This window comes from Vigna unguiculata, chromosome 4, assembly GCF_037176805.1.
Source record: "Vigna unguiculata cultivar grain cowpea cultivar isolate G323 ecotype 2 chromosome 4, ASM3717680v1, whole genome shotgun sequence".
NCBI classification, from domain to species: Eukaryota; Viridiplantae; Streptophyta; class Magnoliopsida; order Fabales; family Fabaceae; genus Vigna; species Vigna unguiculata.
In genome coordinates, this window is record NC_140795.1 from 28,946,579 (window position 1) to 29,018,667 (window position 72,089).

At 34.4% G+C, this 72,089-nt stretch overlaps 2 long non-coding RNA genes, 1 other non-coding gene and 1 pseudogene across 12 annotated transcripts in view; 2 read left to right on the forward strand and 2 right to left on the reverse strand.

Moving 5' to 3' along the window:
• Positions 1-28,317: 28,317 nt before the first annotated feature.
• Positions 28,318-40,126, reverse strand: LOC114181971 (uncharacterized). 8 transcript variants are annotated; one of them, XR_014994538.1, is made up of 8 exons: positions 39,762-40,126; positions 37,728-38,798; positions 35,585-35,668; positions 34,980-35,107; positions 34,715-34,904; positions 31,862-31,942; positions 29,430-29,558; positions 28,318-28,886 (listed from the first exon to the last, which is right to left on the reverse strand). It is a non-coding gene; the product is annotated as an uncharacterized LOC114181971 (long non-coding RNA). The 8 variants fall into 8 exon arrangements; XR_014994539.1 differs by having other exon boundaries at positions 34,845-34,904; positions 39,762-40,123; XR_003603977.2 differs by having other exon boundaries at positions 35,012-35,107; positions 39,762-40,122.
• Positions 29,568-31,845, reverse strand: LOC146886981 (putative disease resistance protein At1g61310; annotated as a pseudogene).
• A 13,507-nt stretch (positions 40,127-53,633) lies between the features above and the next one.
• Positions 53,634-53,717, forward strand: TRNAL-CAA (transfer RNA leucine (anticodon CAA)). Its single transcript has one exon. It is a non-coding gene; the product is annotated as a tRNA-Leu (tRNA).
• Positions 53,718-63,434: 9,717 nt separating this feature from the next.
• LOC114181470 (uncharacterized) overlaps positions 63,435-72,089 on the forward strand; it is an 8,834-nt gene continuing 179 nt past the window's right edge. The window contains exons 1-11 of one of the 3 annotated variants that reach the window (XR_014994172.1): positions 63,435-63,624; positions 63,818-63,934; positions 69,231-69,328; positions 69,470-69,691; positions 69,855-69,952; positions 70,362-70,439; positions 70,539-70,686; positions 71,313-71,423; positions 71,522-71,563; positions 71,819-71,973; positions 72,086-72,089. The exon at positions 72,086-72,089 is cut by the window's right edge and continues 179 nt beyond it. This is a non-coding gene — a long non-coding RNA (uncharacterized LOC114181470). Of the gene's footprint in view, positions 63,639-63,817; positions 63,935-69,230; positions 69,329-69,469; positions 69,692-69,854; positions 69,953-70,361; positions 70,440-70,538; positions 70,687-71,312; positions 71,424-71,521; positions 71,564-71,818; positions 71,974-72,085 lie in introns of all 3 variants that reach the window. The other 2 variants (XR_014994170.1, XR_014994171.1) reach the window with 2 other exon arrangements.

A 72,089-nucleotide genomic window follows, 5' to 3' on the forward strand; every position in this document is an offset into this window, starting at 1 on the left:
CGCCGTATGCCTCCTATCGTTTTCACAGATGATGACTTCCATGGCCTCGACCACCAACAAGATGACCCCATGGTCATCACTATTGAAATCGAAAATTACGCTGTCAAGAAAGTCTTTGTCGATCAGGGCAGCTTTGTTGATATCCTCTACTGGGCCACATACCAAAAACTTCAGCTTCCTGACACCGCCATGGTCCCATATGGCGAGCCAATATACGGCTTTTCCGGTGAACAGGTATCCACCCGAGGCTACATCGACCTCCACACCGTCTTTTGAGAGGGAACCCAAACTAAAACCATCCCAATCCGCTTCCTCATCGTCGACGCGCCAACATCCTATAACATCCTCCTAGGCCGTCCCTCCCTCAATACCCTTGGCGCCGTCGTTTCCACCCCTCACTTAGCCATGAAGTTCCCTGCCCCATCCGGCGACATCCTTACCATCCACTACGACCAGCGCTTGGCACGAGAATGCTACATGGCCAGCTTGCGACCACAACTACCAATCCAACAAACCAACCATATCGAGAGACCCCATGGCTCCAACATAGCCCTATCTGGCGAAGATCTTGACCCCAGAATAGGCCGGGATGTTCGCCTCGAACCAGTTGAGGACACCTCCCCTCTACAACTTCCCAATGGTCACTCTATTAACCTAGGCACTGGCTTAAACTCTGGCGAGCATGCCACCATCACACCCATCCTTATCAACAACACCGATCTTTTCGCTTAGTCGGCCGCCGACCTCCCTGGAGTGGATCCCCACGTGACATCACACAAACTATCCATATACAAAGAAGCCCGTTATGTATCCCAGAAAAAACGCAAGCTTGGTGAAGAACGTCGGCAAGCAGCCAAGGTTGAAGCCGACAAGCTGCTGAGCGTGATGAGTTCAAATTTTTGCCCTCATTTAATATTTAAATTTGGAGATTTAATTGAATTTTCTGTGCTTAAAGATTGATTTAATTAAGATTTGTGATTATTGGATTTATTGAGTAAGTTTAGTAAAAGTGGCGTAAGAATTGATTTTAGTTGCATAAAATATTATTGGATATTCTAACGTTTGTTAATGCAGCTGGAATTTATTTTTGATCAATTAATAGTGTGATTTTGAAATATTCAAAGTTACAAAATAAGTCCAAAATCAAGAAATTCTGGAAAAGAATAAATCAGGAGCTAAATGCACCCCTAGATTTTATTTGCACACGCCTCCTGCAAGTGGACCACAAAAACCTGTTCTGCACCCCCAGTTTTCACTAAGTTGCACCCCTCCTACCACTTAAACTCCACTCAACCAGATTATGCCATGTGGCAATCCCCACCTTTCAAATCAGGCCAACCATAAGCTGACACGTGTCATAATCTTCCACTCACCAAATTAACCAATCAGATCTTGCCACGTCATCATCTCCTCCATCTCACTCATGAAACCCTAACCCTAATTTTCTCCTCTCCTTCCATCACCATGGCAGCCGCCGCCGCCCTCTCCTCGCCGGCCACCACCAATCTGCAGCAGCGGCGGCGCCACCATCTTCTTCTCGCGTCCAACAGCGCTGTCATGCACACCACCTTCACCTGCAACGCCGGCAGCCACCATTGACGTTCCAGCACCTCCATTGCACGTCGAAATCAGCAACCACGATGCATCAGCGGAGACGTCCACACACGAACCACCACCTCGCCACCGCGAAGCTTAATCCGCACACCACGGCGCAGCTACGACAACCACCGTTCACGCATCCAGCAACCACGAATCTGCACCAGTTTCGCGCATCTTCTTCACTCGCGCCACCACAGATTGCGCAGCTTCCATCACCACCGCAACAACTCCGCAGTTCCGTCACGCCACCAGCCACCGTCCATCTTCTCGCCTCCGCATCTGCAACTTCGAACCATCCAGCGGTGCCACCATCCGTCGCGATCATCTTCTCCGTCAACCACCGTGCAGCAGCAACAATGCTGCAACCATCATCCTCGTGTACTTGCTGGAAAATGCTGGAAAATGCAAAACAGAAGGGCAAAACGCAGCAACCCTAAGCCATGTCAGAGCAACCACCACGCCGAAAATCTGACCACCGCGCCGTCAGCCGCGTCGTTGCAGCACCCACAAGCCTCCATGAAACCCTAAACGCAGCAAACCCTAGTCTGGAGAGAGAAAGTGCACTCTACGCCACGTGTCAGCATCTGATAGGCAGTCAACTGGTCAAACTCTGGTCAAACTGGTCAAACTCTGGTCAACTGGTCAAACTCTGGTCAAATTCTGGTCAATTTTGTAAAAATGCTTAAATAAGAGGGGCAGAATTGGAAATTGGACAGGAATTAAGTTGCGAATTAATTAAATAAAAATAAAAGATTTTAGCAACTGACAGATAAAGCCCAAAGTCCAGTGGAAGCCTATATAAAGAGACTTAAGGGAGCAGAAGGGGGACAACTTACAATTTACAGCTTAGACACCTAGAACTCTCTGGTTTTAGCAGATACCGTCTCCATCACATCTCTCATTCTCTCTTTTCTTTTATTTTCTTTCCTTCATCATATTATCATGTATTCCATCAAAGCCATGGAGGGCTAAGCTTTTAGGGTTGATTCCATTGTAATTTCTTAACTGGATTCTGAGGTTAGATGAATTCATGTGTTTGTTATTTTGATTATTGTTGTGGTTTCTGTTTATCTATGTCCTTTGCTTCTTAATCGAATAGAAAATAATGATTTTAAATCTACATGCATGCTAATCATATGAGTTAAAAGGTTTTTAAATTAAATTGAGACTTTACTTTGATTTTGTTTAGAAACTTTCATTTGATTAAATAAGTTTTTGCCAATAATTGAGACTTTAATTTGATTAGAGGTAATTACTTTAACTAAAATTAGTCAAGACTATACTTTGATTAATTAAGTTTTCTATTTGGTGAAGAAACAAAGGAATAGACATGATTAGGCATAGTAAAATTAATTGAGATTGTACTTTGATTGAATTTACTATGGACAATCTAACAATTCTCACTTTTAATTGAGACTATACTTTGATTAAAAATGAGGATGCCAACAAATGAATTGAGTCTTTACATTGATTGATTTGTAAATCAACAACAATAATTAATTTAACAATAATCTCTAGATAACCAATGAAGAATCTTATTTAGAAAAAGCAGTGGAATTGACCTATTTACTATTACTGTGTTTACAATCTTCCGTGTCATTTTCTTTGCACATCAAAATTCCCCCTATTTTTATAGTTGCTAGTTTTAATTGCATTTTTAAGAATCAAATATTTGAGATCAATTCCGTATTCGTTGTGAGACGACTCAGGGTTATCTTAACCCTAACTATTTTGTTCACTACTAACTAGCAATACTGAAGTTGCTAAAGTAGTGGTAATTTGATCGCCTAACGACAGCGATATCAGCGCAGGATTTATAGAAGAAGCTCAGTACACCACTTGGCTTTCTAACGTTGTCTTGGTGAAGAAAGCCAATGGCAAATGGCGGATGTGCGTAGACTACACAGACTTGAACAAGGCTTGCCCCCGTGACGCTTACCCTTTACCCAACATTGATCGACTCGTAGATGGCACAGCAGGGAACAAGGTGCTTAGTTTTTTGGATGCATATTAAGGATATAACCAAATTCCCATGGCCGCATTAGACATGCACAAAACTGCCTTCATCACGGACGACGCCAATTACTTCTACAAGGTCATGCCCTTTGGCCTCAAAAACGCTGTAGCAACTTACCAACGGCTAATGGATAAGGTGTTCAGCCACCTAATGGGACACTGTGTCGAAGTATACGTCGACGATATGGTTGTCAAATCCCCAAGTCATCACCAACACGCTAAAGACTTGTCAGCGGTTTTTTCTGCGCTACGCCAATACAACCTTCGGCTCAACCTCGACAAGTGTGTATTCGGCGTTGACCAGGGCAAGTTCCTTGGTTTTATGTTAACCCAACGCGGCATAGAGGCCAACCCTGAAAAATGCAAGGCCATCATCGAAATGCGCAGCCCCACTACTGTTAAAGAAGTCCAACGTCTCATTGGCCGTCTCACAGCCATTTCCCGTTTTCTACCCAAACTAGCCGAACAAACCCAACCTATAATCCAACTCCTAAAGAAATCCACCCGATTCACGTGGACAAATGATTGTGAACAGATATTCCAAAAACTAAAAACAACCCTGTACCGCACCTAGCCAAACTCGACCAAACAAGTAAACAATGTGTATATTAAGGCAGCCAAGTATCCAGCCTAGGCCGACTTAGCCTAACTTATACCGGTTTTGACTTAAACTAAACATCTAAAGGGACAACCTGCACTAGCATAGGCCATCAAGACAAATAGCCGGCCTGGACAGACTACTCCAGCATATTCGTCAAGTTTAGAGCCTAGGCCGACCACTCTAATGAACTCAGTAAAATGGAGGTCCCCGCGTTCGATGGACCTTGGGGGCCTGGGTTTGGGCCCAGGCCCACTCATAACCCAGGTTAGGGCCCAAACCAAGGCCCTGCCCATTGGATAAACGAACATCATTAATACTCTATAAATACACGTGGCCCCCACGAATTAAAGGTACGCATTCATTAATCACTGATTTGACTTTCTGAGAGCTTTGACTTACCCCTCCCGGGTTCAAGCTGACATATATCAACCAGGAAGAGACCAACTGAAGAGATAGCGGACTACGTGGTAAGGTGATACTTGTGCCTAACTCATCTTGTTTGTTCTCTGCAGGAACAATATCAATTAAAATAATTCATTTTAATTTCATGACATAAACAATAATTTTGAATTCATAAATTTGATAAAGATTATCTTTATTATCAGTCACTTTTTTTATGTAAATATCAAGCTAATTTTTTTTTCTCTTTGCAAATGCAAAGTTTAGTTCAAGTGTTTTCCATAACACAATAGTAGTTTTAGTAACACAAATTATTTTATAATTATTTTCATACAAACACTTAAAATATATACATGATATAGAACATCTTTATCAATGGTAAGAATAGACAATATTAAAGCATAAATTAATATAACAAACATAAGCATGAGCTATAGACATCACAAAAAATTATTCAATGAGCAGGAATATCATTTATCCATAATTTTATTTATTGTTACCAATAGAAATAGAAACAATTATACACATCAATTTTTAGGCTTAGTTGAAACTGATTTAAATATAACCATAAGAAACACATTAGTTCATAAAATGTGTTTTCAGTCGTCAGCTCTATATTATTTTTAATTTTAGAAATGAATACAGATGAGTAAACAAAAATAGAAATAGCAAGATAATAAGTTTTTCTCTCTAAGAATGTTAGAAAATGATTACTCAAATAATATTAATAATAATATAAATATGAAATAATATAATAATAATTATTAAATCAATAATAATACTAAGACAATATATAAAACAATGAATTTTAATCAGAGATCAACAATTATAATAACAATAATAAATAAAAGATAAAAGGTAAGGAGTAGAAATATCCTGGGTTGAGGCACGCATAACGCTATCCTTAGAGAGAAAACGCCCCTACTGCACAGGGCTAAACAAATATATCAATATACAATCATATGTGTTTCTTATCATATGCGTTTCTCTCCCAAGGTACAACAACCCGTCAGATCGATCGAGTGCAGCGAAGGATCTATGAACCTTATGAACACCACTGTCTTAAAGATAATATAGAGAAGAAAAGAAAAACATTTCAGAGAAAAACTCTAGAGTTTGTTGTCTTTGTTGTCTCTGTTATTGGTGTTGTTCTATTCTTCCCCATGCACCTGGTGGTATTTATAGGTAGCAAAAAGAGACAAAGGAGTAAATAGTAATAAGAATATAGCCGTTAGCCATCAAAAATATTAACCCATAAATTAGAGGTCTATAAAAACATGAGTAACAGTAGAATTTTTATTTTAATTATTTTATTTTTTAAATTATATTAAAATATTTCTAACAATAAGAAGCCTAAATTGAATTTTACCTAAATATTATCGTAGGATTGTTTCAATTTTTAAAAAAAAGTGTATTACCCTTATTTCTAGATGGATAAATTAGTAACAATTTTAAAATGTTACAAAAAGACAATTCATAACTTTCTTAATTGTTGTAAAATAAGATAATTGGTAACATTTATTTAAATGTTACAAAATATATAGGTAACATTCTCATTAAATGTTAGAAAATGTATTGGTAACATTTTTTCAAATGTTACAAAAAAATTAAATTCACAACATTTTTCAGATGTTAATAAAGATGTTAATTGGTAACATTTTAGAAATGATACCAATAATATGTAAAAATTTTACTAAAATATTTTAGTAACATACACTATATATAACATGTGATAAATGTTACATTTGCAAATAGTAATATTTTTTTAGACTTTAACAACATTTTTTAAATGTTATTGAAAGTAGTTATGTAGTATTATTCACAACAGGAAGGAAAGATAAAAGTGAAGTGCAACAATAAAATAAATTATAGAAAACTTTGGAAGGGTAAATTTATATCGTGATAGATATCATCATCATATCAAAATTAAACCTTGTTGCTGACTTCACCAAATTTCTCCGATAAAAGAAGGAAGGAAAGAAATAAAGGGACATGAAAGAGAAAAAAGAAAGAAAAAAACAACATACTTTGTTATGCAGAAGCAAGAGAGGCAAATGTATTCATGAAGCCTCCAAGAACACATGCCGCATTAAATTATTTTTCCTTGTATTTAGGTTAGAAATTATTTTTCCTCTCTCTTATGAGTTAGGGTGTTTAAAGGCCGTAACCTAACCCTCTTTCTTCTCTTCTTATGTTGGACCACCTCTGCCTATACGCGTGAGTGACGTGCAGCACCACAATATTTTGTTTTTTATACCAGACTTTTATTTTATTCATAGTTTTATTTCCATTCTTTGTAAATTATTCTTTTTCTAATTTTTTTTATTATTTTATTTTTTAATACTATTTGAAACATAGAATAAATTAAAATTCAATTTAGTAATTTTTTTAATTTTATTAAATAAAATAAAAAATACTTAACTTTTTATTTTTCAAAAAAAAACATTCATTTTTCTCAATTTAATTTTTATATTTTGTAATTTCTAGGGTAGAGACACTCTCTTCTTCGGTCACCACTACTTTTGGTACAAGTACCTGATATATGATACTGTTTAAGAGTTTCTTTTAACTCATATTATTTTATTTTCATCTTTTTAAAACATTCTTTTATTACTTTTCATTTTTTTATTATTATTTTCTTTTTCTATATTTCATAATTGTAAATTAAGTCTAATATATGTTAAATTCTAACCATTTAAATTTTCATAAATAATTAACAAAAATTCTTTTTCTTCTTTCTTAACAAAGAAAATGCATCTCTTCCCTTAATTTTTATGACTTCAGTTTTATTATAAACCTAAAACTAATTCTTTTCGTAGGTCGTATAGTTACTCAATTATATTCAGTACATAATCTTGGTCCAGAAAATATTTATTTTATTCTTAAATATTTCTTGCTGAACTAATAATGTGAGGTAATATTAATTGTGGGAAAACTTCATTGAAAATATTTATATATAAATAATGTCTATTCATTAAGTCTCATAACTTGTTAATAAATATATTATCGGAGATATAATTTTTGAAAATCTAGTAGACTAGTATCTGATATAAATTCATTCAAACTTATCCTTTTTTTTATATATATACATTATTATGGTACAAACATTGTAAAAGATAAACTTGTTAATTAAAGAAAATTTTGTGAACTTATATGCAAAATTTTATTATTTAAATGTCAACCTTCCAAAGTTTGTTGTATGAAAATATTTGTTATGTATATATTTTATTTTTAATATGTTATTAGGCTTAAAGAAATTTTTAGTCTCAAATATATGACTTTTTCCGGTGTTTAATATATTTTGTTTATAAAGATACCTATTAAAGTAAAAAAACATGTTTTAATTTTTAATATTATAATATTTTACGGTTTGAAGAAGTTCATGAATAATTATCTTTTATTTTATTTTCTTATATAATTAATTAATTTAATTTAAAATTATATATTTGGGTGCTAAATTAAATATAATTCTATCTAATGTTTTGATATTTTTTTAAATATCATGTAATATATTCGATATAGTTAAAAAATAAACCTTTTTTTTAATTCTTATTTAAATATTACAATTTGTTTAATTATGCACAAATATGCACATTAACATGAGACTTACAGTGTATTTTTTTATTTATTAGGTGTAAATACAGGAATAAAGTAAATACAAGTAAGAATTGTGATTTCCAATAGTTTAAAAACATTGAAGTTAAAATAATAAAAATATGAAATATAACTTATATTTATCTATTCTGTCAAAGTTATATATCCATTTATTTGATGTGATGACAATTATATGTGAAAAAAAAGGACATTAAAAGCAATTAAGAGAGGATTACTTTGAAATGTCTCTAGGTAGGGGCATCGTCTTCTCCGGTCATTACAAAACTATACAATTAACATTTTTTTTTTCTGATATGACACTAATATAAGATTTTTTTTTTATTTCATATGATTTTTTTTTATTTTTAAACATTATTTTATAGCTTTTTTAATTTTATTTTCTAAGATTATATTTTAAACAGAGAAATTTTATGAAACTAATAGATTTATTTTTTTCTCAAAAGAAAAGAAAAACATTAATTTTCGTAATTTAATATTTTTTTCTATTATTCGTATTTTTTTTATTTTTTTATTTTCAAAGTTAATTTTATTTAATTCTTATGTTGTTATTCGAACTTAATTAAATATTAACATTATGGATAATTTAATATTAAATGTTTAAAATTACTAATTTAGAAATAGACTATTTATTTAGTAATATTCTTCTTAAAGAAAAGGAGAAGTAAATTAATGCATACAATTAACTATCCGAATAATCTTCATCAAATTCTCTTTCTATCTTTTTATAAAATGAATATATACTAAACAAATAATCTATTCCTAGAAATATTCATTTTAATCGGTTAATTAGAGTTGTCAAAATAGGTTGGAACCTACGAGCCAACCCGATCCACCAAGATTTCAGATTAGGTTGAAATTTTTTTACAAACTTTAATACAGGTTGATTTTTGACCTAGTCCATCTAATACTCGGCTCACCCGAGTTGAACCTGTGGTGAACTGGGTTGGCTCACTAACCCACAAATAAAGAGTCACACAAGTTTTTTTTTGTTAAGTTGTGTTTTAAATTTTAATTAGAATTATAACTTAGTTTTGACTGAAAAAAAAATAAAAAAATAATTGTATTTTTTTAATTAAGTGAGTCTGTGAGTCAACCCGTTGAATCCACTAACTCATGGTGGACCGGGCTGGGTTCGAATTTTTTTACTCACTAATAAGTGAGTTGGGTTGGGTTGACTCACTAAATGATCAACCTATGGTGGGTCGAGTCGAGTTGGGCTAAGTTACCCATTTTGATAGTTCTATACTTAATATCTAATTCATCCCTTCAATATTACATTAGTTTCAACATTTTTTCTACACACGATTGTCTGTCTAACTTAGGTGATTTCAAATATCAAATTAGGGATGGCAAAATGAACTGGTCCGACCAATTTTAACCCAATCCAATTTAGGCCCTATGAAAATGGACCAGGTTGGGCCAACCCGTTTAGAGAAAGCGGGTTGAAGTAGCCAATCTAACCTGCCAATGGGTGAGCTCACGGGTTATTCCTCTAGTTTTGATATTTTTTTTGGACTATTACAATTGACAACGATGGTTGGACAATTAAGGGGTTGCATCTAATATGGTGATAGATTTTCAATACAATGATTGGAAAATGAGACAACATACGTCACTACAAGAAAACGTCTTATTACAAACGCCCTATTCCTGACAGATTTTCTTTCGTCGGTAATGATAACTTTCTGAAGGATTTACCGACAGATCATACTCTTAATTTTACCGACAGCTTAAATCCGTCGATAAAGGCGTGAATGATATTGGTGACTTACTTTACTGGCGAAATTATCGATGAATTTTGGTTTTGAATGTGCCGACAAAATTATCCGTTGGTAAAGTAGGTTTACCGACGGATTAACCGATAGATCTTTGTCATCGGTAATGTTGTCAATTAAATCAGAATTTCAATTGACATTCCCTCCCCCAATTTCACTTTCGTTTGCTTTCTCTACCATTTTCCCTTTTCTCTCTGCCACAATCGTTCATTTAAGCCCAATTTATGTCCTCCATTTTCCCTTTCATTTGCCCTAATTTCACTCCGCCATTAAGCCCTCTGCCAAATTCTTCAACTAAGCCTTGCCAATCTGCTGCCCTACCACTTCGTTCGCTGGCGAGCCACCATAAGAAAGTAGAAGGCATGCGTACCCTCCAGCTTGTGGAAGAGGAGTTTCGTTTCTCCTTGTCCAGTTACTTCCTCTCGCTCGCTAGGATCAAACAGGTGCGTTTTGGGCGAGTGTTGTGTTTAGGGGATGTTCAATCCAATTGGACGTGTTTTAATTGAGAATCAGTGTTCAATTTGTTGAATTTGTTTAATTTAGTTTCCGATTGGTTTGAATTTGAAGCTAGAGTTGAAGAATTATTTTTTGTGAAGTTGGTTGACGGTTGTTGCTGCACCGGTCTGGGTCCAAAGACAAAGTGGTGCAGTCGTGGCTCCCCCCTGTCATCACCTAGTTCCGTCCTTGCATGTAGTATTGAATTGATGTAGTTTGTTTCTTGTTTGTTCTTCTGTGATTGATGTGCATTTCACGATTCTAGGCTGCCATTTTTTTTCATTGCCATGTTTTATTGCCATGTGCATTTTTTAAGTGCAGTCCAATGGTTCTTTTTGCCTTCAACACTTCACATGATATCTCTTTTAAAGGTCTCCGACATGTACAACTTGCATTTGAGATTTAAGACAAAAAGTCAACTATGCAGTTAAACTTAAACTCTTCAATGATTCTTTTTTGCAGTAGTTTGATTAGTTGCAAAAAATTCCCCTAATTCTCCTTCAATCAACTATGCACAAGTGTATTTAATTGTCTTTAGAGGTTTTCAACAACTTGTCCATGGTTTTGAACCTCAAAAGTGAAAGTCAACATTAAGGTCAAATGTTTAAATTTAAGAGTAGGAGCATTTCCATGAGTGTATCACACAAAGAAGAATTTCAATTATAGCACAAGTCTAAACAAGGTAAAATGTAAAAAGTGATCAACACTAACTCTTTATGAAAACCTATTCAAACTATGTATGCATGGCGGAATTAGCACAAGTATAAAGACTCTTTCAACCTAAAATGTGGTAATCTAGGCAGATGCAAAAGCACAAAACCAGAACTATACCTCTTCAATCTTAAACAACAATTTAAAACAAATTCTATCCTTAAAACAACAAAGACAAACTATATCTAAGTAATGAAACATGTTAGCAAACCTAAAATTCTAAAAACACCAAAACAAAATTAATTTTGGACCAAAACATAATTAAAAACTAAACTAAAACAGTATCAAGAAAATTCATTGCTGCAACAACCAATCCCTAAAGCTGCCAGTGATAGGCAGCAAAGGCCATCACCACTCTCACTAAATTCCAAAATGCAAAAACTCATTCTATAAAGCTAAAAACTCATCCTAACAGCTTTTATGCACTAGGTTGTTATTATGTTGTATTTAGCTATTCCTCAAGCTCCATTGAACTCTTCTTAACTCCTCCTTTGATTCATTTTTACTCCATCAATAAAACCCATACAAATTACCCATTATAATTCAATGAAAACACCTAAACCAAGCTATTTGAGCTTAGTTTAGCATATTTCTAGGTTGATATTGTCATATTATGCATCTTTAGTTTTCTTTAGTATATAAGTGTAGTTTTAACTTAGTTTTATCATTTACAACTTGCTTGCATGATTATATTTTTGTTTGATTATGATAAAGCATAAAAAACAGTTTATGTGATAGAGTTCAATTTTGGAAGCTATTTTTTCTCTTCTTCTTTTTGCTTAAATAAATGTAGTGCATATATTGCAATTTCATTCCTTTATATTTTGCAGTGATTAACCTTGGTTTTAATTGTATTTTACTACTTACAACTTTTAGGAACTATTTTAGATAAATTTTAGTTGACGTTTTAGATTAGGTTGTTTTCATGCACATTTTTGTTATCAAATACTTACATTTTGAGTCTCCACACATCAATTTTCGTGCACCCTGTTATTCCTGACTTTTACCTTTGTTTTCATCATTCATATACTAATTAGATTGTGTTTGCATCATTGCTTAACATTTATTTAGCTGATTTGGGTTATCTTAGCTCATGTTGACCAATTTCTAGTTCATTTTGGAGGTTTTCACTAGGAAGATTTTAATTCCCATGTTCATTATGATTTTTGATCTATTTTCCAATTTTTTTTTGCTCATTAGAAGTTGTCCAACTAATTTTATAAGAGTTTTGTGTAGAAGTTATCCCCAGTTCTAAATTTTTGCAGTTTTAACATAATGTAATGCTACTTTTTGGTCTTAACTACCTAGATTTTGAGTTGTAGTTAGTTTTAGCAGTGTGAATTGTTTTCTAGTCATATTTTGGCAATAGAGACCGGTTAGGATAGTTAGATTACAGTTCCATAGGTTAGCTTACTACATGCATATGCATTTGGATTAATTTTGTAGACTAGTCTTGGTTTTATGTAGTTATTTTAAGTAAATCTTGTAGTTGATAGTTTATGAATTAGGAGTAAGTTTTCTTAAGTCATTTTAACCTTGTATAGGTAGTTTGTTTCTAGTTTTACTCATGCTTTAGCATAACCTTAGTTTTAGCCGTGTTTAAGAGCGTTTTTAGAGGTTTTAGGTAGTGAAATTTTGAGTTTTAGGTAGGATTTCAGTTTTGAGTTTTTTCTTAGGTTCCTTTAATCATTTTATGTTTGTTGAGTATGTCCTTGTATCTAATTTTACCAATTTTAGTTTACTGCTTGTTTTCGTGCACATTTTTGTTGTGAAATAGTTATCTCAACTCAACTTTTTAAAGGTTAAATATGACGATTTTTAAAGAATTGAGTGTGAGCTTTATAATGGCCTACATGATATGCAGAACTGTTTTGAAACATGCCACGAATGTTTTCTAGGTACTAGGTTGTCATAATTTTAAGCCTAAATGCAAAATCAGAAACTGTTTGACAAAATGCCTCAATGAAGAATATGGTTTCACCAAGTGTTTAATGAAATGCTTGAATAAAGTAACATAAGAATTATGTCATGCAAATGACCTAAAGTTTGCTTATATATGATAAACTTGATTAAGTGAATGTTGAAACTAAATAAAAACTTAAAAATCACAAAACCACATCTTAAACCCAACTTGGCTACAAACTAGTTAAGAGTTTAGAAGGAGGCATGCGTGAATCACTAATACCCTGCCCTCCACCAACCCTTACTACCTATCTTGTCTCTATTTTCTCTTCATTCCTTTCTTTCTTTCTTTCTTCTCTTCAAACTCAAAAAATGTTCTCCCATTAACTGCTTTAACTCTTCATTAGTTTTAACCTATTTTCTAGTTTCATGTAGTCAAGTTGATGAAATGTCACATGCCCATGAAATAATTTAAGCTGAAGGTGTCTCTACATTGCATGACCTTGGTGGGGATGGTGAAAAATTGGAAGAAGAAGAAGAAGAAGAAGAAGAAGAAGAGGAAGAGGAAGAAGAAGACAACGATGATGATGATGATGATGATGATGATGAGAATTATGAAGTCACGAACGATGACAATGATGATGATTAATTTTTAATATTTATAATTTGTATTATGTGTCATTATTGTTATGTAGTTGTAATATGACCTTTTACTTTTTAATATTTGTACGTATAATTTGACATTAATATTCATCGTTTATTTATTCTAATATATAGTATTCGTTGAAAATAGTTTACAATGTCATCTGGGGGTCCACCTAATCCCAGTAAGGGGAAAGAGGTAGCAAAACCTAGAGCAAAAAGGGCACCAAAAAGGCCACGCTACCTGATAAAAGTTCCTCTTGCAAGACCATCCACATCCACTCCATCCACTCTTGCTGACACACATAGTGCAGCCTTATAGTCAACCTCCCACGGTGTTGCACCCACACCATTACCATCCCCATCCGTTCCTATTGTAGATGCCACACCACCTCCTGTTAAGGTGCCCACACCACCTCTTGTAATGGTACCCACACCACCTGTTGTGATTGTACCCACACCACCTCCTATTATGGTACCCACACCACGCCCTCCTTTGGTACCCACACCACGCCCTCCTATGGTACCCACACCACCTTCTGTTATGGTACCCACACCACCTCCCGTGATGGTGCCCATTAGGGATGGCAACGGGGCGGGGCGGGGACGGGTTTCGCTATCCCATACCCATCCCCGCATAAAAAATTCATCCCCATCCCCATACCCAAACCCAACGGGTATCAAACTTTTTTCCCATCCCCATCCCCACCGGGTAACGGGTATAATCTCGTACCCATACCCGTACCCGTGTTCTAACTACTTCAATATTAATTTTTATAAAAGAAAAAAAATTACGGTAAAGAAAACATAATATTATGAAATATTCAATATTAGGAGGATTTTCTTCGATGCCAAATACCTTAAAATAAATTATAATTGTTTACATTTTATATTAGAATACCAAATAAAATTTCATGTGAACCAAAACATTTGTTAAATTTGCAAACTACAACATTGATGAACTTAGTTGATAAAATTAAAAAATATTTCAAAAAAATATAAAAGGAAAACAAATATTTAAATTAAAATATATTTTAAATGTTTGTTTACTTCAATTTTTTAAATTCTAATGAATATCTTTTTTATACACTAATAAAAGTTATAATATATCACTTGATCAAAATGACACAAAGAATAAATAATAAACATAATAATAAAAGGAAAACAAATATTCAAATTAAAATATATTTTAAATGTTTGTTTACTTCAATTTTTTAAATTATAATGAATCTCTTTTTTATACACTAATAAAAGTTATAATACATCACTTGATCAAAATGACACAAAGAACAAATAATAAACATAATAATAAAATTTTGACATAGATTTTGTATCTTTTGAACTTCAATATATGTTGGATAGTGACAAAAAAATATTCATAGCAATTACATTAAATTTTTATATTGTAGTAAATAAAAGTTATTTATACAATTAAAGTGGAAAAAATTACAGTATGATTAATAGTGAGTTATAAAATAACAAATAATTAGATAGAATATATCGAAATATTATTCTACATGATGAAAATAAACAATAAATAAAAATATTAAAAGACTAACAAATGTGTGTTTTAGAAATAATTTGAGAGACTATCGAAAGAAATCGCACAAAGGAAATCAAATGTATAATTAAGGTATGATAAAATGAAAAATACCTTACAGAACTAATTATTAAATTATGTTTGAAGTGGTTAAAATTAAATAGAAATATCATTAGTGACCAAAAAATTTGTCATTAAATTACATATAAATTAGTAATTAAATTGGTCACTAAATCAAGTACAGATTCGATCATTGAATCGGTCACTAATTTAGTCATTGATTCAGACAATAAATCAACTACTACCACCAATGACGAAAAATAGTGACTGATATGGGTTACTGACTAAATCAGTCACCATTTCATGTTTTTCTTGTAGTGAATTATCATATACTATTCCTAAATATCATTATATATATATATATATATATATATATATATATATATATATAAAATTTTAACCACTTCAAACAGAATTTAAAGTGAAAAAATTACATTATGATTAATAATGAGTTATAAAATAAAAAATAATTAGATAGAATATATCGAAATATTATTCTACATGATGAAAATAAAAAAAATAAATAAAAATATTAAAAAACTAACAAATGTGTGTTTTAGAAATAATTTGAGAGACTATCGAAAAAAATCACACAAAGGAAATCAAATGTATAACTAAGGTATGATAAGACGAAAAATATCTTAGAGAATTAAGAAAACTTTTCAAATATTAACATATAATTAATGGTTGAAAAATAACGAAAATTATTTTAATGAAACAAAAGAGTTCTTCAAATTAAACAAAAATTAATAATAATAATAAGTAAAGAATTTTTTTTATATTATCTTAAATTGAGAGTATAAACATTCTCATGTGAAAGAAAAATTTATAATAAATAAAAATATTAAAAAATAATATAAATATTCAAATGTGAGGCATAATTTTTTTAAAATTAACATACATCATTTTAACATAATTACATAAAGGTTATGATAAGATAAAAAATATATTGGAGATGAGAATGAGTTTCATGACAAATGAAATAATTAAAAGAAATAAAAAATAGAAAAAAAAAAAAAATATATATATATATATAGGGGTTACTTGATTAATTGTGAATATTTTAATAATTTAAACGAGAATGGAGATATGGCGGGGACGGGTATTATGGCGGGTATATGTACATCCCCATACCCATCCCCATACCCAACTGAAAAAGTCGGGGATTCCCCATACCCATACCCATACCCAGTCAATGCGGGGATTCCCCGTCAAAACGGGGATGGGTTCGGGCAATACCCACGGGGACAGGTTTATTTGCCATCTCTAGTGCCCATGCCACCCCCTGTTGTGTTACCACAACCTTCTTCCTCACCCTTTGTTGTTGCTGCTATACCTTTTCCATCATCAGTCCCTTCACCTAGTATTCTTGCCTCTTCTGGTCCCACTGATGCAGATGCTTCTATTGTTGACCCTCCTCCCCATGAACAACCCATGATTTAACCTTATGGGAAAGAGTAATGATAACTTCTCCCATCTTAACCCTAACTATTTTCTTTTACATGACTTATTTTACCTTGCCCTTTTATGCATTAATTTTCTTAAATCATGTGTAAGTTTTATCCTTTTAGAGTTGCTTCCTAGGCCATCATAAGGTCTATTAAGCAATAATATTTGACTGCTTGACTGACATGGGGAGCAATACCTCTAGCAGACAGAGATGTATTTTGGCAACATTTTGAAGGTAAACATATCATCAATCTTTTTAAAAATTTAACAACTGTGTATGTTATAGTCACTAGTGCAGTAAGGGCTTTCTGCCCCGGTTATTTTTCACATTTTGCCTCGGGTCTGGAACCGAGACATATTGGAGCGAGGCCAAAAGGTACACCTTTTGGCCTCGGTTATCACCCGAAGCCATAGACCCAGTTTTATGCCTCGGTTATCACCCGAAGCCATAGACCCAATTTTGAAACCGGTGCCATATACACAGCTTTCTGCCTCAGGTCAGTTAGGACCGAGGCCATAGGTGATAAATATTTTTCTTTTCATTCAAATTTTCGCAAGCTAAACTATGTTCTGCCAATGCCCAATACACGTAGTCACAGTGCTCACAATGATTCTTCCTTCAATCCTCAAGTCCTTTTGCTTAAAAAGCCAAATCTGAATGCGTGCTTTCTGCCTATATTACAAAGAAAGCCAAGAGAATAAATTACATAGAAATTAGGTAAAACCCATAAGAAATTATCAACCAGGATGAGAGTGTGAGAAGACTTACGCTCTGAAGAAACCTGAAAATGAAGAAACCTGAAAATCAAGTTCTGACAAAATCAAAGAAACGAATGAGATTAGGTTACAATTTATTGGAAAATATTTCTTCACCATCATTAATCAAAGAAGAACATTGTTCTGGGTTAACATAAAACTCAAGCACATTAATAAACACACACCAGATACACACACCACTCACAATAAAAAACTAATTCATTGTACCTGGGGTTAAAGCCCTTGCTGCCATCGTCGGGACGCTTCCAGAACGCTGCTGGTGTTGTCGGAATGTCGCCGGAAGTGGGTGCGAGACAGAGACCGCGCGAGAGAGAGAGAGAGCGAGAGAGAGAGAGCGACAAAGAGAGATGCGAAATGGAGGGGGCTCGCGGCGTGGTGGTTGCGTTGGCCGGAGGAGGTCGACGGTGGCTGGAGGGTGTGGTGGCAGTAGGTGCAGCGGAGAGAGAGAGAGAGTGGAATTGCAGAGGCACTAGCGCGGGGAGGAAGAAGGGTTCGCGAATTTTGAACCCTAAATAAACCCTATGGCTTCGGTTATTAGAGGAACCGAAGCCATTGACCCCCTTTTGGCACCGGGTCTCCTTGGACTGAGGCCTATACCCTGACTTCCAACCACTTTTTGGCTTCGGGTCCTACTGGACCGAGGCCTATACCCATCTTTGGCACCAGTTTTGAGCGAACCGCGGCCTATACCCCTCTTTGGCTTCGGGTATTTGGAGAACCGAGGCCTAAAACTTGGCTCTAATTGCAAAAATGCCACCGCGCCATTATATGCTTCGGTTCCTGGCCGACCAAGGCATATAAGGCGAGGTAAAATGGAAATTCTGCACTAGTGAGTGCAATGCAATTGATGATTTGTACTTGATTCGTCGCGGAGGAAGGTTTAGTGAAGACCTAAGCATGAAGCTCAAATTCACACAAATTTTAACTCTAGAGCTTCATATAGGCTCTCTGAGAAGTTTAGAGAGGCCAGGAATGCAGGACATCGACCTTATTGGCTTGGGGAGGATTTGTGGAATCAATTGCTGGCACATTGGAATTCTCCATCCTATCGCAATAAATGTTTTATAGCCTAAAGAAACAAAGCTACCCCAAGGGTGGGACCTACACACAGGCAGTTCCATAACTACTCATGAGCATGCCATTCGTATGGTAATAAACTTCTCTCTTAAGTAATTCATCACTTAGAATTTTAATAATTTCTGCTTAAAAAGTAAAACCATATTTTGTTTTATAGGCACAAGAGCTTGGACGACATATGCACATTGATGAGGTTTTTCAACAAACCCATATCTGTAAAGGATCCAGCTAGTATGTTGATGAAATATCTCAGAGGACCCATGTAAGAAACACTTTCATTTCTTTCCCAAAAAAGTATAATATTGAACCTATTTCACTAATACCTTTTTGTTTACTTAATAGGAAGGATTTGAAAATAGACTTTCATAGGTCATATCTAAGCAAGGCTCTTGTGTTGGTCCATCAGATCCTAATGTTGATCCTACAATGGAAGACACAATTAAGACTCGGTGTTGGGTTGAGGTTGTTGGTGGAAAGAATAAAGGAAGAGTATATGCGGTAGCCTCAAGCACCAACCATCTTCTTCCTCTTCCAGTGCTGAGGACGTTACGTACCTCAGACAAAGACTAGAAGCCCGTGATCAGGCTTATGAGGAATTAAAAGGCCAATTTCAAAACTTACACAATCTGGTCTTAACATTGTTGCCTCCTGACCACCGTGCCCTTCAACAACCTCAATCCAACCTAACACCCTCCTAGCAGCAGCCCGAAGCAGTCCAGCCCAGCACAGTCCAGCCTGCAACAGTCTAGCCCACCCCAGTCTAGCCCACACCAATTCCTGAGGACTCTGATTCGGATGACTACTTAGACTATTAGGACCAGATGCTAGAGTTACTCAGGACTATAGTTTTTAGTTTGATTGAGTGTTTTAGTTTGATTGATAATAAACACTTGATACTTTCACTTATGTGATTTGGATGACTGCTTGTAGTATTACTGAGGACTAGTTTTTACTTTGATTGAGTAGTAAACATTTGATACTTTCACTATGTTTAATTAATGTTGTGATATATGTTTACATTTAATGTTGGAGTTGAGCTAGATATGTATTTGTTTAGAATGGATCAGATGTTATAATTGGCAGGTCTATTTCTAAATGTTTGTGATTTGCAAGTCTAGTTAATTATGTATGGTTATAGCAAACATGCAGAACAGACTTTGCAGTTTGATGAATATTTACCGACGACATTATCAACGGATGTATCCGTCAGTAGTAGTCGTAGTACTCATACTGACGAATCCTTCATCCATTGGTAATTACCAACGAATTGATCCGTCAGAAATAGAAGTAATTAGTGAAGGATAAATCATTCAGAAATTACCAACAGAGGAAGGATTCATCGGTAATGGTTATAGACAAGCCTATTACTGATGGATTTTTGGCCGTCAAAATTCCGTCAAAAATTAGCAATTACCAACGGATATGGGATCTTACGGACGAATATGGATGTCGATAATACACGATTTTCTTGTAGTGGTAAAAATCTATCAATACAATGATTGCAAAATGAGGCAACGTATATAAATTCTATCAATACAATGACTGGAAAATGAAGCAACATACATAAAAATATGTATAACATAACTACTTCTCATGCAATTCATAACCAATTCTCAAAAAAATCATCATTCTGAGAACAACAATTCTCTCCTTTAATGTAATTCCAGCATAATTCATCCAATAACTTACAAGTCCAAAGCCCAAATAAGGTTCAAAGTTATATCACCAAATAAAAAATAAGGTTCAAAGTTGAAACACCAAAGTACATGTAGAAGTCCAAATCCAGATAATAAGGTTCAAATTTATAACTATAATTCATCCAATTGACAACTACCAACTATAAACTCATTCATCATGTTGGCCCATGTCTAGAATATTAGAAGCACCCAACATGTTGCAGGAAAATCAAAGTGTTGCAGAAAAGGAATCTATTGCAGGAAATCAGCCAGTTGAAAAGGAATTTCAGTCAGCTGAAAAAGCTGCAAAGAACAATTTACCCAAGAGTGGATTGAACCCAAAGGATTATCAAAGAACAACATAATTCGTATATAAAACAGGGAGTACCCAATAGACGCAATCTTGTATTCTTTGAACATGTTGTCTTTGTTTCTCAATTTGAACCTAAGAATGTGAATGATGCATTAGGTGATAGTAATTGGGTTGTTGCTATGCAAGAAGCTTAATCAATTCACTAGAAATGATGTGTGGTCATTTGTTCCTAAAACTGATGAAATGAATGTGATTGGTACTAAATGGGTGTTTAGGAATAAAATGGATGAAAATGGTAACATTGTTAGGAATAAGACTAGGTTAGTTGCTAAAGGTTATAATCAAGAGGAAGGTATTGATTTTGATGAAATATATGCACCTGTAGCTAGGCTAGAAGTTGTGAGGTTATTGTTAGCATATGCTTGCATGTGTAATTTCGAACTTTCTCAAATTGATGTGCAAAGTGCATTCTTGAATGGTTTCTTAAATGAAGAAGTGTATGTATCACAACCCCCAGCTTTGAAGATCACCTCTATCCTAATCATATTTTCAAATTAAAAAAAAGGCCTTGTATGGTTTGAAACAAGCACCACGATAGTGGTATGCTAAGCAATTTTCTATTATCTAAAGTCTATGCTAGAGGTGTTGTTGATAAAACATAATATTGTAATCTATTACATATTAAGAAAAGAAGATACTACCAAAATTACTACATTACCCATTTTCTTTTATTGACTCGTGTCATTAAAATTAGTTTTTTCGTCATTTTAAAACTCTGGTACAAAAGGACCCGGATTCAAATCCTACAAAATTCAATTTGTTTTTGTTTTTTTTATTTATTTATAATTTCAATTATAATATTAATTATAAATAATATTATTATTTGTAATATTTTTATAAGTATTAGTATTTCTAATTATTAATGGTTCAGAAAGATTACGGTTTTCAATGAAAAAGAAATGCTATATATTGAGAAGCTGAATATCGTTGTCAATGACCATTATGCACAAATATGAATCCCAACTAAAGCAACAATCACCAAATTGGTGAGTTGGAATGAATGGAAAAGTAAAAAAAAAAAAACCCTAGATTTTACAGAAAGGTTTTTGTTTCTTCCTCACTAAAATTTGTCTATATACACAATTAATTGTAAGACCTCTTCTATTATTGGTTGGTGATAAGTTTCAAAAGATATAATCATAAATATTTTCCATATTTTTGTTATTAATATTCATAAGCATAATTGTTGTTATTCTAAATATTCATTAGCATAATTATTTCAAGAGATCTTTATATAACATAATCCTATAAAAAAAATATTATTATTCATGTTTTTAGATTATTCTAAAGAATTTATTACGTTAAAATTTAAAATAACAACTGTTATTATTATTATTATCAAATAAAAATTATATTAAACATCAGTGTAAACTCTAACATCTCAATTATTTACCGGAATAATAATTTAGCAGAATATATCAATCATTCAGCCTATGGTCTGAGTGTAATTCAGCTTATATTGGTTCAGAAAAGAGGCAAAAGAAAAACTGTTTTCAATGAATTTAGATTTAGATTTATATTTATATTTTCAGAGAGGTTCTCTGATCCTTTGTTTCTTCTGTCCTATGTTTCTTCTTTTTTAAAAGAAAAATAATTTGCTGAATTTTAATTAAAAAATAATTTTATGAATTTTTTATATCTTAAAAAATTTCCAAGTAATAACCGTGATTCTAATTTTCTAATAACCATGATTCTAGTTTTTTTGTTTTCTAATAACATAAGTCAATGTTCTTCCAATTCAAATGGAGAAAAAAAATTTCCTTTCAAAACTTATAATTATCCTTTTCTAATTTGGGAATACGACAATGAATATCATAATATTCACATATCATTCACATATCGAGCTGTAAATTTTAAAACATATGCTATTATTATAGTTTGAGATTATAACAAAAATAATCTTTTATCCATGCAACCATGCATTAATGAATATGAATAAATATATAGTGACACAGAAATTCATATAGATTTAACTACTATAGATAAAAATTCATCACATCACATCTGACCTATATTATTATAAATATCATATCAATCAAGTTCTGAATAGTCTCTAATTTATTAAATTTATATCCCCTTCCAAGCATTTCAAATATCTAAAATAAATACTTACATCGACATTATTTATATAATAATAAAAATAAATATTCATATTAATATTCATATTCATATGTATAAATTAAATATACAACATATTTATATTAACCCTATGGTGCACTTAAGTAATGGATTCAAAGATTTATTTATTTATTTATTTTGACAAAATAATAGTACCCAACCATAATTATTGATTTCGTACAAAATTCATATAATGTAATTTTCGTCAATTTTATATAAAGGAGTTATTCTAACAAATAGATTTAAAAAGAATAATTATGTGTCAATTCTTAATAAATTCATATTGTAATTCAAACAAAATGCACTATGACCATCACACCAAAAAATATTTGACATTAAAATATGAATATTATAAATCAAAATTATATACTCCTAATTATTTTAATAAAATAAAGGGTGCATTTTAATTCATCTTCAACCTCAAAATAGTCGGGACACATTATAAAAAAATTGTGTCAATCGCCATAAGAAAGTGGTAGCTTTCCGCACTACATGAGTACATAGAACAAATACTTATTGGGCATGACGTGATAGTGGGACTTTGTTTGATTTGAATACTATTTATTCGGTTAGTTGCTTATGTGAAATTACTTGTGGGAGTGATCTTGAAAGATACATTGTTGTTAGGTTAGGTTTTCTTTTGTCCCTAGAGACCCAAATATTACTTTTTTGCTTATGTAAAGCGGTGAAAATGAGTTCTCTTTGCTTGTGTGAAGTAGTAGACGAGGTTTGGTTCGAATGCTGAACTTTATCGCCTGTGCGACGCACTGAAGTTTTTACTCATAAGTCCTTGAGGAAAAAGAGAGATTTGTCTGATGTTGCCATGGTCGGACGACTTGAACCGTCTGATTCTAAGAAACTAGATGTTGTGGTGGGATAAAAGGTGACGAAAAACCAGTACTTGATCGTGATTACTATGTTTGTTACTCGTGTGTTTCTTGTGTGTTATTTGTAATGTCTTATTTTTCTAAATTCCTTTATGGTTAACTTAGCCATATTTGTTACTCGTGTGTTTCTTGTGTGTACGATGATCGTATAACGTGTGTGTTATATAGTAGCAGGTGACGATACAAATATCTCTAGCATGGAGTAGATTGACGAGAAGATGTGGTGAACCTGAGATTTTTATTTCTTTTTATTAAGCATTTTAAAAATAAATGTTAAAGACGATGTAATTTCTTTTATTTTACTTGACGTTGTTATTTGGAAAGTTTTAGACAAATTTATGTTTTAAAGTACAAAATGTTAAAATTAAATTTGAAATTTTTACTTAAGTACGTTTTTGTTAATAATCATTTTCTGTTAAAAGTTTATGTTTTATAACTTTCCGTAACATCCCAGATTTGGGTGTTACATAAAGAACATTCCTCTTATCTAAAACAACTTTAACCATCTCAAGGTGCTTTTAGGATTAGGTTTCTATAAGAAAACATGCGTAATTTTCAGGGTTAGCCACGAAAATGAATGAATTGAAATTATTTACAACATGCATTCATCTTTATAGAAATACAACATGGGGTGTCATGAAAACAATACCTCTTTATAAAACGCGAAAGAAAAGGAGAAAAAGATGGAAAAAAGAAAGTGGGGTGATAGCAGAAGGAGAGTTAAGGTTTCTATGAGAAACATGTGTTAGAATTAATTGACGAATTAATTCTATTATGAGATTCATTTGAAATATTATGATGAACTCTATTGTGATCTAATAAAATACAATAACCTATTGGTTATTATGGAAAGTCGTAATAAAATAAAATAAAGATAAAATAAAGACCAACCCAACGTGATGGACGTTGACTTATAAAAGAGTCTTGGGATTCTGTCTCTAAGGTTTTCTCACAATAAACCATAAAAAAAAAGTGTAAGAGGAGAAACGAAGACAAAGAGATAGATTGAAAAAATGAGGTTGAAGAATGTGAGAACTATGAATCTTAAGATCCTATAGTAGTTTTCTACAATAAATTATTATTGAATAAAAATTACAAAATAATTTACAAACATGCGCAAATTTTAGGGTTCGTGTGAGAGAATCATTTAGTGGAAACTTAATTGCAAATGACTATTAAACACATAATAAAGTAGTTTGCATGTAACTCTGTACCACCACAAGAGATAAGATTTTTCATCATTCATTGATTATGTGACAAGATAAACCATCATTCCTCTATTCACAAGCAAGGATAAAAGAAATAAATTTATCACATCTTGAAAATTATAATTTAAATATGAAAACATAGAGATAATGATGTTAAATTATTTATATGATATTTATGATGAGAATGAAAATTTTGGTACATTTAAATTTTATATATATATATATATATATATATATATATATATATATATATATATATATATATATATATATATACTATTTTTATAAATTTTTAAAAAGAAAGAAATATTAAATACTGTGGAGATTTTAAATATTTTTAAATATTATGTGTGAAATAAAGTTGGAGACAGAAATTATAAGAACAGTATAAATATCAATATATTTAAATTTTTATACTGTTTTAGATAAATTTTGTAAAATTGAATGGTCTTTTCCTTGTTTCTTTCGCTTAGGGTTGTGCTGTAAAATTCTGTCTGATTCTACGACTATAAGAAAATATAGAGATATTAATATATTAAAAATTTTATACTGTTTTAGATAAATTTTGTAAGATTGGAAAAGAGTATAGAACCAATCACACAGAAGCAATCGTACATAATAAATGTTTAAGAAAACATTTTCCTTTCATTGTTTTGGTTCTTTCACATGTAGTCATAAAACGTGTCACGTTTTCGTGATGTGAAAGATTTTTTTATATACGAAATAGTTTTACTATTTGTTGCATAAATCTTTGAAAATAGGGAAAAAAGTAAAAATAAGTCGACAAGTTTTGTGATTAGGAAAGATAAGTTATTTTCAAAGTAACTTCAAGAAAGTACTCTTTGTTATAAACTCTAACTAAGCCTTTAGTGGTACCTATCATTAAACTTCATCGGCGTCTCCACCATTTCTTATCCGTCACCAACAATCTCTCCATCTTCATGTCCTTATACCGTCAAGGGTTGTCGGTCCAACTAAAAGGAAATTTAGTGTTCCCGTCATCATTATAGAAATATGACCTCCCGACCTCCTTCACTACTACCTTGAAGAACCCATCCTTGAAATGTTTGAATGACTGAGTGAACGCGTCCAGTCTGCTCACACTCATTCGGCTTACCAATGATAACCACGTTGTCGGATGTTTCGGCCTTGTATCATAGAAATACAAAAACGATTGCGGAGAGGGTTGCAGGTACAACGAGCGGTAGAGAACACGAAAAGCTTGCAATACGCCCAGCTATTCGAATGCAGTTGAGTAGGAGCAACGCTTAGTAGACGTAGTACTCCCATGATAAAATCATCAAATTGTAGCCTCACGTGCAACTACGAAAAATGGCACATGTACATGTAGAAAAACTTTTCGGTCGCTCCCTCTTGGCCGTGACAGACGCATTCAACGACACTCACCCGCTCCAAAGACACTATATCACGGCTTACATCTCTCCCCACGATAGGAGTACAGTTAAGCCATGATTTAAGCAATCTCAACCATCTGAATAATGAATATTGATTCCGGATATCCGAAGCAACCCATTCATAACCAGCCTTAGCCAGCCAGCTACTCTCTACTATTTCCTCTAGAGGGTCTTCCCTTACCACAGTCACCATCTCCATCGGAATCCTCCCCGTCCCAATCGTAGGACCACCACTCCCATCATCAGACTGTCTACCTCCATCTTCCCTAAACCGTCCACTCGCACTACTCGATGGAGATAATGACATACTATCGCTAGTACTAGACATACCTTTTTTAATAAGTAAGATGCCGACAGGAACACAAAACTTATCGGACAGCTCTAACGCACAAAAATCACTACTCTCAGATTTCTTACAAATGAACCAACATAAACAAACTTTTAACAACAACCACATTTATAAAAAGCGATCTGAATCGCTACAACTCCTTCGCGCCAAAAGTTATAAGACACACGAAGTGTCACAATGCACACGAAACGTCACAATACTCAAAACGGCAGCGCAAAACCTTCTGATTAGACCTCTGACATCTGCCACCTTTTCACCTACCACCACCTATTACGACTTTAGCCTTAACATTGGTCATCACACTTAAAGGCTGGGGGACTGGCGTACTGCCCCTAGGCGGCCCAACAAAACCGCTCACACTTCACATCCTTTGCCACTATATCTCCACCGACAAAGGTTAGGGGACTGGTGTATTGCACCTAGGCGGCCCAACAAAACTGTTCACATTTCTCATCCTTTCCCGCTATATCTCCACCGACAAAAGCTGGGGGACTAGTGTACTGCACCTAGGCGACCTAACACGACTATACGGTAAAATCCACCTACACAGTCTGCAAGAATGCAAATAGTTATCAAATGAATCATCGAACAAGCATAAGACCGAGAATCATTGAATTAAGGGGGCTTGGGCCAGGCCCAGGCCCACCTACGACTCAAGCAATAGCCTAACCCATGACAAGGCCAAACATAATTAATAGACTATAAATATGCGTGGACCCCAACAATTAAAGGTATGCATTCATTAATCCCTTAATCACGAGTGATGACTTTCTGAGAGTTTCTTGGCTAACTTAATCGTTGGAGTCCTCTCCGCAGGTAACCCCTCACGGGTCCAAGTCGTGATACTAGTAGATGGCATGCGCGAGCCAAGGAGAAGCCAACTAGAGAGATTGCGGATTGAGGTAAGGTGATGTTTGTGTCTGACTTCTCTTATTTGTTCTCCGTAGGAACAAATTATAATAATTTGGAGTTACTCTTAGAATAGCTTGATTCCTTCTCCTTTTCGTTTTATTTGTAAAAAGTAGAAATAGAAACTTTTTGTCGAACCAAATAGACCTTTATTGGCCCTACTTCATGCATTATATTTGAAGACATGAACACAAAAATAAGGGGATGTTTATGTAATTATAAATGAAAATAGAGAATGAGATTCGCAAATATTTTCCCAAACCAAGCAAGCTCTTATTACTAATGTTTGATGGTTTGAGTGACTTAGAACTTGGTTTTCCTTAAGAAAAATTTTGTGTTAGAATCGTATGTATGGGAAAAATAAGCACTAGGAAACTGTGTCCTTAAGTGGCACCAAACTCAACTTAGATTTGTCAAGATTCAAAGTAACTTCCAGACAACGAGGGTCTAAGGCCTGGAAAAAGAAAACAAGCCATTAACTCTCTACTCTGCTTTATGGAAGGTTTAAATATTGAGAATTTGAACTTGGAGGGATAGACCCAAAGCTATATCGTACTTGCATTCAATCTTAATAATGCTAATATATCGTACTTGCATTCATGGTATTATTAGTTACAAAATTTGTAGGATATTTTGTAAAAGGTGTTTAGTGCACTTTCACTTTAGTACACTGTTTAGCAAAGTTCATGACATGCTTAACCCCAAAACATTTTGGACAGAAAGCTATATTGTACCTGCATTCTTCAATATCTAGATTATCGTAGCTCAACTATAAACACTAATAGGGATCTCGTAAACCTTTTTGAATATTGATTGGCTTAGAACTTCTCAATTTATTCACCGCAGCACGCCATAACACCTTTTCGTTTTCCTTCAAGCTAGTAGCAATAACTACCACTACAAGAATGTAGGCTTTTTTCGTCGGCCAAAAATGGACGTCACAAGCACAAAACCGACGATAAGAAGATGATCTTGTCGCGACGGCCACATGGACCACGCCTATTTCCTGGATGCAAAACTCGTTTGCGTCGGCTAAATGGGGACGCACATTTGCTTCTTACTTATCGTCAGCTCAATCGACAAAAACATATAAAAAATACAATAATAAATTCGTATGTGTGGGTCAAGCCCATGCACGTTAGCGTCAGCCTTGTTGGGTTTAGTCGACGTAAATAATTTGCACTATAATTGTTAGCATTGGCCTTGTGTGGGCTTGGCCGACGCAAATACGTGTTAAATTTGAAATGAAGAATTTGCTTCCAACGCATCCTAGAACACGTGCAATAGCAGAACCTGCATCCAATCCAATCCACAATTCAGGATATCATTTAATTCATTTAGAACTGAAATTGCAAACATAAAATTAAGTCCATTGTGACTTTAAATAGATCAAATTACAATCTCAGCAAAAACTTATTCCGAAAAACTAGTGATCAATCCAAATGAGGACATCCTTATAGGAAATGCTAAGAATGAGCTATGGATATGAAAGTTTTTCCTACATAATAGTCATGAAAATTTCAAAAAGTCGCGACAAAAATTTGTGGTGTGTTGATGACCCATTTATAAACATAAAACAACCACTTCTTTTGAAATTTTAACACTCCACATTATTTTAAGATACTCAAACAAAAGGGGCAGGAAATAGTGTACACTCCAACCAATTGAGCACATCCAATCACCTTTTATCAACATGTACATCATTTCACAATGGCATGAACATCACATTTCCATCAAAATACCAAAAATCAAAGCAGAGGCAAACTTCTTGCATGCCCAAATATAATCCCAAAAACAATATGCAAACGTGAAGATTAAATAAGATAAAAAGCACACCTCTGCAAACGCGAAGATAAAATTTTAGCTACTTTCTGGATCATTAGCAAACCACGATCTTTCGTGACAAAATGTAGATGAGGCACATGTCTAATCATCCAGTGCTCTTCTCCTCCATTGAGGTCAATCCTATGTTGAAATTTTGTCGACATATATAAGATTCCCATAACTTAATGTGAAAGAAGTTTCAACAATTTGGAAGAGAGGATATGTGGATGTAATTACATAACTAAAATGATTGGGCTCCAATGGGAAAGTGGACAAATAAACTCTTCAATTTAAACAAGTATGCATCCCAAAACTCAATTTCAAACATCTGAAACTTTCTTCCCCTCGTTAAAAACAATTTTCCTCATCAATATTTTCACACAATTTTATAAACCACTCAACTCCCAATCACTTCCGGTTATGCGCCTTAAAAAATACCCAAAAATCAATATGTGGTGAAATTGAAAGCCTAAAACAAAATAGTAGAAAAAAAATCATAAACTTACACTCAATCATAACATCAGAACATCAAAGAATTTGCAGTTCAATGCATATTCTTGTAGTATACAATGGCAATAGACAATCTTTTATATTCATTTGACATTGATATTGCCAAATGCTTGATGGTTTTAGGAGTGTCTTTAAATATAAGTGTTTTGTTTTGGAAGAGAGTCCACACTTTTTCATCAGTTAAGAGTGGTAGATAAATTTTTTTTGACAATTCATTAAAATACAAACTTCTTTCGATTTAGTAGTAATAAGAATATTGCAGCCTTTATAGTATTCAGAGGAGGGAATCCCTATGTGACCAAAATCAAACTTCTACCACACATCATTTAGAATCATAAGAATCTTTGTATCCTGGGTCAATTTCATGCATAAACCTTGGACGCTCTCCATTTCTTGGTTTTCTGGAAAGGTATAACGAACTTCCAATTTTTTCTTGAATACTTAGAACTCTGTCAAAAATATGTAAAGCTTCTGCTATCTTCTTAACTTCCATTGCTAATGTGGTTTAACCACAACCCCCATCCCATACAATCCAATAATGGCAACCTCATCATCTTTCACTGCTTTCATGAGTTGATCAATAGCAGATTTTCTTCTATCGAAATTCATACATTTTTCTGTGAGAATATAAAAAATGTTTGAAGGAATTGAGGTAATGCGTTCAAGTTGCATATATTTTCTACCTTCTTGAATGATATTTTCAACTTCTGCTTTTTTATTTGTCAACTTTTTTCCTAAACGGTATCGCCAAATCCAATTTGGACAATACTAAAAAACGTTCAACTTTTTTACTCTCTCGGCAAACGATTCATATCTTCTAAATCAATGTTTGCATTCTCTAACCATTTATCAATAACTTTAGTCTTTAAGTTTTGTATCTCGGCATGTGTGGCACATTCGTTTCAATTCCTTCTTGTTTTAATTAAGTTGTCTTCTTCTTTTTCAAGCTCTTTAACAAGACCATTAAAGAAAAGGGGTATTGTAATTGATTGATATAATTCCACACACCAAATCTTTTCAAATATAAGCCAAAATAACCATAAAGAATGTCCATTTATTTTCCCCACTAAATTAAACTTAATTAACCTGATAGTATAAAACAATTAAAAAATAACTTTAGTCATATTAAATTAAAAATGTCTTCTATTCGTTTACATATTTATTTCAAATTGCATAAAAGCAATCTTATAGTAAAATTACAAATTGAATATTATTTGTTATAATACCTTTTTGTATTTAATAGTTACTTAAAGGCTAGTGAAACTACAAGAAAAAATATTTTTAACAGAGGTTTATTTTTACATTACCCAAGGTTAAAACCTCTACTAAATTATTTACCCGGGATTTTGATTTCTCCCGCTAAACCATCCCTGGGGAATGTGTTAGTCGGGGATTTTACGAACCCCAGGAAGTACCAATCAATAACAGAGGTTTTTTATCCTCTTGTATTTAACATAGGTTTTAAAACCCCCGGTTAATTACCATGAATTTTGAAACCTCCATAAAATATCGTGGATTCTGAAACCTCCACAAAATACTATGGGTTTTAGAACCTCCATAAAATAACATAGGTTTCAGAACCCCCATAAAATACCATGGGTTTCAAAACTCCCTAAAATACCCTGGGCTTCAAAACCTTCGTAAAATACTATAGGTTTCAAAACCTCCGTAAAGTACCATAGATTTTTAAATTATTATTATTATATTTTTACTCATTTATCATTTATGTATTCATATATATTTTTTCAATCACAATTATTTACATTTATTCTATTTTTTTAATCTATATTTAATGAAATTATACATAAATAGATATAAACTCATCAAATTGACAAATTATATATAGATGACTAAATGTATATCAAAGTATAACAAATATACGAATTCAAATTCAAATTCAAGTACAATATTAGTTAGCAAAAACTATCATGAACCTGTCTCAGTGTTGGAAGCTAGAAATTCCTGGCAAGTTCCAATCCCTTGCAATATTCATAGAAGTCAGCAAGATTCTCAGCCTGCAGAAGGTTCATAAAAGAACATCAATGTAAGATCCGCAGACTTTAATTAATTAATTAATATGCGGGAAGGTAGTGCATTTATGACATTAAATTCTGTTATGTATAACGTGGAAAAGTGCTAGCTCATATGGTTGAGAGTACTTTGATTGTGTGAGAGGACTTGGGTTTGAGTCCTATGTATGCCAATTGTGTGTATTTTTGTTATTATTGTTGTAATAGTATGTTGGGCCATATTTGTGTATGAGATAATGCTTGAATTATGTGTGTTAGCAATTGGGGAGTCAAATTTAACTCTTTTTGGCTTAAACTTTAGCTGTGGGCTGAATATGAATAGGTGGAGCTGAGAAACAATCAAGTCATGGCCCTTGAAAAGCAATAAAACTCAAATTTAATCATATTCCCGTTTTTTTTTTGCATTGACCTAGCATTAAGGCCTTTAAAAGGAAAAATTTGAGAGTGGAAAAGGGTTTTGAGAGGCTGTTTTCAGAGAGCTCTGAGAGGTGCACGAATTCAAGGTAAAATAGAGAATTAGATAGGGGTAATTGAAGTGGTGATAAGACAAGCCTTGGTGGTCAAAGGAATTTCCCCAATTTCAGAAGTTAAGCAAGGGATTTTTCAGGTTAGGAGAGCTAAACCTGTAAATTGTATGTTTGGTAAATTTTGCATGATTGTGATGATGCTATGCCATGAATTTTCGTGCTCCCTATGAGGTGAATTAGGGGTTTGGGTATTTGGGTGCTATTTTATTGGGATTTTTACCTAATTACATGAATATGATGGGTATTCTGTATTTGAGGGTGCTGTTGTTGTGCAATTTTGGGATTTTGGGTCTCTAATGTGTCTAAAGAATGTTGTTTTGATGGTGTAATGTGATCAAATTGGATTGGTATATTTTGGGAGTATATTTGGGTTCTGGTGCAGAATGTGTGTGCGTGAATCAGTGCCAAAACCTGCAATTCTCGCTCAGGCGAGACATGCAGGGACCCATAAATCTTCCTCTACTCGAGCAGCTCGCTCAGGCGAGGGGAATTGCTTTTGGGCGACAGACCAACTCGCTTAGGCGAGTATGACTCGCCCAAGCGAGAATCCGTGGGTGTCTCGAGTGTGTTGGTTGCGCAACTCACGTAGGCGAGGTTTGTTTCTTAGGCGAAACCGCGTCTCGCTCAGGCGAGAGTCTCTCACCTAAGCAAGAGATCGAAGAGCATTCTGATGGGAGTTTCACTCGCAGCCCAAGCGAGAGAGGAGAGTCTTGGGCGAAAGGTGATTTCGCCCAAGCGAGTAGGACTCACCTAAGCGAGAGTTCATGGTTGGTTTCGTGAATGGCACTCGCTCAGGCGAGGCAATCTAGCCTAAGCGAGGTGGACTGGTATACTTAGGCGAGAGATGAAATGTTAAGACTAGGGAGGGTTGGATGATAGGTTTAGGAGCAAAATATAGTATTGGGTTGATTGGGTTTGAATGATGGTGTGGGATCTACAAGGCTCCTAAGATATCTCAATGGTGAGCTTGCTGGTGTTCCATGGGTTGTGGCCCGGAACGTATCTTTGAGTTGTGGCTCAGGATAGGGGTTAAGCACGTGGCATTCTATAAGTTGTGGCCCAGAATGACTTCCCTTGAGTTGTGGCTCGGGATAGCGGATGAACACGAGGAACCTTGAGTTATGGCTCGGGTTGGCGAGTCTGTCGGTGTGATGTGCTGCTTGTGGCCAGTACGGATGGGTCCAACTGGATTGCCCTCCTCAGTGAGTTACTGACGAGTTTGGTAGTCCTGGGACGTTGCGGACTATGTTCGTATTTGGGAACTCCACCTAGCGTTACGGTGTGTGATCCGTAGCATGGTTTCCGCACGTGCTCTATCGGTTGTGGCCGATAGGTGTGGCAGCAAGGCGCTTTGAGATACTAATAGGAGACGTAGAAGACTGTTAACATGGTTGTGGCCGTGTGAAAGAATGGGACGAGGTTCCCTGATACACTTTACTATACATGGTGTTGGCCATGTAGAGGGAAGGTAACGAGTCTTCCACGAGGTGTATCGTTGTACATGGTAGTGGCCATATGATGGGAATGGAGCAAGCGTTGTGGGAAAGGAAAGAATATTATATATGGTTGTGGTCATGCAGTATATAGGAAGAGTTGTGTTATTGATAAAATGTTTTATCTGTTATACATGTATATGTGTGTTTGGTATATTTTTATATGTTTTTTTCTGTTAGCTCACCTTATCTGCTTGTGTTTGGCGATGATCGTTTACGCGATACACGTGAGCATGTGATGATGCAGGTGGAGCTGGTGAGGCTTAGCTACGGAGAGGGGATGATCATGGGATTTTTATTACTATGTTTATTAGTTTTGGATTTTTAAATGATATGTAAACTTTTGAGAGACTCTGGAACATTATTTCACTTTATGAGCTATGAGACGATGTTCTATTATACGATGTTAAAAATTTTAAATTTCCCTGTGTTTTAGGAATTGAGGCATAATTAATTATTGTGTAATTAATTAATTATTTTATTTTTATTAAAGTCGTAATATCCTGATGGGATGTTACAATCAACACCTTATAAAACATAAAACTTTATGTCTATTAGACATCAATTAAAATTCGTATCTCTATAGAAGGATTAAAAAGCAGAACTTCAAAATTAAAGATGTAAGCCTAACACGTATAAGAGGACAGCTACAAGATTCAAGATTTTCAAATAATGAAAGCCAAAACAATGATATTATACAATCAGTTTTCACAACCCATGCTAAGATTCAATCTAACCCTTTGACACTCCAATGAAGACACTATGGCCATGTTTTAGACACAATCCTAGTATCAGAAGTTAAGTTCATTTTAGGACGTAGTTGTTGTCGACCACTATACAAGCCTACTGAAAAATGATTTGTCTCACTGCTATTTCCTTCTATTAGTTGGTCTCTTGTTATCTGTTGGTGTGTATTCACCAGTTACCCTGCCATTTGCCACAAAAAATGAGTTACCATGGGGACTGAAGTTTATGCCAAACAGAAAAAAAAATTTGCAGTACAATGAAGTTAATGAAGTCTTGGCTTTTCTCACTATAAATTTTCTATCTAGTTTTGAGTGGTTCATTTTGGTAGCACAATCTGAAGGGTTTGTGAGAAGATAAGTTTCATCATAATCCCTGATCATCTTCTGCAGTGTAAGGAAACTAGCATTTTAGCACAATAGTCAAGGCAAAAATATATTTACCTATTATACAACAATATGGCTTCATGATTAAAAAGGAGAAAGTTTTTTATTATGATTAAAAAAAATACATTCCCTTGCTATAGTTTTAATGCGCCATCATATAACTTTCAATTTAAAGTTGTTCTAATAAATGAGCCAAATGCACTAAAGAAGTTGCTATTGCCTACTTCAATATCAATTTAGAAAGATTTAACCATTTCTATTTTTAAATAAATAAAGAATCAACTGGACCACTAATCATAGCATGCATAATCATGTTTTAATTACATACAACTGTAAAGGAAACTGGTAAACTAAATCAACTAAACAAATGTATAAAACATAACAGCAGTCTAAAAATGTGAGAATGATTGTACAAATATTTGAATGTGGCATGCCATAAGTTACAACTACCAGCTGAGATCCTTGTAATGGACTTACCTTATGAGAGAAAAAGTATCGCATAACCAGAGCTTGCCCCGTTCAAACTCCTCCACACTCATTCGCTCAACTTTTTCTCCATAACTAACATTAGATAAACAAGTCAATCAAGATAATCAAATATATATATATATATATATATATGCACAATAACAATCACAATTATTACAAATTAATGAACAATATAATCCAATAGACCAATATAAGGGTCCCCTTACAATGAAAGATAAATTGCAACATTATAAAGAAAAATGCAGAGGATAAAGAATTATAAATCCTTAATGATAAAACTTTACTCCTACTTGTTACTATAAAAGTCTCAAATTAAAAACCTCACAACTAGATTGTATCACAAAAAACTACTAGCAAACCACAGTTATCATATATGTTGTAGTTATACACACTTTGTTATTGTTAACTTTACAACCATATGTTTTTTCAAAGGAATCTAATTGTGATTTATTAATTTATTTGGGTTTCCAAGGATTCATTCTTTTTTCCTGTCAAATGTGGATCAAAAAGACATCAAATGCCGAAAACAATCAACAATTTTCACAACTGAAAAATAAGAAATTGTTGTATTAATAATCAAATTGAGCAAGTAATATATATATATATATATATATATATATATCAGTACAACAATTTATAGTTTAGACCACACTAAAATAGACAACGGCTAAATAAATGTAGCCTAAACATATAATAAACAACATTTTTATAAATGATGTATAAATATCATGAAAGTCCATGATTATATAATTGTTTCTTTAAACTATGTGGGCAAAACTAGTAAAAATGTGGTCTAAAAACATAGGTAAGGTATAAAATCAACATGTAAAATTGTTGTTTATTGTGAGAATTTTAAGCAACGGTTTTAAAAATATTGTCATACTAAAAACCGTTATCTATTACCTATAGCTACACTCACCTATATCACCCCTAAAAAATTGTGGTCTAATCTTTAGACCACGGTTTTTATAATTTATATCATAATTTTATATTGTTGTCTAAAGTGATTTTTGTTGTAATATATATATATATATATATATATATATATATATATATATATATATGATAAATAGTATTACACTATAGAAAATTTTTATGATAAATGCTTTTAGTATATAAATTAGATTATGACTGAACTTATAACAAAAAGAATATTTTTTGAATATCTAAAGTATATCTTAAAAATAACAATTATATAGTTTTAAACATTAACAAAATGTTTTACATTTCAATTCATGATAAAACCTATTATAACTTTTATAATTTTAGTTCATTGTGGTTTAAAACACAGGAAGATATAGATCTAATGGAAGCTTTGGGAGTAAACAGCTACCGGCTATCTATATCATGGGCAAGAATTCTACCAAGTATGCTCCTATGCATTATAAAATTGAAATAAATTAATATTCCAACTAAGAATGTATCATAGATTCATGGTATGCATGACTTTAAACAGAGGGAATATTCGGAGAAGCCAACCATGCTGGTATTGACTTCTACAACAGACTAATTGATGTTCTAATACTCAAAGGTAACAAAATAAATTTATTTTCATTCATCAGAATTGCGTTTTTACCTCGCCCTATATGTCTCGGTTGGCGAGGAACCGAAGCATATAACGGTGCGGTGGCAATTTTGAAATTAAAGACAACTTATAGGCCTCGGTTCACACAAAAACTGGTGCCAAAAGCAGTTATAGGCCTCAGTTAAAAAAAACCAGTGCCAAAAGCAGTTATAGGCCCTGGTGCCAAAAGCAGTTATCTGCCCTTTCCAAATAACATCCTACACACATTTTAAGTTTTTAAGACTATGTTCACTTGAGATTAAGTAATTCTCTATAACAAAGGACATGATAATCATATATTATTGATCCTAAAATCATCAAATACGTAAATAACTCATTGGATCGCAACACTAAGGCAACAAGTACAAAGTAACATCCAAGTTGATATATTATTTCAATTCTTTCATTTCACACAGAAGCTAGATTGGCTAGGATGTACCATAATTGTTAGAACTCGTTTCTTTATATTATTTGATTAAAGCTCATTTATGGATTAAGTCCAAGCAATTTTTCATCACAGAATCAACAATTAAATGATATTGCAAAAGGGAGAGAGGTAGAGAATACCTTGAAGGATAGAAACTTTCCCGTTCATCACTGGTGCAATGGTGTATATCTGGTATTTGTGTTATACATTTGCACTTATCAAAATTTAATACTCTAAGATTCACAAAACTCTGGAAAAAAAAAGGAAAGAAAAGGAAGAAATAAATGGATAGTCATAAAGTGAATGTATTAAAGTAGATGACAAGGAAAAGATACTATTTAAACTTGCATATGGAAAATTTTTTGGGATGAAAATCAGATGATAAACATTGTGAAAATATTTTGGTCAACCTGTCAAATGTCGTCCCATAGGCCATTTTTGTCTAAAAAATACTAACAGTGAATGATGTTGTGTAACTCCAGTTTAATATATAAAGCAAAACAATCTCACTTTCTAAAATCAAACCAAGTGATTTGTTGACCCTATTCTCTAGTATCCACTGAAATATTCCACAAAGATTTATAAAATAAGCAACCTTTCTCTTCTAACATGCACTATAAAATTATGTATCTAATTTTTTTTCTCAAAAGTAGAACTTTCAACCTAAATAACACTCTTCACTCTCTAAAACAGACATTCTCAACACTAAAAAATATCTCTCCACATTATCTTAAATTACTCTCTTTTAAACCACTTATATTACATTTTAAATTGTTTCATTTTACATTAAAATATATTTCATATATTTAAAAATATTTTACAATATTAATGATATAAAAACAAACGTTTATTATGTGTTATGCAAGACTTTAAAACAATGTCACATTCTTTATCATATATAAATTTTTATGGTTGAGTGAAGACAAAAAGTAGCATAGCATATGATTAGCATGATCAATATTGGTAATACAAGATTTAACTCTTATCAATGTTCAATGATAACTATGCAAAGAAGTTTCTACATTTTATGGGGTACTGATTTCTACAATAACTTTCACTATTTTAGAAAAAAATAAAGAAAGAAACTAAAAGTATTATCTTGGCATGTGGATAACACAACGCAAACACTTCCTTCCTTCATGAGATCGAAAGCTTTATTAATGTCATCAAATGACAAGTTGTGTGTTATGTAGTCATCAATCTGGATTTTCCTGCACATTAATCATAAAATTAGTAGTTTAGTATATATACTTTTTGCTTAAAAAATATTGTCTTTAGGCATGCATCTCCTGTATCAAACTAAAAAACAAAAAAATAATCCAAACTTTTGAGGTTATTTGAGGTTGCTTATCCAAACTAAAGAATTTGAGGTTGCATTCTCAATTCCTTTCTCTCTCGGCACTCCAGAAATAAAATAAGAAAGAACGATTAAATTAGCTTATGCAGATAACTTTCTTTATAAAAGTTTTCTCACATTAGCTCTGCAAAGAGCTTATTTTAACTGGTAGGCAAGCTCATTATAACTTATATAGAAAAGTTTATTTCATTTTACTTCCTAAATTTTTCTCCTATAAGTTCTTATCAAAGAATTTATCAAGATAGACTCTTCAATCATTTATAGACAAAAACATATACAAGCAGAGCAAGAGTTAGAGAAAGAACTTCTTGAAAACATCATTTACTTCTCTAGACCAATCATATTGGTGTAACACCCTAACCTCAACAATTGTTGAATTAATAGAGTTGATGGCAAATCAGGTGTGCATCGGAGTATAAGTTTTCTTATTGGTGACAACATGGAAGACTAGGTTGGCTGAGTTTTTCAAATCCTGGAAATCTAAAAATTAAACTCAATTTATATCAAATAATAACAAATGAAACCATGAAACCATAAGAAAAATTTTGCAAACTGAAAATTATGTTATATGGCATAGACACACGCTGACATGGCAAGGGAGTCACATTTTCAGGCTCTCCATCACTCACACAGCTAAATCATCACATTCACCTTCATTCACCATTACCCTCGTGTCACAAGCACCGACACACAAACCATGGGAAGGGATTCATCACTCTCGTTCAACACAAGCACCATTCATCACTCACATCTCGATTTACATTCACATTTTCACATAAAACCAACACTCATGCCAAGACAAGCGTTAATTGTTCACCTCTTTCACCATCGTTGTCGGAGCTATGGCAGCCTCCACCGAGCTCCAACGTGTCCTGCGCCACCACCTTTGCGTGACCGACACTACCGCTGGAATCTCTCTTCGTCTTCCTCCTCACCTTCTTCGTCTGAGTCGAACTACATGTTCTTCGTCGATTCGTCGTTGCAATGAACCCTAGCGCTAAGCCATTTCAACGATTAGTTGCTTGTGATGTCGAATTAGCGAACCCTTGCCATGGAATAGCATGGATGAGAGGGGGATTGGAAAGGTTTATTACATAGTGGAAGAAGGGTTATCTTAGAGGCTGTGTGAGGCAGATGAAGGTTTGGAGTGTAGATCTTCAATTAAAAGAAAAGAAAATGATATTTATTCTGCACTATTAAAAAATCACAAAATTTACGAGGGTTTCGCATAAACCCCTTTTGTTTACCAGAGGTCTGAGAAAATCTCTGTTACTTTATTTATTAGTAGAGGTTACTGTAACCTCCGATACTAAAGCCATGGTAAAATCAATATTTTTTGTAGTGTGAGGAACATTTAATAATCCAAATCGACTCGACTTGACCTTCGTCCTAAACCACCTCTACTTGACCTTCAACAGGGGCTGAATGCACAACCTTCGGCCTGGGCCGAATTGACATAACATTCGGCTTAGATTGACACGACTTGACCTTTTTTCTACGCCAATCCAACTCGACCTTTCGTCTAGGTTGACTAAGCTCGACCTTCCGCCCAGGTTGACCTAGTTCGACCTTTCGTCCAAGTTGACATAACTCAACCTTCCGTCTAGAATGACCTAACTCGACCCTAGCCCAACAAACTTGGCTTGACTTTCAGCCTAGCCCGCCTCGGCTCAACCTCCAGCTTTATCCGACTCAAATTGACCTTTGGCCCCTGACTTAGATATACCTCAGCCCGACCAAACTCAGATCAACGCTTGTCTTATACCAACTCAAATCGACCTTCGTCTTGGCCCGACTCAAGTCAACCTTTAGCATGACCCAACTTGGATCGACTTTCAACTAAGTTATACTAAAATTGATGTTCATCCTAGGTCGACTCAGCCCAACCTTCAAACCAGGTTATTCAACTCAACTTGTGGCTCACACTAACTCTACTCGACCTTTAACCTAGGTCAATTTGGGTTGATCTTGTCCTTAATCTCATTGACTTGACTTAGAGACACTTTTATTTTGAGTTTTCAAAATCCTAAAAATATTGATCTAAATATGATTGAAATTCAATTAAATAGATTGAATTTAAAATAAAAAAAAAATTGATTTGAATTTCGAAAAAATCAATTTAAATAGACTTCAAGTAATATAAATTTGAATTATTATAGATCGGATTTTACAATTTTAAATTTTTTTGTATGTTTAATAGAAAACAATTTATAAAAGAAGAAATCAAGTTTGTTTTAATGAAAAAAAAAAATTTTGTAAGGATGATTTTATAATTTTAAAGCACAAAGTTAAATTAAAATGAATATTTTAATACAAAGAGGTTATAAAAGTTATATATAATACACAATTAATTTATTCTTGATTTATCTACAACGTCTCGTCTCTTTAAATATAATTTTTATTTAATTATAGTTTTTAAACTTTTCTTTTATCATTTTTTTTATCACTAGAAATACATGCATGTATCACATGCCTATATTTTTTTATTATAGAAATTTTTTTATTAAACTATAAAATAATTTTGTTAATTATTGAAATAAGAAATGTTAATAAGTATAAAATAAATTTGATAAAAATAAATAAATTTTGTAATTTTTTTGTGTAAATCTATGATGCACTGATACTTCAACTTGGGTCATCTATCCGTGTCCGACACGTATCCGTGTCTCATACTTTAGGATACTTTATTGATACTTATCAATGAAGTATCTAATTTATAAAGTCGTAATACACTATAAGAAACTCTTTGAATAATGACCAATTTTAGTGACAAAAAATAATTAAGCATTATATAGTGACTAATTTATGTGCCAATTTAAAAACTAAAAATTATTGGCAACTAAAATAGTTCCAAAAAAATTATAATTGGTCTTTAAGTTAATAATTAAAATAGATTTAATTATGGATTGGTTTCTAAATTAGTCACTAACATTAGCTACCAAGGTTTTGACTACCAAAATAATTAATTTTTAAATTGGTCACTATAAGGCCCATTAAATTTGGCTTATTATTTTCTGCCCTAAAGTAAAGGGGTTGTTCCTTGTAATTAGGCCTAGGGCGGGCCCAATTGATAAAATCGGTTTCAGGTTGCCCTAACTCACACTTTCCACTCTTGCAGAAAACTCAGCAGCCGTCAGCTCTCCTTTCCCGCACAGAACGCTCTGCTAGGGTTCGTCCTAAGGTCCACTTTGAGCTAACTTCAAACCCAATTCCTACTCCGCATAAGTACATCTTCCTACCCAATTCTCTGCTGTTTTTAGCTCTCTAGTTCATACTTAGAGTTGCAGTGCTCGTAGTCGTGCCGTCGAGGTCTCCGCTAACTTCTTCCAGGTAGGGAAGCTCTAGCTCACTCTTGTATTTCGTCTTTGTCTTGTTATGGAACTGTTGTGTTGAGGTCTTGTGGCTGGTGTGATGTTGTTATAACTGTGAATGTATGAATATTCGTGGTTTGGACTAGCGTGGGTAACTGTTGCAGGAAAACAGTGGCGAGACCTGCTAATCTCGCCCAAGCGAGCCAGTCTCGCCTAGGCGAGATGAACAGGGACTCACCCAAACCCTATTGCGCGAAAGGTCGCCCAGGCGACCCACTCAAATTTTTTGAGCGAGCGAACACCTCGCCCAGGCGAGAGGGGTCTCGCCTAAGTGAGATCCCATGATGTTCTCTAGATGCTTCCTCGAGCCCTCGCCTAGGCGAGCACGTCTCGCCTGAGTGAGACCCTTCAGCCTAAACGAGGGACTGGGCGAGGCAATACGCTATTTGGGTGTTTATTCATTCTTGGATGGTTGGTATTGGTTTGGGTAGGAATGTTATGATGAGAAACCTGTATATAATGGAGTATTATGTATGCTTGGCTTGAATCATGAATTGTAGATGATGGGTCTGGTATGAAAGTTGGCATGTGAACTAAATGAGTTGGTTATTGTTAAAGTGGCACGAAAATGTGATGAGTTGAGATCCTATGAGCATGGATGGTTTATGATGAGTTGAAATGGGTTGAGCCTGGAACATGAAAGGCTTTGGCTTTAAAGGTTGGTACGATTAATGTATATCTATGCATGGTAAATATTCTTTAGCTGTGTGAATATGGTTGTTATGTGTCAGTGCATAATTTCTTGGAGTCTCTAGGTGAGACTTTCAGGGTCGCGCTTCAGTGGTCGGGACGTAATTCCATGGCTCCTGTTAGTGGGTGTCCATGGTGGTGCCCCATCTGTATAACTAGGTAAGGATTCAAGGTAAGGTTGCATCCTGACACTCTAAGGGGTCAGTTAGTCTCACCTAGAGCGGACTGACTCTTGTGGTGAGAGTAGCAGGAGGCCCGAGATTCATTAAGGGCTAACCTTGTGGTGAGGGAATATTGATTCATTATAACACTTGTAACACATAGCTCGGGGGTGAGCAGAGGTATCCACCACAAGTGCAAGCATCCGCTGAATCCGACCAAGTTATATATATATCCGGATGAGTCGAGTTGAGTCGTAGTGTATTGTTTGGAAGGTCGTAACATGCTTGTGTGATGTATGTATATTGGACTGTGAAATGTATCTGAATCCATTGATGAAATGATTTTATGCTCTAGCTTACCCTACTTTGTTGTTGTGTGTTCTGCTGTGTGGTACTCTCTTTTGCGATGATCATCAACTTGTTGGTGTGAGCAGAGACGAGGAAGATCCACGGACAACAGGGAGATGGTAATTCCGCTGCATAGTCCGCGTGGATTGGACTTTAGTTTCTGTTGGGCTTTTCATTAGGGCTATGGCCCATGTATTCGTTGTTCTCGGATTTATATACTTTTAGTCAAACCGTTATCCTGTAATCTTTCGGCATCGTGGTGTGCCTAATTTGTAGGGGTTGGGTTAAGGACCCCAAGATTGCTATATAGTATCATTTGTGTGTGGCGTTTCTTTAATTACGTTTATTAATTAAATAGGACGTTACAGTCACTAACATTAACTACTAAGGTTTTGGCTACAAAAATATTGGTCTATAATTAGAAAATTGGTCTTTAACATATTTTTTATTACTAAAATTGGTCATTATATAATAATTTTCTTATAGTGGTACTTTTGAGAATCGCCTTTTTTCTTTTCAAACGAATGTCAATGTACTTTTCTTTTCTCATTTTCCATCCAATCATGGGGAATATGAAATGTGGAGGATTTTTCAGAAATGGGGAAAGGTACAAGACATTTTCATATATAAGAGACTGAATCAGAGGGCCAAAGGTCTGGCTTCGTGATATATCATGGAGTATCTAATCCGTCAACTTTGGAGAAGCAACTGGACAACATTTGGATTGGTAATATGAAGATCCACGTAAATCAGCCAAAGTATCAATGTACTAATGATGTGCCATTAACAGAAAGAAGAATGCCTATAGAAAAAGGTGATTGCAAGGGTAAGAAATCTCTGAGTTCTAATAAAGTATGGAAAAGGAAAATTGTACAAATTCATGCTTAAGTGGTAAAGGAAGGAACGACTAATGATATCAGCGTAAGGAAATGGGACAATGTTGACATAAAAGTGTCGGTGGAAGAGAAGGATTGGCTTCAAAGAAGCTATATTGGAAGGGTTCATGACATGAGCAACATCGGAGAAATCAGAGAAAGTTTTATTTTAAATGGCCTGGAGTTCATACACATTAGATATTTGGGTGATAATGCCATGCTTCTCACACCAGAAGGGGAAGATAGTGTTGGAAAAGTCGTAAAGGAGAACCATGAGTGGTTGTCAACAATGTTTGAATCTATCACCGCTTGGAGTAACCACACGAGTATAGGCAACAAAAGGATATGGGTCCGATGCAGGGGGTATTCCGATTTCCTTATGGGGATGGGAGTGTTTCGAAAAGGTGATTGGATTGATAGGGAAATTAATAAAGATAGATAAAGATACAGTTGAGGAGGAACAACTGAGTTTGCGAGATTTTGCATACGTCTACCCGTTGAGTCAGTAGTAAATGTTAGAAGAAAGATCAAAATCAATGGGATAATTTATCAGATTTCGATAAGGTAAGAAACGTCTTCTCTACAACCTCTGAAATGCACATGCAGAGCCTTTGAAAATAATGCAAAAGATGAATCCTCTTCTAACTCGTTTACTGGAAATGTCCTCCTAGATTCATCTGATTCAGACTGAGCGAGTTGGGATAATTTCGAGTTATCACAAGACAACGATGATGTTTCGAATGTATCAGAGAGGAAGCAACTGGTGAACAACGATGACATTCAGACGCGCGTGAGACAAACACACACCTCTTTCGGGGACAACAATGAATCACTAAAAAAGGAAACGATCATGCAGGATAACCAGGGTAGCGGGCACAAGCAGCATACAAGCATAAGAATGCAAAATGTTGTGTCAGGTAAAGCACAATTTGAAATGTTGGAGAGGATCAGGGGTTCAAATGGTCATAATTATCAATTATAATAATTAGTTTTAAATTATACTAATGAGTTTTTATTAGTCAGATTTTATATATCAGATTTTCCCTTTATTTAGGTTAATTGTTAGTGCTAAATTGGTGGAGTTTGTTCCCTGATTCTTTCCAATTTACGTTACCAATCTGTATATTTATACTACTGCAATCCAAGAATAAAATATCAATTCAAACTATATCTCTATATGGTATCAGAATAATACACGATCCTCTCATTCCTTACTTTTCCAGCACAGGACACCGCTCCTTCCTTTCTTTTCTTTTTCTTCCTTTTTTTTTCCCTCTCATGGCCACCGAAAACTCCTCCATTAGAAACCCTTATGAGCCCTCTAAACCCTTCACTTGCATCACTCTCAGCAGTGTCACTAGGCTTCTTCCCTCCAATTACCTTACCTGGAAACTTCAAGTTGAAGCTCTCCTTGATGGCCATGATCTTCTCAAATATCCCGATGGATCCTTTCCTGCGCCAACGACAACGGTCTCCACCACTGATGACCCTCCAGTGACAATTTCGAATCCTGCTCATCAAACTTGGCGTCGCCAAGACCGTCTTATATATGGTGCTCTCCTCACCACTCTATCCCCTGAAGTGGCCTCCTTGGTGTCTCAAACAACGACATCCCATGATCTTTGGACTCTTCTCCAACGCACCTATGCCAAGGCATCCCGCAGTCACCTTCGACAGTTGAAAGAGCGTCTCCACACGGCATCCAAAGGTACCCAATCCATCACCACCTACATGCATTCTCTGAAGCAAACTGCTGATCTCCTTGCATCACTTGGCTCTCTTGTCTCCGTTGAAGACATGACTGACCATGTCTTACGTGGCCTCGACGACGGCTATAGAGCTGTCATTGATGGCGTCAATGCAAGGGACACTGCCATTTTTTTTTTGATGACCTTCTCGAGAAGCTTCTCATTCATGAACTCTCTCTTGTTGCTGCTCAACGGCAGGTTCCTGCTCCCATGACAGCCTTGCATGCACATGCTCGACCCAACCATTATGACAAAACTCGGTCTGGGCAATTTTCTGCATCCTCAACTTCACGCCCTGGCAATCGCAAACCATTTCTTGGTCGCTGCCAATGGTGCAATGTCAAGGGTCATGTTCTGTCTCAGTGTCTTACCTTCAAACAGCAGCACCCTAGTGTCCCACCGCTTCCTCGTTCCTCTTCTGCTACCCCTGGACAGGTTCAGGTCCATACTGCAACTGCTGGCACATCTCCAACTAATTTTCTGGCTGACAGTGGAGCGACCCATCATGTCACAAATGATCTTGCGAATCTAGCGCTTCATCATCCGTACACGGGTCCGGACTCACTGTTTATGGGTAACGGTTCAGGTTTAAACATCTCTCATTCTGGAACACTTTTACTTAATGATTTATCCCTCTCACATGCTTTGTGCGTTCCTTCCATGCAACAGAAAATCATTTCTGTCTCTCAGCTTACCAAACAAACTAACTCTGCTGTTGTTTTCTTGCCAAACTCTTTCCATGTGAAGAACCTGCAGACGGGTCAAACCACCTATAACGGCTTATGTGTGGATGGACTCTATCTCTGGCCAGCCAACTCTCCGTCCGTCCACTCTGCCCGCACCACCTCCTCTGCTTCATGGCACCATAGACTTGGGCATCCTTCCACTTCTATCTTTACATTTATTCAACAGCATTTTTCTTTGGGTTCACCTAAATTCCAGCAATCAGATTGCAACTCATGTCAAATTAGCAAAAGTCATAAACTTCCTTTTCATGAATCCACTCTTAAATCATCTTATCCTTTGGAAATAATTTTCTCTGATGTATGGACTTCCCCTGTTTTATCAATTGATGGTCTTCGGTACTATTGCATGTTTGTTGATCATTTTACTCGCTATATTTGGCTATATCCGCTAAAACGCAAATCTGATGTGCAAACTCTGTTTCCCAAATTTAAATCGCTGGTTGAAAATTTTTTTCATCACAATATCAAAATTCTTTACACGGATAATGGTGGCGAATATATTAGTCTTCGTTCTTTTTTAAGCACTCATGGAATAAGTCATCACACCACCCCACCTCATACACCTGAACATAATGGAATTTCAGAACGCCGGAATCGACACATTGCCGAAACCGGTCTCTCTCTTCTCCACCACTCAGGCTTGCCCCTCACATATTGGCCTCACGCCATGACAACGACAGCCTATCTCATAAACCGTCTCCCAACACCAATTCTTGGGTACCAATCCCCTTATGCCAAATTACTCAAAATTAACCCGGATTATCATAAGTTAAAGTGTTTTGGTTGTTTGTGTTTTCCCTGGATTAAACCCTATGCTAACCATAAACTTGCACCAAAGTCTGCTATGTGTATTTTTGTAGGTTACTCGGCTGATCAACATGCTTACTTGTGTCTCGATCCCACCACAGGAAGGATCTACACCTCTCGCCATGTCAAGTTTGTTGAATCTGAATTTCCGTACAGCTCCCTAATACCTCAAGCCAGGCCGAGTGCAGAGCAACCAACAGAGCAACCAACAGGCCAACTTCAGCTCTCCATACTCCATCCTATAAACCAACCCATGAACAGTACTACCCTAAACCCACCGGAGGAGGTCTCGGCTGCACCTTCCTCTTCATCCTTCACCAACTCCCCACCTCTGGTCCAACCCTCCCCTGGACACTCTGAATCCCCTCCAACCTCACCACCATCCCCACCATGTTTTGTGCCACCATCCCAACCCGATGCCAACCCTACCAACAGACCCCAAACTGATGGAGGTGGTATCATTACTCGGTCTAAAAACAACATTGTCAAACCCCTCAAAAAGCTTAACCTCCATGTCCATCCCTCTTCTCCACTTGAGCCCAACACCTTCACCCAAGCTCTTCGTGACCCTGATTGGCGCTCCGCTATGCAAACTGAGTTTGACGCCTTACATCGCAATCGCACTTGGGACCTTGTCAGTCGGTCCTCTACTCAAAATTTGATTGGTTGCAAATGGGTCTTTCGAATCAAACGACACCCGGATGGCTCGATTGATCGGTACAAGGCTCGGCTAGTCGCCAAAGGTTTTCACCAACGCCCTGGTTGGGACTATACCGAGACATTCAGTCCGGTTGTTAAACCGGTCACCATACGCACTGTCCTCACACTTGCAGTTCATCAAGGGTGGTCCATCCGCCAACTTGATGTCAACAATGCATTTCTTCAAGGGACGCTCAAAGAGGAAGTATTCATGCTCCAGCCCCCTGGTTTTGTCAACAAAAGTTTCCCTGATCATGTTTGCCGCCTCAAAAAGGCACTCTATGGGCTAAAGCAAGCACCACGCGCCTGGTATACGGAGCTTCGAGTGTTTCTACTTTCTCTTGGCTTTGTCAACTCAACTGCTGATGCATCTCTCTTTATCTCTCAAAAATCTGGTTCCACACTATATTTATTAGTATATGTTGATGATATCATTATCACTGGGAGTTCCCCTACTGAGTTATCCAACCTTATTTCCACCCTTGCTGCTCGATTTTCGCTGAAAGACCTTGGATGTCTCACCTATTTCTTAGGCGTCGAAGTAATTCGTTCCGCTACAGGACTGTTTCTTTCACAAAGGAAATACATAACTGATCTTCTCCACAAATCAGGCATGGCTAACACAAAATCATCCTCCACTCCCCTGTCCGCCAGTGCTCCCTTACTCAAGGATTCTGGTGATCTCCTACCTTCCCCAACTGAGTATCGCACCCTCGTAGGAAGTCTTCAATACTTAAGTCTTACTCGCCCGGACATCGCCTTCAGCAACAACAAACTTGCGCAATTCATGCAACATCCAAGAACGACGCATTGGTCTGCCCTCAAACGGGTGCTCCGTTATTTGGCGGGTTCTTGCAACAAAGGCATCTTCATCTCGGCAACTGCTCCGCTAACCTTTCATGCTTACTCAGATGCAGATTGGGCGGGTGATAAGGATGATTATATCTCCACCACTGGTTACTTGTTATATCTCGGTCGCACTCCCATCTCTTGGAGCTCTCGGAAACAACGCTCTGTTGCTCGTTCCTCAACCGAAGCAGAATACAAAGCCTTGGCTGACACGGCCAGTGAGCTTCTATGGGTCCTATCCTTGTTCACTGAACTTGGTCACATCCCCACAGCCAACCCGGTTATATATTGTGACAATCTTGGTGCCACAAGTCTCAGCGCCAATCCTGTTTTCCACTCTCGGATGAAACATATAGCCTTAGCCTATCATTTTGTTCGTGAAAATGTTCAAAAAGGCAAGTTTTGGGTATCCTTTGTATCTACTGATGATCAACTTGCTGATATACTCACAAAGCCTCTACTTCACCCTCGGTTTGATTCATTACTGTCCAAGTTGCCTCTCTCTTCCAGATCGTCCAACTTGCAGGAGGATATCAATTATAATAATTAGTTTTAAATTATACTAATGAGTTTTTATTAGTCAGATTTTATATATCAGATTTTCCCTTTATTTAGGTTAATTGTTAGTGCTAAATTGGTGGAGTTTGTTCCCTGATTCTTTCCAATTTACGTTACCAATCTGTATATTTATACTACTGCAATCCAAGAATAAAATATCAATTCAAACTATATCTCTATAATAATAGCCCAAGAAGCGTGTCTTACGTTAGTGACTCTCTTAACAAGGGGTCTTCTCCCTGCACCTCCAACACTTCTTCTGTACCCTCAAAAAAGACTCTTATACCCTTATTTATCAGAGTGGGTGAAAGTCGTTAGGACGCAGTAAATTTCATTTACTGCGTCACCAACCTCCTACACCCCCAACTATTTTGTGCTCGCGTTGCGTTTCGTTTCTTGTCTGGTGCTTTCTTGCTCTCATTCTCTTCTATGTGGTCCATGGTCCCTGAGATTTTTTGTCCCTCATTCATTCGTTCATTGTCGGTGGTGGTCCCTCTGGTTTGTATCACATTTTTTTTTAAGGAATGTTTTTTATTCTGTCGTTGTCTTTAGCATTGTGTTTATTGTGATCGAAGGTTATTTGATTGGTGGTTGTTTGAAAGAAGGTCGTTTTGGTTAACTGCGTTGTCTTTTCCCATTTAGGTTAGCCTTCTTACCAGCTTCTTACTAGCTAAAGTTTTTTTTTCTGTTTGCTTGTGAAGTGAAACGGAAATTTGTTTTCCATTTCATAAACTATATAACGCGTTTCAAACTTTTACCAAACGGAATACAAAAGCTGTTTCTCCAAAAAAATCAAAATTTATGGGAAACGGATTACAGAATCTGTTTCATAACACTGTGAAACGGATTCTGTAATCCATTTCACAGTGTTATGAAACGGATTCTGTAATCCGTTTCATAAAAAAATTCAAATTTTTTTATGAAACGGATTACAGAATCCGTTTCATAAACACGAAACGGATTACACACTCCGTTTCCAAAAAAAAAACAGATTTTTTTGAAAAAAAAAGAAAAGGAAACGGAATCCACAATCCGTTTCCAAAAAAAAAAAGTTACCAAACGGATTTCACAATCCGTTTTTGAAAAAAAAAATTAAAAAGGAAACGGATTCTTTTGCTTTATGCATCCGTGATTACTAAATACACCACCTAACAAATACATAATAAGCTTACATGTCTCGTTGCCACTGCAGAGAAAGAACACTACGTAGAAAGAAATTGTTACTTGATTTTTTTTTCTTACTTTTCTTTTTTACATTTTTTTCTTACTAACTATAATTAATGCATTTTTTTTTCTTATTTTTTGTTCTACCAAATTCTTAATTTCTTTTAACCTCAATATTTATTGACATTCTTTAAATTAATAATTATTTAATTTTTCAAAAGATATAAAATATGAAAAGTGCAGAAAAAGGATGCAAATAGTAATCTGATAGGCCAGCGATGAAGAGGTCGTAAAAAATTACCCAAACGGATTCCACAATCCGTTTAGCAAAAAAAAAACAAAAAAAGTTACCAAACGGATTTCACAATCCGCTTTTGAAAAAAAATAAATAAAAAGGAAACGGATTACAAAATCCGTTTCCTAAAAAAAAAAAATTACCCAAACGGATTCCACAATCCGTTTAGAAAAAAAACAAAAAGCAGGGGAAACGGATTCCATAATCCGTTTCCTAAATAAAAAAAAAACTCGAAAACCCTCTCTCAAATACACAGACATCAACACAACCCACCTTCCACATTATTTTCGAAGCAGGTTTAAGACAAAACAACAGCATTCAAAGCTACAACTAAAATCAATTAAAATCAAAATACACACGTACCGTGAAAAATGGAGAATCGGCGGGAAGAGAAGAAACGCGCTTGCCGACGACGCTGGGGAGAACAATGGTGTGTGGAGAAGAGAAAAGGATGGCGTGGGTGTTGTTGTGTGGGAGAAGAGGGAGAAAAGGGAGAAGGTGGGTGCTGTTGTGTGGGAGAAGAGGGAGAAGAGGGAGAAGGGGATGAAGAGTGTGTGGAGGGGTGCAGAGAGTGCTGCGCAGAGAGTGCATAGAGTGCATAAAATAAAGGTCAAAGAGATTCCATGTGCAAGGGGTGCAGAGAGTGCAGAGAATCTGCTTTTGGGGGTGCAGTACGGTGAGGCACGAAATTTTGGGGGTGCACTGCGGTAAAAAACATTAACTCAGATTTTAACTATGGGCAAAGATGAAATTAAAGTAGATTTTGGGGGTACAGGAGAAATTATTGGAGGTGCAGGGAGAAGCCCCCTCTTAACAAAAGTTGGGTCTCAAATGTTTTTTGGCCCATCATGAAGGCGATTGCTTTGGGTACCCAAAAATAGACTTAACCCATTTTGCTGATTTAGATATGAACCCTTACTCACATGTTAGCTATTACACTGATTTGAGTGAGAAATACTATAAAGTTACCGAAATGGTTGAGGAGTACGGGCACTAAATTATCACAGTAGAGAGGAGTGAAAATACACCCAAGTCACACGCTTTTTTGTTGTCTACAACTGATGGTGAAGGAATAGCAGAAAGCAAAACATATAAAGTCGTTCAAGACAGCGGTAGTAACATAAAAGCAAACCTACATCAAATCGTGCGAGGAGAACACAATCGTATGAAGCTCATTGTAACATTTCGACCAAATATTACGAATTTAAATAATAAAATAAAGAAATAATACATCAGCATCATTTATTAAACAACATTTCCTAAAAACGCGAGAAATTTAAAACATTTATTACTTCATAATTTAATAAAAATAAAATCCATAATTATAAATGTAACATCCCGTCCGAATATTACGAATTTACTTAATAAAATAAGATAATAATATTAAATGCTCATTTATTAAGCTCCATTTTCCAAAACATGGAAAATATAAAACTTTTATTACATCCGAAATTAACTCAAATCCATAAAATTTAAAACTCAATTATAATGTCTACAAGTAGAAATATGAAATATTACAAATTCTCTAAAAACTCATAAAATATAAAACTTTGAGAAAGTCCTCTCCCAACTAGCCCCGCTCTGGCTCTATGCCTCACCAGATCCACCTGCAATATCGACTGCTCCCATGTACCGCATACACGATTATCGCCAAACACAAGCAGATAGGGTGAGCTAACAGAATAAAACATATGCATCAATTTATATAACAAAACACACACAATCCAAGGATCCTCATCCTTGATCTCATATCACACGACCACCACCATGCAATCCATGTTCTACTTCTTTGGTTAATAATCTCAAGTTATCGTTACTGTCCAACCTACAAGCCATCACTTGTAGAACACATGCGAAAACACTCGCTATTCCGAGCCACAACTCAAAGAATGCTCGTGTTACCCTCTATCCTGAGCCACAACTCTAGGAATACTCCAGCATCTTACCCTTGAGATATCGCCCGAGGGTTTGTATGTTGAAAAGGAGATTTAGTATTATAGGTTCATTTTTTATCTCCTTTGTTTCTTTAGTTTTGTACATGGGTTGAGGCATCTGTAATGTCTCACTCTTTTACTTATATATTAGTTATTGCTGATAAAAAAAAAACATCCAAGGTTTCAAAGAGTGTTAGCTATTGAACCTTCACCTTTTTTATATTTGAATCCCAATATAGTTCATCTAATTTTCTGAGGCAAACAAATCAAAGGTTGGTTTTACTTGAGGTATAGGAGTTTCAAGAATGCTGACAAAGTTGTTCATAAATCAAAGTGGACTTTGATGTTGTTTCATAAATTGTTCTGATCAACGTGTACTTTCTTATTGGCTTTACTAAATCAATATAAATTTATTTTCGGCAAGCCATGCCAATAGTCAGAAATGTCAGGATGGTCGAGTGGTCTAAGGCGCCAGACTCAAGTTCTGGTCTTCGAAAGAGGGCATGGGTTCAAATCCCATTTCTGACAGTTTTGTTATTTGTTTACTTTAAATTTCTGTTGCTCGTAATATTTTGTTTTCTTTTTTATACTCTTTTTAATTTATAAAATATTATTTACTTAAAAATGTTCTCTCAGTTGAAGAAGTAGAAGCCCCATTTTCAGTCATCCATGGACTCTTATGTAGTATGGTGTGCATGCAAGGGATTTAATAAATACAGTAGAGAAAACATATTTGTCTGCATGAAAATGAAAGATAATTGTTCATTCGTAGTGTGCCATGCCAGTTGTATACATAGTAAATTGTTTCATTATTAGTTTTATGTGAGTCTTCCAATTAATGCATGAGAGAATCCATGGGAAGATTGTTAGAATATGGATCAAACCAGATCAATTTAAAAAGAGAAATAAACCTAACAATATTTAAGCAGTTCTGAATATCCCAAAACAATAGAATGTGGAAGCGTACCTGATCATTACGAACAACCTATGATGCACCGATACTTCAATCTAGATCACCTATCCATATCTGGCACATATCCGCATCAATACTTTAGGATATTTTACCAATGCATATCAATGAAGTATCTAATCTATTAAACACTAATACTTTTATGATATATATGATTTTAATTTGGATTAACAGAATAACAATAATATATTTATCATATTTTTTTAGAATAATTGTACACTTTTCAAGTTGCATATATTACGTATCATATCCTATTATCTTCAAAATAAATGTATCGACGTTTTGGATACGTGTCGTATTGGATGCATGTATCGTATTCGTGCATCATAGGGAACAACAAATAAAAATGGTATCTGATCTTCCAATTGTAGAGCACCTGAAGGTTCCCTCTTAATTTCCCTTTTAATGGGGAGGAAGAGAAATGTACAAGAATAGTACGTATTGTGCTCACAAATGGGGACCACAACCTTATATGTAACTTTTGTCAATTACTCACTTAAATTTCAATATTTGTAATTTGTCCTCTTCAACAAATTAGAATATTGCTGGTATTTTCACATTTAATATATTATGACATATTTATGCTCTTAATCATAGATTTAATTTTTTTATCACTTTAATACTTTGACTAATAATAATATAATGGCCCTGACTTATTTAATTATTCATTATATATACATACATATATATATATATATATATATATATATATATATATATATATCCTTATAAATGTGTTAGACTTTATAAGCTCAAATTTGTCATTAGATGCTCAAATTTGATTACATTTGCATATAAACCCGAAACTGTTTTAGTTGCATTAATTGCAGCTAAACCTCACAATGATCATTAATGCTGACATAACCAAGTACATTGGCTTATCATGACATGTGTAGCATGAAAATTATGTGAAGGTGACCTACACACATCTATTTTCAAGTGGTCCTTACTTTATCTCAATGAGATAAATATAATAACCTTAATATACAGATTGTAATTTCTTAATAATATTTAAAGTATTTCCAAAGACAATGCATGCATACATAAAACCAAATATAAAACTCAAAAACGCGTAAAAGTGACTAACTCCCATTAAACCAACGATTCCTCAAAATGTAAAACATTCATATAAGCAACATGTTCATAAAAAACCTTGGTGGAAGTCCCTTAGTAAGAGGATTTGTCATCATGGAATTTGTCCCTTATTGTTCTATTGATAAATGTTTTACCGACAAATTTATTATCATCGGTAAATTTTCTTGGTAATTAAAGAATTTCTTGTAGAGACTAAGAAAATTTTTAATCTCTCTTTGTTTTTAATGATCACTTTTGTGGAATGAGCAAAAGATAGTGTAGAAGTTGATGCATCTCCATATGATGAAGAACCTGAGTTTAAGTTCATAAGATAACATTTCCTTTTGTCATGTTTAATTTTGGGATAATTCTATGTTTTGAAAGTTTCGATGTATATATTATGTTAATATGATTTTCTTTTTAGATAATTGTACAAATATATTACATATCGAGAGATGGTGGTGGTGGTGGTGGTGATTTTTTAAAGTAGGATATTATTTTTCTTTAAGTGTCGACAAAATGCAAAAATACGTAATTTAATTAATTATAATTTATATTAAATAAATAATATTTTATCTATCGAAAATATTAAGTGATCACTTACTATATTAAATATATTTTATAATATAATACTTTCTTTGGTGGCTAAATCGGTGGCTAAAGTATTAGATTCTGGATAATAATTTAGCGACTGAAAATATTCGGTAGCTAATTATCATATTAAATATATTTTATAAAATAATATTTCTTTCGGTTGCTAAATCGGGGACTAAAACATTACATATTAAATATTGTTTTAGCGACCAAAAATATTCGGTGGGTATTGGCATATTAAATATATTTTACAAAAATAAAATGTATTTTGGTCGCTAAATCGGTTGCTAAAATATTAGATATTAAATAATATTTTTGCAACCAAAAATATGCAGTAACTAATTACCATATTAAATATATTTTACAAAAAAAAAAATTATTTCGGTCGCTAGATCGATGACTAAAACATTACATATTAAATAATGTTTAGCGACCAAAAATATTCGGTGACTAATTACCATATTAAATATATTTTACAAAATAAGATTTATTTTGATCACTAAATCGGTGGTTAAAACATAATATTTAGTGACTAAAAGTTTTCGATGACTATTTCAGTCGCTATAGTAATGAATACTATTGTACATGTATTCAGTCGCTAGATTAGTGGCTATTTGCGACTACTATGAATTGATGGCTACTTTAGTCACAATTTGCAACTAAATCATTTCAGTAACTAATATCGGTTGCTAAATTGCATTTTTCTAGTAGTCTTTTGTCTTTATTATATATATATATATATATATATATATATATATATATATATATATATATATATATATATATATATATATATATATATATATATATATATATATATATATATATATATATATATATATATATATATATATATATATATATATATATATATATATATATATATATATATATATATATATATATATCACTGTTATATGGGATATTACAAAATTAATTATGTTATTGAAATAAAATAAGATTAAAGTGTTATATTGTAATTTATTGTAAAAAAGTGAAATTAAAGTAATTTAAAAACATATTTATTATTTATTTCAAAAACTTATACTAATACAAGCATTTCTTCTTAATACCAACCCAATATTATTTATAAAGAAATAGAAAACATTTTTTTATAAATTGTTTTTACAATCTCAAATGTTTCTCATTATAAATTATTATAACAAGTTACAAACAGTTAAATATTAGATTAAACTAAACAACCTAATAATAATAATAATATCATTATTATTATTAAATTATTATTATTATTATTATTATTAAATTACAATTTCTAACACCCCATTTTATTTAATAAATGAAATTAAAGGAAGCATCACACTAAAATAATATCTTAGCGTAGTCTCAGAATTTAAACACCACTCCTTACAATCCAAGACACACCACGATGCCCAAACAGAAACAAGTTATACAGTTTACTGGAATCATATAGAAATCTAAAGACAAACAAGTACATGGGTCATAGCCCTAAAGAAAGCCCAAGAAGAACATGAAGTCCAGCCCAAGTAGACTATGCAACGGAGTCTCTCTCCCGTTGACCACGAGTAACTCTCGCATCTGCTCCCATGAATAAATTGATGATCATCGCAAAGGTAGAAGAACAACATACAAGCAATTCAAACAAGCAAAGGGTAAGTTAGAGTCAAAAGGATTTTCATCATGCAATCAGATATACTTTCACAGTTCAATATACACACATCTTCCAAGCATGTTATGACCTTCCAATCAATACACTAAGACTCAAATCGACTCATTTAGATATGTATAATTAGGTCGGATTCAGCGGATGCTTGTGCTTGTGGTCGATATCTCTGCTGACCCCCGAGTTGCTCACCCCCGAGCTAAGTGTTACAAGTGTTACAATATATCCAAACCCCCACACACAAGGTTAGCCCTTAATGAGTTTCAGTCCTCCTGCTACCCTCACCACAAGAGTCAGTCCGCTCTAAGTGAGACTAACTGACTCCTTAGAGTGTCAAGATGCAACCTTACCTTGAATCCTTACCCAATTATATAGATGGGGCACCACCATGAATTCTCACTAACAGGGGTCATAGAATTACGTCCCGACCACTGAAGCACGACCCTGAAATCTCACCTAGAGATTTCAAGGAAATTACGCACTGACCACAAACCAAACATATACAGACAACCAAGCAATATTTATCATGCGGGTATATATATATATATATATATATATATATATATTTCACTGTTATATGGGATATTACAAAATTAATTATGTTATTGAAATAAAATAAGATTAAAGTGTTATATTGTAATTTATTGTAAAAAATTGAAATTAAAGTAATTTAAAAACATATTTATTATTTATTTCAAAAACTTATACTAATACAAGCATTTCTTCTTAATACCAACCCAATATTATTTATAAAGAAATAGAAAACATTTTTTTATAAATTGTTTTTACAATCTCAAATGTTTCTCATTATAAATTATTATAACAAGTTACAAACAGTTAAATATTAGATTAAACTAAACAACCTAATAATAATAATAATATCATTATTATTATTATTATTAAATTATTATTATTATTATTATTATTATTATTAAATTACAATTTCTAACGCCCCATTTTATTTAATAAATGAAATTAAAGGAAGCATCACACTAAAATAATATCTTAACGTAGTCTCAGAATTTAAACATCACTCCTTACAATCCAAGACACACCACGATGCCCAAACAGAAACAAGTTATACAGTTTACTGGAATCATATAGAAATCTAAAGACAAACAAGTACATGGGTCATAGCCCTAAAGAAAGCCCAAGAAGAACATGAAGTCCAGCCCAAGTAGACTATGCAACGGAGTCTCTCTCCCGTTGACCACGAGTAACTCTCGCATCTGCTCCCATGAATAAATTGATGATCATCGCAAAGGTAGAAGAACAACATACAAGCAATTCAAACAAGCAAAGGGTAAGTTAGAGTCAAAAAGATTTTCATCATGCAATCAGATATACTTTCACAGTTCAATATACACACATCTTCCAAGCATGTTATGACCTTCCAATCAATACACTAAGACTCAAATCGACTCATTTAGATATGTATAATTAGGTCGGATTCAACGGATGCTTGTGCTTGTGGTCGATATCTCTGCTGACCCCCGAGTTGCTCACCCCCGAGCTAAGTGTTACAAGTGTTACAATATATCCAAACCCCCACACACAAGGTTAGCCCTTAATGAGTTTCAGTCCTCCTGCTACCCTCACCACAAGAGTCAGTCCGCTCTAAGTGAGACTAACTGACTCCTTAGAGTGTCAAGATGCAACCTTACCTTGAATCCTTACCCAATTATATAGATGGGGCACCACCATGAATTCCCACTAACAGGGGTCATGGAATTACGTCCCGACCACTGAAGCACGACCCTGAAATCTCACCTAGAGATTTCAAGGAAATTACGCACTGACCACAAACCAAACATATACAGACAACCAAGCAATATTTATCATGCGGGTATATATATATATATATATATATATATATATATATATATATATATATATATATATATATATATATATATATATTACATCGACCTTTATAACCAATCCCTTTCATGTTCCAAATAAAACTCATACCAACTCATCATACTCCATCCATGAATACAGAATTTCAACTCATCTCATTACCATGCCTTTTTCATAACCAACCATTCCATGTTCATTACATGCCAAGTATTATTCAAGTTCATCATTCACAACTCACACACCCTCCCACCCATGCATATTCATTCCCCTCATGCCATTATATAATAATCCAATCAAACACAAGCCAAACATCCAAGAACAGGAAAAACGCCAAACCAGAACGTACTCTCACCCAGCTCCTCGCTCAGGCTGAAGGGTCTCGCTCAGGCGAGAGCTCGACATACAGGTATAGTGACTTTTGCGCATGCTCACTTAGGCGAGACCCTCCTTGCCTGAGCGAGATGCTCGCTCGCTCAAAAACAGAACTAGTCTCCTGAGCGACCATTCACGTGGAAAAACCTGGGCGAGCCTTTGTTAATCTCGCCTAGGCGAGGCAGGCTCGCTTGGGCGAGAAGACCAGTGCTCACCATTGTTCTCTCGAGTAACAGCCACCCACACACATCCAAACAGTTCAAACAGGCATTTTCAACCAATTATATTCTCACACAGGCCATCCAATCATCATATACTCATCAAATAAGCAGATTTTACCGAAAATATAGTAAGTTCTAGCTTCCCTTACCTGGAAAGAGTTAGCCAAACAACTTCGACACTAAAGCGAATGAGTACGAGCACTCCCGGAGCAGATTTAAGATCTGAGGAACCCTAACATATATGAGGCACGAGATTAATTACACAGAGCCCTAACAGGAAACACGAAGAACTAAACCAGGGATGAAGGTTAAGGGTTCGTGAACAACTTACGTGGTAAAACGAGACCAAATCGACTCAAATCTGACTGAACTTCAAAACCCTAGCAGAGGTTTTGCTGCTGCTCTATGAAGGAATGGAGGAACTGTTTCTGCAAAGTGAAAGGGGATGGAGCATTAGGGCAGACTTAGGGTCTGTTGTCCCTTTGGGCCAGCCCTTAGGTCCAATAGTTTGGGGCAACCTTTAAAAATAAAAGAGCAGAATAAAAGTGGGCTTAACACAATTTCCTATAAATATATATTATACCAGTTGAGAAATTAGTGGTGGATGTAACCAATGTGAAACAGAAAAAGACAATATATTTTATAATCATATATGAAAATGCTCTTAGCGAGGCCAAATTGGAAAGTTTGGGTACATATTGTTACTTTATATCTTACTAGCTTTAAAGTTTATCTATTTATTGTAAGAGTTGACATTTGTTTTTCTAATCTAAAGAGAAAAGAGGATGTGATGTCACGAGAAGGGACTTGCACTTGGAAGGGAGATTGTTAGGGACCCAAGTGTGAATCTAAGTCTCACATTGACTAAAAATGAAAAAGTAGAGCACTATATAAGGATAAAGACCCATAAACCAATTGTGTTAAGATTTTTGGTTGAGAATGGTGTCAATAACTTATGTGGTTGGACTTAGGTCTCATGGTGTTGTATCTCCCCAAAGGAAGGCCTTCCTCCCTCTTAAACCAAAGAAATTTTTATATCAAATGACATATATCTAGATAATTGAGTTTAATGTTCACTAATTGGTATATATATATATATATATATGATGTACTGCATTTTATTCATACTTTGCACATCAACTTACCAACGCTTCTGAATAGTTCCTTAGGCTCTAGTAATTATTTTGTCGAGGGATAGTTCTTTTGAAAAACTTATGTTGTCTATAATTGGTTTGCATATATGTTATAGTTGTTTTCTTTTTGAATAACTATATATTAATACCTTATACACTATAATCTATTCAATTTTATAACATTTTATTTAGTAATTCTATAAATGTTACGTTTAATAATAAAATATTATAAGTGGGGTCTTCATTTTAAAAGACTTGTTTTAAGATCCAATAATTTATTTAAAAAATAGTATAAATTTTTTAAATATTAATATCTTTATACTTTCTTATAGTTGTAGAATCTTTCAGAATTTTATGGCACAACCTATTATATAAGCTAAAGAAACAAGGAAGAGATCATTGAATCTTACCAAATTTATCTAAAACAGTGTAAAAATTTAAATATATTAATATGTATACTTTTCTTATAATTTCTGTCTCCGACATCTCCATAGTATTTAAGATTTTTTTTTCTTTTTAAAAAGTTTATAAAAAATAGTACATATATATTATATTATATATAATTTAAATGTAACAAAATCTTCATCTCATCATAAATCATACAAATAAGTATGTGTTTAGTCCCTGAATTTTGACTCAAAATTGGAATTCGTCCTTGGCCAAAACTTTAATAAATTTTAGTCCCTAAACTTTAAAAATGAATGAATATAGTCCTTTTAACTCAATTTTATTAACTTTTTTTTAGGTTTCGAACGCATTGCTCAGTAAATATTGAGCCGAGAATGTGTCAAACGGCGTAAACAACTCCAATATTAATACGAAATACATTCGACATATTGAAAAAAGTCAATGTAATTGGGTTAAAAGGACTATATTCATTCATTTTTAAAGTTTAGAGACCAAAATTTATCAAAGTTTGGATCAGGGACAAATTCCAATTTTCGGCCAAAGTTCAAGGACTAAAAACATACTTAACAGAATAATTTAACATCAGTACTCTATGTTTTTCTGTTTTTATATTTAAATTACACTCTTTTAAGATGTGATAAAGTTATTTCTTTTATCTTGCGTGTGAATAGAGGAATAGCGGATTATTTTGGCACATAACCCATGGTGGAAAATCTTATCTCTTGTGGTGGCACAGAGTTACATGCAAATGCAAACTACTTTATTATGTATTTAATAGTTCTTTACAAGTTAGTTTTCACTGAATGGTTCTCACATGAACACTAAAATCTGCTGCGCAGGTTTCTCACAGTAACCTTAACCCTCCTCCTTCTGCTATTCCCACACTTTTTTTTTCTTCTTTTTCTTTTTTTCTGTCTCTTAAGAGGTATTGTTTTTGTGGTGCATTTCTATAAAGTTCTACAAAGATGAATGCATACTATGAATAATTTCACTACATTCATTCTTATGGCTAATTCTGAAAGTTGCACATGTTTTCTTACAGTAACTCTAACCTAAAAGTCACTCGAGATTGGTGAAGTTAAAACTGTTTCAGATCGGAGGAGTGTTCTCAGTATTCTGACTTGGTGAACTTTCTATTCATGAAACGACATGACTGCTTTATTTCATTTCAGATTTAGAAGCTGTTAACTAGTGTTTCTTTTTTGTATTTAACAGATTTTTTCTCATTTTATGTTTATAATTTTTTTTACCTAATAAACCGTAAATTCTAAGTTGATGCTGTGAATTTAAAATCTTATCTTCAAGAGACAGAACTTTTAATACTTTGACAAATATATTCTTTTAATTTATTCTTTAGAAAAATCACAAAATTGTAAAAAAAATAAAAGTATATATTTATACTCATATTTTTATTCTTTGTTAGCTATTGTAAGAGTGAATACTTATTTTAAATTTAGTATTTAGAAAATAAAATGATATTGGACTTGTCATGTAGAAATAAAATAGACAAAATTTAAAAAATGTTCTCGGAAAGTTTCTCATAACAAAGATTTTGTGTTAAAAATTATTTTATCACATAGTTGTAATGAGTTGAATAATGCTAAGAGCCCAAAAGATATGTGACGGAGAAGACGATGCCTCTATCCAAGAAATTACAAAATATCCTCTGCTAATTGCTTCCGCTGTCTTTGTTTCTTCTTACATATAATTGTCATCACATAAAAATAAATTTTTTTAAATAAAAGGATATGTACTTTTCATTTAATTTAATAAATTTTCAAAAAATTACTAAACAGAATTTTAATTTATTGTCTGTTTCAAATAGTTTTAGAAAAAAAAATAGTAAGAGAATAATTTAAAAAGAATAGAAATAAAATAATTAATTAATAAATTAAAAGTTTTTGAACGAACATCGATATTCAAAACTAAAACAAAAGACTGTTGCTGTAACGCAGGTAAGTCACGCGTATAGACAGAGGTAGTCCAACATGGGTTAAAGGTTACGGTCTTTGAAAACCCTAACTCATAAGAGAATGAGAAAACATAATTTCTAACCTGTAGAGAAGAAAACCTAAATATAGAGAATAAAAAAAAGAAAGACAGTCGTTTGCGGTGTGTATTCTGGGAGGTGTTATGAATATGTTTGGCTCTGCATAAGGAAGTATGTTGTTGATGGTAAACTTCTTTTCTTTTCTTTTTTTTTTTTATTTATTTTGTTCCTTCGTTCTTTTGTTGGAAAAATTTGGTGAAGCCAGTGGTAAGGTTTAGTTTTGCTCTAATGCATGCCACTTATCGCCATATTCATTTTACCTCTTAGAACTTTCTAACACTGTCTATCATTTATTTTATTTTAGCTTTCCTTTGTGAAGGTACTGGTACTGTGAAGGAATGATTCACTTCATCTCAGTTTATTTTCACTGGAATGAAATTCTATCACGCCTCCTGTTGGTTCAAAGAACTTCTCTGCAGAGGTATTCTTCTTTTTCAACTCCTTTTTCATCTTTACATTTTATAAACACTCTGCATGCTTTACTTGGTCACATTATGCATATTTTTGTTTTCTTGTCTTGTACCAGGTCATTGGTATCCCTCATGAGATACTTTATCTTGTTTAAAATTGTTTATCATGCTGGATACGTGTGCCTTAGTACAGAAAAAACTCGCTGATTTTTGTATGTTTCAACTATAGTTAGAAAGCAATGGAATTTTTGACACACTTGCAATGCAAGAAAAACTTAAATTTTTTTTTAAAAACTATGACTACTATTGTTTTTGTAAATGTGAAATGTTCCAAATGTCAGCTGAGACATCCATGGTACAAAATGAAAGAATGAGAGAGTATAAAATACAGTACTTGTATATATGTATATGTTTTTATTAAAGTGTAATGCAAATTCTAGAAGAATCTAGAAAATCATAAGACAAAAGTATTGAAATGTAATGAAAGTTCTAGAACAAAGTAGAAAAGCCTAAGATATGAAGAAAAATATCAAGAACATTCTACATAGGCAAAAATCTAGAACATTCCACACAAGTTGTGGCTAGCACTTTCTAGAATACTCTATAGGTCTATAAATACCCATGTACTCAATCATTTGATGAATGCCAAGAACTAAGATCACATCTAAAACACCACTCTCACTACTACAACTACATACTCCTTCCAACTACAACTTTCACACTCTACTATCTACACATTTTCTCAATCCCTTCAACTATCCCTTTCACAACCTTAAAATACCAACAGTGGTACCAGAGCTACGTTCGATCATTTATTGGGCGTAGAAAAATTACTCTATTACTTTCAAAACCTTCCTTCTATACTTCCAAAAGAAGAGAGTTTTTTTCTCTTAACCTATGGCTTCTAACATTGTTCACTTTTCTTCAGTCCCCCTATCAGTTTTTACCGGTGAAAATTTTGACCTCTAGAAACTCAAACTAAAGACATATTTTATCTCACAAAAATTGTGGGATATTGTTCAATCTGGTTATACAAAACCAGATAATATTGAGACTCTATCTGAGGAGGAACAAAAAAAGCTAGAAGATTCTGAACAAAAGGATGCCCAAGCATTGTTTGTTCTTCAACAAGCTGTTGGAGAAACTATCGCCAGGAGGATCATGGATGCAGAAACTGCAAAAAGGGCATGGGATATTTTGGAAGAAGAATTTGAAGGCAATGAACAGGTACGCTCCGTTAAACTACACTATCTAAGAAGAGAATTTGAGACCATCAGAATGAAGGAATCTGAGACCATTGAAGAATACTATGGAAGAATAAAAGAAATAGTGAATAAAATGAAGTTATATGGAAAAGAAATTAAGGAAAAAAGAGTGGTAGAAAAAATTCTTATCACTCTCACAGAGAAATATGATTCCATAGTAGCTTCCATAGAAACTTCCTCGGATCCATCTTCTCTATCGATAAGTAAATTAGTTGGTCTCCTTGGAGCGCACGAAGCAAGATTAAATAATCGTGCTAATACAAATTCAGTCGAAAATGCCTTCCAATCAAAGCTCAAATTACAACCCAAAAGGAGAGAAGAAGAAGAAAAGAAAAATATTGAAGAATATTCTAGAAGCAAAGATTCTAGAAATTTCTCTGGAAGCAAGAAAGATAAATATCCTCCGTGTGGCATTTGCAATAAGTCAAGTCATGCAGAAAAAGATTGTTGGCATTGTGGGAAGCCAATATGTCATTATTGCAAGAAGCCTGGACATGTGGAGAAATATTGTCGTAATAAAAATAAGCATCAAGCAAACTTTGCTGAAGAACATAATCAGGAGCAACGTTTATTCTATGCCAATCAAGAATCTCATAGTGGAGAAGGAAACTGGTACTTGGACAGTGGATGCAGCAATCACATGGCCAAAGATCAAAGTATCTTCAAAGACATTGATAAATCTGTCAATGTCAAAGTTCGACTTGGAAATGGCGCCACAGTGGAGTCTCAAGGCAAAGGAACTGTCATGGTGGAAACAAAGAAAGGTATGAAATTCATCAAGGATGTTTTACTAGTTCCCAACCTTAAAGAAAATCTTTTAAGTATTGGCCAAATGATGGAGAATGGGTATTCTCTTCACTTTGAGAAAGATACATGCAAAATTTATGATAGTAGAAAGATAGAAATTGGCCAAGTAAAAATGGAGAAGAGAAATAGAAGCTTTCCCATAAGCTTCAAACCTGGAACTAATATTGCCATGAAGGCGGAAGTTGAAGACTCATGGCTTTGGCATAGGAGATTTGGCCACTTCAACACACATGCCTTAAAGCTTCTATATCAGAAAAACATGATGAGGGATCTTCCTTACTTGAAGGAGAATAATGAATCATGCGAAGGATGTCTTCTCGGCAAGCAACACCGATTACCATTCTCAACAGACAAAGCATGGAGATCAAAAGACTTACTAGAATTAATCCACACCGAAAATGTTTGTGGACCAATGAGGACGCCTTCACATCACAACAACAGGTACTTCATCCTCTTCATTGATGACTTCTCTAGAATGACATGGGTCTATTTCTTAAAGGCAAAGTCAGAAGTCTTCGGAATATTCAAGAAATTCAAGGCCCTTGTTGAGAAGCAAAGTGGAAAACAAATAAAAGTACTTAGAAGTGATCGTGGAAAGGAGTACACATCTCATGAGTTTGACAAATTCTGTGAAGATGAAGGCATAGAACGACAACTTACAGTCGCATATACTCCACAACAAAATGGTGTTTCAGAGAGAAAGAATCGCACAGTCATGGAGATGGCGAGATCAATGCTGAAGGAGAAAGGACTACCAAATACATTTTGGGCAGAAGCAGTCTACACTGCGGTCTACCTACTCAATAGATGTCCTACTAAAGCAGTCCAAGACAAAACTTCAATCGAAGCCTGGAGCGGTAAGAAACCATCAGCTAAACATCTAAAAGTATTTGGATCTGTTTGCTATATTCATGTTCCAGACCAAAAGAGACACAAACTAGAAGACAAGACCGTACGAGGCATCTTCTTGGGATATAGTACACAATCCAAAGGCTATAGAGTCTATAATCTTCAAACAAAGAAGCTAACTATCAGTAGAGACACTGAAGTAGATGAAAGCGCTACTTTGAACTGGGAAGAGGAACAAATTGAAAGGAAGACAATATACATGCCCAACAATCAACCAACTACAAGCCAAGAAGATAATGATCAAGATACCATTATAACTCCAGAATCTCCTACAACTCCAACATCAATTCAAGATCAAGAAGAATCATCGTCTGAATCCACTCCGAGACGAATCAGATCTCTAACAGACATCTATGAATCTTGCAACTTGGCTACACTAGAGCCTGGAACCTTTGAAGAGGCCGCAAAACAAGAAGAATGGGTCAAGGCAATGAAAGAAGAGATAAAGACAATAGAGAAAAACAACACTTGGGAGCTAGCAGATTGTCCAAAAGATAAAGATATCATCGGAGTTAAGTGGGTCTTCAAGACAAAGTTAAACCCTGATGGTACCATACACAAACACAAGGCAAGGTTGGTAGCTAAGGGTTATTCACAACAACCTGGAGTAGACTACAATGAGACATTTGCTCCAGTTGCTCGACTAGACACAATAAGAACTCTAATAGCCCTTGCAGCACAAAAAGGATGGAGCATCTACCAATTAGACGTCAAGTCTGCATTCCTCAATGGTGTTCTTGAAGAAGAGATCTATATAGAGCAACCACCAGGATTTGTGGTTAAAGGCCAAGAAGCTAAAGTGTTGAGATTGAAGAAAGCTTTATATGGCCTGAAACAAGCTCCTCGTGCATGGTACAGCAGAATCGATCAATATTTCACCAATCAAGGATTCAGGAGGAGCAAGAGTGAGCCTACACTATACATCAAGACACAAGGTCAGCATACTCTTTTACTCTCTCTATATGTAGATGATCTTATTTATACTGGAACCAACACAAAGATGTTGATGGAGTTTAAAAAAGATATGATGAAGACCTTTGAGATGACTGATCTTGGCTTGATGAGTTATTTCCTCGGCATAGAGGTAAGTCAAAGAGGAGATGGAATATTCATCTCACAAAAGAAATATACACAAGATTTGCTGAAGAAATTTAAGATGTACGGGTGCAAACCTGTAAGCACACCACTAGTGACAAATGAGAAACTACAAAAGGTGGATGGAGCACCAGAAGCCGATGCATCTCGATACAGAAGTTTAGTTGGAAGTCTACTTTATCTGACGGCTACACGACCAGATATCATGTTCGCTACAAGTCTCTTATCAAGATTCATGCAAAACCCAAGCCAAATACATCTTGGCGTAGGCAAAAGAATTTTAAGATATCTACAAGGAACCAAAGAGTACGGTATATGGTACAAATCCACAGGCAATCCAACATTGCTTGGTTATACTGATAGTGATTGGGCAGGGTCAGTGGACGACATGAAGAGCACCTCAGGCTATGCTTTCTCACTTGGATCGGGGATATTCTCTTGGGCGTCAAAGAAGCAAGCCACAGTTGCACAATCAACCGCTGAAGCAGAATATGTGGCAGCCGCTGAAGCAACAAGTCAGGCTATATGGCTTCGAAGAATACTCAAAGATATGGGAGAAAAACAAAGTGGCCCTACTACAATTAATTGTGACAATAAATCAACCATTGCAATGACAAAGAATCTTGTGCATCACAGCAGAACAAAACATATAGCAATTAAATACCACTTCATCAGAGAAGCGGAAACAAATATGAAGATACGACTTGAGTACTGCCCGACAGAAGATCAAATTGCAGATATCTTCACAAAGGCCTTACCAAGACCAAGATTTGAACTACTACGCGCTATGCTTGGAGTTACCGAATTTGCATCAAGGAGGAGTATTAAAGTGTAATGCAAATTCTAGAAGAATCTAGAAAATCATAAGACAAAAAGTATTGAAATGTAATGAAAGTTCTAGAACAAAGTAGAAAAGCCTAAGATATGAAGAAAAATATCAAGAACATTCTACATAGGCAAAAATCTAGAACATTCCACACAAGTTGTGGCTAGCACTTTCTAGAATACTCTATAGGTCTATAAATACCCATGTACTCAATCATTTGATGAATGCCAAGAACTAAGATCACATCTAAAACACCACTCTCACTACTACAACTACATACTCCTTCCAACTACAACTTTCACACTCTACTATCTACACATTTTCTCTATCCCTTCAACTATCCCTTTCACAACCTTAAAATACCAACAGTTTTCTTTAATGATGGTTTTCCTGTGATGAATACAGTACTCGTTTCTTATATCGTAATGTCAAGGAATATGGTTTCGTCCAAACATGTAGGGAATGCGGTGCAACTCTTAGAGTTTTGGGGAGTGTTTGGAAAGGTATGGTTTCGCCATGTATACAGTTTTTAATTTTAATGCTCTGTTTGGATGTTACATTTTAGTTATTGTAGTTTTCTGTTCAATAATGGATGCTGCACAGGTGCAAGCAATAAAAATGTTTCTTTTCTACAATTGTTGCAGGGCTAAAAGACTTAAAAGCCACAAGGTGCCTGGAATTCAAGGGTTACTGTGCTCGTATCACCAGCCTTCTTTCCTTTTTGCTGCTCCCTTCAACTCAGCATTCAACGAGGGAATTCCTTTCTCCTACTCCAAGTGGACGCGAGATTATCTTCTACTCAGAATAAGAACTCCGAGGATGCTGCGGCCAGTTCTCCAAAGGGAACTGGAAAATCTTGTCATCAAGTACTTTATTCATTTTTTTTCTTTATTTTTGTGATGTCCAATTTTTCATTTTGCTCGTTGGAGTCTGATGATTATCCAATTACTCTTTGTTGTTCGGTTTGTTTCTTGATTTTGTGGTGCATTTGGATGATAACATTTTTGTTTTGTTGGGTTTCCACTGTAGTGCCGGCAAAAAAAGGAAAATTTTACTGCAACATGCAAGAACCTCAAGAATGGAAAATATTGTCCAATTAAGTTCTGCAACAAGTGCCTCTTGATCAGGTCAGTCAGCATTATAAATTTTAGGTTTTCTTTTTAGATGCTTTTATTTTTCAAAATTATTCTATCCTTCTTTCATAAAAGTGTGATATGCAGCATATCAAAGATGTGGGAACAGTGGAAGGGCACAGAGGAGCTCAAGGCCTTGTTTTTGGGCATGTTTATGGCAAAGCCTTTTTTAATTTGCAACACCATCCAAAGATCCACTTTTTTGCAACGAGTATACAAAGAAATCACAAAAATATGACTAATATTCTAAAAACTATGACTAATATTGATTTTTGTAAATGGGAAATGTTCCAAATTGTCAGCTGAGATATCTGTATATGTTTTGTTTGATGAGGATTTTGCTGTGGTGATTTGTTGTCTTAATATCATTTAAAGTGGTTGGAAACTTGCTTAATATGTCCAGGAAACTCAGGAGATATATTTAACATATGCAAAAGGAGTGAAAGAAGCAAAACTTAAGATTGCTGCAACTAAGAAAAAGGTAATAGAAAATAAGGTGTTATGGTTTTTTTATATGGATTACCATTGCCGTGACATTGTGTTCATAATAATTCTGTGTGCTTAATATGTACATGTAAAGTGTGAAGTTGCGGAATTAGAAGGCAAAAGTTGTTCCTTCAACTGTGTCCCCTTTACAATGGAGGACCATGATGCTCTTATAAAATGAAGAACTGAGGTTGATGAAGCACACGCTGACACGGTCATGTTAAAGAGGACAAATAAAAAAGGTATGTCATGATTAATTGATTATGAATTATGCATCATTCATGTTATCCTAAATTTCTCCACTTTCAGTTTTTAGTCAAAATATTTTCATGTGGTACAAAATTTCTTGGTTCAAAGTTTTCCAAGTTGTAAACAAATAATTATTAGCACAAGATCTGAAAGCAAAATAAAAGGTTGGTTTTGTTTTATGATCACACTAGGACGAAAAAGAACTAATATGTATTATGGCAAACAACTGTTGGTACATAGGTTTAGTATTATGTTTTGCTATAATTTCGTTTGCATTATATACTCTTCAATGCTTTTATAATATCTTGTTTCTTTTCTTGCACAATAGCATTCGCTTACAACATCCCGTAAGATGTTTAATTTCTTAGTTTAAATTCATCAATTTTTGTATTTTCTAAACATCTAGCTAGGTCTTGGTTTGATAGAGAAACAAATGTTCTTAATGTGGTAAAAACAGAAAATAGAGTATGTGTATGTAATTTTGTTTGGTAAATAATTTAATGCTCTTAACGAGGCCAAATTTGGAAAGTTTGGTTACATATTGTTACTTTATATCTTACTAGCTTTAAAGTTTATGGTATTTATTGTAAGGGTTGACATTTGTTTTTCTAATATAAAGAGAAATTAGGATGCGATGCCACGAGAATCAATCCAGAGTTTGTGGACAATAATGGGATGATATTTTAGAACTTGCAACATGACAATGATGAACCTGTTATTCTGTTGTAAGGTAATTCTCAAAATTCATGAGCTCAATTTTTCTGATCGATGATACATTTTGACTTGGGCTTTAGCAAGTTTTCTAAACGAAAGTTGGTCTGTTTATAGTCCTGCAGAGAAGGATGAGGTTGATAAATATATTTCTTCAAGGTGAATTCTTTTCTTAATTTACATTATATTTCAAAGTTTGCATCCTTTATATTTTGTCAATGAACACGATCAGGCTTCATGTGTTGAAAATGTTGAGAGAAAATATTAATTTGGATTCTAAGAAGTCATTTAAGATACTTAAAGATTTATAATGTAATGATAATGTGACACTTTCTAAGAACTTCGATATATAATTTTTAATGTCCTATTCGGATGTTACATTTTATTGACTGAGCCACAACTATTGAATTGCAGGACTACAAGACTTAATAGCCGCAAGGATTCTCACCTGCTTGTGAGCGAATCAAGTTCGCAGGACTTTTGAGTGAATAATGTTATTATTGTTAAGAGGATATATATTGGCCAAAATACTTATTTCATACGGCTCTTCTTTCAGTGATGGAGTATTGGTATTATATTTTCTAAGAACTTTTTTAAATTTATCTAATAATAATAATAATATTATTATTATTATGTTGCTAACATTATTATTAACATGTTATACATTTTTTGTTTTTGTAGGTTT